The sequence below is a fragment of the Ovis aries genome, chromosome 25 (assembly GCF_016772045.2).
Source record: "Ovis aries strain OAR_USU_Benz2616 breed Rambouillet chromosome 25, ARS-UI_Ramb_v3.0, whole genome shotgun sequence".
Classification (NCBI taxonomy): Eukaryota; Metazoa; Chordata; class Mammalia; order Artiodactyla; family Bovidae; genus Ovis; species Ovis aries.
The window spans coordinates 40,967,129-41,038,690 of NC_056078.1; the positions used below are offsets into that span (position 1 = coordinate 40,967,129).

At 48.3% G+C, this 71,562-nt stretch overlaps 1 protein-coding gene across 1 annotated transcript; it reads right to left on the reverse strand.

Moving 5' to 3' along the window:
• Positions 1-9,381: 9,381 nt before the first annotated feature.
• On the reverse strand, positions 9,382-53,651 carry ANTXRL (ANTXR like). The gene is made up of 13 exons (XM_042240948.1): positions 53,371-53,651; positions 35,878-35,949; positions 34,495-34,566; positions 34,158-34,281; positions 30,439-30,507; positions 30,020-30,100; positions 29,860-29,920; positions 22,524-22,619; positions 19,546-19,615; positions 18,900-18,990; positions 17,679-17,957; positions 16,202-16,240; positions 9,382-9,609 (listed from the first exon to the last, which is right to left on the reverse strand). Exons 1-13 carry the CDS (start codon positions 53,649-53,651, stop codon positions 9,382-9,384), a joined length of 1,563 nt encoding a protein of 520 aa, XP_042096882.1.
• Between the last annotated feature and the right edge of the window lie 17,911 nt (positions 53,652-71,562).

Genomic DNA, 71,562 nt, shown 5'->3' on the forward strand with positions numbered 1-71,562 from the left:
CTGAATAGTCTTTCTTCACTCTTGGGTAGTCGTGGGCAGCTTGCTGGCCCGGGCTGTGTGCCTCTGCCCCGAGGAGTGATCCTCTTCCCCCGGATTACCTGGCTGGGGATGGCCATATGATGTCACAGAGGCAGGCAGAAAGAGGGTGGCTGACACTACACCTCCCTGAGCCCTACTGAGTGATCCCTGGCCTAGGCATCTGGCAGAGTTGGGTCCAGCTAGTTGCACCCTGGGGTGAGCCTCTGAGCACTCAGTGTGGGGTCCTTATGGGTGAAATCTTAGTGACCTGCCCTTCCCACTACTCAGACAGGCACTGTAAAGGACACTCGTGGCAGTGAGCTGGCAGAAGCTGGTATAGTGTCGGGGAGGGGCTCAGGGTATAGCCAGGCCAAGCTAGAGTTCTTGTCGGATGTTAGGTTCTTTCTTCAGTTCAGTCACTCAGTCGTGTCTGACTCTTTGACATCATATGGACTGCAGTATGCCAGGCTTCCCTGTTCATCATGAACTCCTGGAGCTTGCTTAAACTCATGTCCATCAAGTCGGTGATGCCATCCAACCATCTCATCCTCTGTCGTCCCCTTCTCTTCCTGCCCTCAATCTTCCAGCATCAGGGTCTTTTCCAATGAGTCAGTTCTTCACATCAGGTGGCCAAAGTATCGGAGTTTCAGCTTCATCATCAGTCATTCCAATGAACATTCAGGACTGATTTCCTTTAGGAGGGACTGGTTGGATCTCCTTGCTGTCCAAGGGACTCTCAAGAGTCTTCTCCAACACCACAGTTCAAAAGCATTAATTCTTCAGCACTCAACTTTCTTTATAGTCCAACTCTCACATCCATACATGACCACTGGAAAAACCATAGCTTTGACTAGGTGGACCTTTGTCAGCAAAGTGATGTCTCTGCTTTTGAATATGCTGTCTAGGTTAGGCATAACTTTTCTTCCAAGGAGCAAGTGTCTTTTAATCTCATGGCTGCAGTCACCATCTACAGTGAGTTTGGAGCCCAAGAAAATGAAGTCTCTCACTGTTTGCATTGTTTCCCCATCTATTTGCCATGAAGTGATGGGACCAGATGCCATGATCTTAGTTTTTTGAATGTTGAGTTTTAAGCCAGCTTTCCCACTCTCCTCTTTCACTTTCATCAAGAGGCTCTTTAGTTCCTCTTTGCTTTCTGTGTAAGGGTGGTGTCATCCGCATATATGAAGTTATTGGTATTTCTCCCGGCAGTCTTGATTCCAGCTTGTGCTTCAACCAGTCCAGCATTTTGCACAATGTACTCTGTATATAGGTTAAATCAGCAGAGTGACAATATATAGCCTTGACATACTCCTTTCCAAATTTGGTACCAGTCCATTGTTCCATGTCCAGTTCTAACTGTTGCTTCTTGATCTGCATATAGATTTCTCAGGAGGTAGTCAAGGTGTTCTGGTATTCCCATCTCTGAGAATTTTCCACAGTTAGCTCTGATCCACACAGTCGAAGGCTTTGGCATAGTCAATAAAGCAGAAGTAGATGTTTTTCTGGAACTCTCTTGCTTTTTCTATGATCTAACAGATGTTGGCAATTTGATCTCTGATTCCTCTGCCTTTTCTAAGTCCAGCTTAAACATCTGGAAGTTCTTAGTTCATGTACTGTTGAAGACTTGCTTGGAGAATTTTGAGCATTACTTTACTAGCATGTGAGATGAGTGCAATTGTGTGGTAGTTTGAGCATTCTTTGGCATTGCCTTTATTTGAGATTGGAATGAAAACTGATCTTTTCCAGTCCTGTAGCCGCTGCTGAGTTTTTTAAATTTGCTGGCATATTGAATGCAGCACTTTCACAGCATCATCTTTTAGGACTTGAAACAGCACAGCTGGAATTCCATCACCTCCACTAGCTTTGTTCGTAGTGATGCTTCCTAAGGCCCACCTGACTTTGGACTCCAGAATGTCTAGCTCTAGGTGAGTGATCACACCATTGTGATTATCTGGGTCATTAAGATATTTTTTGCATAGTTCCTCTGTGTATTCTTGCCACCTCTTCTTAATATCTCCTGCTTCTCTTAGGTCCATACTGATTCTGTCCTTTATTGTGTGTCTTTGCATGAAATGTTCCTTTGGTATCTTTAATTTTCCTGAAGAGATCTCTAGTCTTTTCCATTCCACTGTTTTCCTCTATTTCTTTGCATTGATCACTGAGGAAAGCTTTCTTATCTCTCCTTGCTATTCTTTGGAACTCTGCATTTAGATGGGTGTATCTTTCCTTTTCTCCTTTGCCTTTCACTTCTCTTCTTTTTTCAGCTATTTATAAGGCTTCCTGAGACAACCATTTGCCTTTTCGCATTTCTTTTTCTTGAGGATGGTCTTGATCACTGCCTGTTGTACAGTGGCATGAACCTCCGTCCATAGTTCTTCAAGCACTCTATCAGATCTAATCCTTTGAATCTATTTCTTGTTTCCATTGTATAAACATAAGCGATTTGATTTAGGTCATACCTGAATGGTCTAGTGGATTTCCCTACTTTCTTCAATTTAAGTCTGAATTTGGCAATAAGGAGTTCATGATCTCAGCCACAGTCAGCTCCTGGTCTTCTTTTTGCTGACTATACAGAGCTTCTCCATCTTTGACTGCAAAGAATGTAATCAATCTGATTTTGGTATTGACCATCTGGTGATGTTCGTGTGTAGAGTCATCTCTTGTGTTGTTGGAAGAGGGTGCTTGCTATGACCAGTGTGTTCTCCTGGCAAAATTCTGTTAGCCTTTGCCCTGCTTCTTAAGGCCAAACTTGCCTGTTACTCCAGGTGTCTCTTGACTTCCTACTTTTGCATTGGAGTCCCCTATGATGAAAATGACATCTTTTTCGGGTGTTACTTCTAGAAGTTCTTGTAGGTCCTCATAGAACCATTCAACTTCGGCTTCTTCTGCATTAGTGGTTGGGACACTTGGATTACTCTGATATTGAATAGTTTGTCTTGGAAGTGAACAGAGCTCATTCTGTCCATTTTGAGACTGCACCTAAATGCTGCATTTTGGACTCTTGCTCACTGTGAGGGCTCCTCCATTTCTTCTAAGGGATTCTTGCCCACAGTAGTAGATATAATGGTCACCTGAGTTAAATTAACCCATTCTAGTCCATTTTAATTCACTGATTCCTAAAATGTCGATGTTCACTCTTGCCATCTCCTGTTTGACCACTTCCAATTTGCCTTGATTCATGGGCCTGACATTCCAGGTTCCTATGCAGTATTGCTCTTTGCAGCATCGGACCTGGCTTCCATCACCGGTCACACCCATGACTGCGTTGTTTTTGCCTTGGCCCGTCTCTTCCTTCTTTCTGCAGTTATTTCTCCATTTCTCTCCAGTAGCATGTTGGGCACCTGCCGACCTGGGGAGTTCATCTTTCAGTGTCCTATCTTTTCGCCTTTTTATACTGTTCATGGTGCTCTCAAGGCAAGAACACTCAAGTGGTTTGCCATTCCCTTCTCCAGAGGACCACATTTTGTCAAAACTCTTCGCCATGACCTGTCCGTCTTGGGTGGCCCCACATGGCATGGCTCGTAGTCTCATTGAGTTACACATGGCTGTGGTCAATGTGATCAATTTGGTTAGTTTTTTGTGACTGTGGTTTTCGTTCTGTCTGCCCTCTGATGAATAAGGATAAGAGGTTTATGGAAGCTTCCTGATGGGAGAGACTGACTCTGGGTGAAACTGGGTCTTGTTCTGATGGGTGGGGCCATACTCAGTAAATCTTTAATATAATTTTCTGTTGAAGTGCAGGGCTGTGTTCCATCTCTGTTGTTTTGCCTCAGGCCAAACTGTCAAGCCTCCAGCAGAGATTCCTGGACACTCACAGGCAAGTCTGTTCAGTCTCCCACTGACCTCCAAAGTCAAATTCCCTGGGGGCTCTCAGTCCCTTTGCTCAATCCCCAGGTTGGGAAATCTGTTGTGGGTCCTAGAACTTTCTTAACAGCGTGAGAATTTCTTTGGTCTAATTGTTCTGCAGTTTGTGGGTTGTCTGGGGCTAATGGTGACCTCCTACAGAGGGCTTATGCCACACGCTGGGTGACCCAGGTCTGCTGCAGCCAGAGACCTTGTCCCCACAGCAGGTCACTGCTGACCTGTGTCTCCACAGGAGGCACTCACACACTCAGAGTCAGGCCTGGCTCAGTCTCTGTGGGGCTTCTGGGTCCTGGTGTGCACAAGGTTTTGTTTGAGCCCTCTGAGAGTCTCTGGTGGGTATGGGGTTTGAGTCTAAACACAATGTTGGCCCTCCTACTGTCTTGTTGGAGCGTCTCCTTTGCTCTTGGATGTGGGATATCTTTTTTTAGTAGGAACCAACATTCTCCTGTGAATGGTTGTTGAGCAGCGAGTTGCAATTTTGCAGTTCTTGCAGGAGAAGATGAGTGCAACTCGCCTCCGTGGGCAGGTCAACCTGAGTGCTCCTTCTAGGGGGTCCCAAGACCTCTAGTCTCACATTTCACTCGTGGCACAAACAGCAATGGTTGCTGCTGTGTTTCGGTACTCAGCCTAGAGTGGGCAGTGCTGAGCCTGCAGCCCTGGCTCAAGCGGAGCCCAGATTATCCAGAGTCCTGTAAGCTGCAGGTAAGTGACAGAGAGGAGGGCAGAGAATGCTGTGGAAACAGACGGCAGAGCAAGGGCTCAGGTCTTGTCTGGTCTCCCGTGTTGGGAGGCTGCTCTGAGGAAGCGATGCTTCACTGATGAATGGTTGCAGTTAACCCCAGAAAGGGACTAAGAGTAGGGTAGCAGACAGGCAGAATGGAGGTAAGAGATGCCCCTGGCGTGGTGCTGTGTCCAGGCTGTGTGTGAGTGCACAGGGCTAACTGCCAGCTAGAACGAGGGAGGGACACTGGGAAGATGTGGTCTGTTCAGGTAGAGAACAGGCTTCAGAGCCACGAGGAAAAGTAGCAGCTGGGGCTGGGAATGCAGAGCAGCCTCGCAGGCTATGGAATGGGTTTCCGCTTAGCCTGAGCACTCGGAGGCAGCATGGATGCCCGAAGGGCATGCCCAAAGAAGAACAGCACGATGGGACCCAGGTTCCAGAACCTGCAGCTGTGTGGATCCAGTTGCGGGGAGCGGGAGGGAGCGCGGGAAACCAGGGACATGAGGAGGAGGGGAGATGGGCTGCAGACAGACAGGGGAGAGATGGAAACAGTGACAGGATATGGGATGGGTGTGAGGAACGGACACGGCTCACAGTGCAGGGAGTTAGAGGCCAAGAGGTCAAGGACCAAGAGGCCCTTGTGTCGGATGGGTCACCCTGTAGATACTGACGTTTCCCAGGATGGATTTTGGGCTGCCAGGAAATGTCAGCCAGGTGCCCAAGCTTGCAGTGAACGAGGAGTAGAGGATGGCCGTGGGGAGAAGGGCGGAGGATGGCAGAGTGGAATGGCTGGGCTCTTCCGTGGGTCCCTGACAGCACGCGGGGCCCTGACACTAAGGCCACCTGGGCCCTGGCAGAGGGGCTGGGACTGGCCCACTGGCACAGATGCAGCCACAGCTGAGTCTGCTGGTCACCACAGAAAGCTGCACATTTGGCGGAAGGCCGGTGGGTGGGACAAGGGCATGCTGGGCTTAGGGCAGGTTCTCCCTCACATCTGCCCCCCTCCATTACTCCAGGTTTTGAAGAAATATCTCCAGTCTTCAGAAAGAGGAAACAGCTCTCACCATTGACAATGTGATAGAAGGGGCCGCATAATGGGTACGAAATGCCGAGGTAAAAGATCCCAGGAGAAACAAAAGTCACTATTGTGTTTTTTTCCATGACTCTCTTAATATGTTTTGAAACTGATTTTTAAATTGGGCTAGTAAACAAACGTAATCTCTGAGCGCCATCTCCTGGAACCATTTACCACATCACACCAGCCTCCCGTCATCCCGGCCTCAGCAAGGCTCTGCACCACTGCCTGAAGCTGCAAGACAGGAAGGCTCCTGGGGGGCAGGCAATGCCTATTAGCCCCCTGTGCCTTCTGTCCCCAGGTGAGGCTGCTGCTGGTTTAGGGCCAGCCTGTTTCTGCGTCAGCCCCCAGCTCTGCCCTACGCAGGGGGGCCGCTTCTAGCATCCCCCTCCCTTTATGGCCTCCTGCCTGCATGATGACCACTTCCTGTGACTGGCTATCTGCTCTTTGAGCCAGAGTTTGCTTCATCTTGGTCTTCTAGCCTCTAGAACTACAATAAAATAGATTTCAGTTGTTTCAGCCGCTCAGTCTGTGGTGCTTTATTACTGCACGCCAAACAAACGAATACAATGGCTTTGCTGTTAACTGAATCCAGACTGCACCCCTACCTCTGTTTCTTGAACATAAGGGACTCCCTTCTCTATCTCTACTGCCCAAGTCAAGACCTGTTCTCCGACCACGAATCAAACTCACGTCCCCTGCGTTGGGAAACCACTGGACTACAGGCAAGTCCTTCAGGAGCTTCAGTCTTTTTTTCCCTTTAGATTTTTTTTTTTTTTTTTAATGTGGACCATGTTTTAAAGTCCTTATTGAACTTGTTGCAATCTTGTTTCTGTTTTATGTTTTGGTTCTTTGGCTGGAAGACATATGGGATCTTAGCTCTCCAACCAGGGATGTTACCTGAACCTCTGCATTTGGAAGGCGAAGTGTGAACCACTGGACCTCCAAGGATGTCCCAGGAGCTTCAGTCTTGACACAGGATGGAAAAGAGGTTGACTTTGGCCACTTTCTCCCGCACTGAAAGCAAGCAGGCAAACTGCAAAGCCTGGCTAGGAACGCGAAAAGAAGAGCGCACAGAAAGAGAACAGGACATTGAGTGGACTCGCGGGCAGCCAGCACAGTGTAGCGGCCCTGGCCGGGTAGAGCGCCTGTCCGACAGCCCGACCTCCTCTGTCTGCATCCTGGGTGCACGAGGCGCTCTGGGGCACAGAAAGAGGATGGGAGGCCTGCTGTTAAGGCCATAGCCTTGCCAGGGATGCACGCTCCCTCACGGGTGCTTGCGCTTCTACTTGGGTGTTTGTGGAGGAGGTCGTGGCTGGCCCTGGTCTGGTCTGGGGAGGCTCCCAGCTTCCAGAAGCTCAAGGCTTTGGTCCAAGCCTGGAGGTCCATCTGAGTCTACAGGGGTTGCTTTACACGAAACCAAGGGACATTCAGAAAATGTGCCTATTTGGACTTTACTGGTGGTCCAGTGATTTAGACTCTGTGCTCCTAATGCAGGGGGTATGAGTTTAACCCTTGGTTGGGGAACCATATGCCATGCAGTGTGGCCAAAATAAAGTAAAATGAAACTTAATTAAAAAAAGAGAAAGTGTGCGTTTTTGTTGTCCTAGTCTAAAATAAGGGAGAAGCATTGCCCAGTATATTTCTCTGGGTATAGGTCTCAGCTTGAGACAGCTCAGATATGAGGCCACTTTTCTAAAAATATCCTGCTTGCCCCCAGGACTCAGGCAGGAGGGGCACCTGGGACAAAAGGCTGCCCGTCTACAAGTCAGGTATCAGGTAAGGGCTGCACCTCCATTCTTCTTCACTAGGGTGAGGCACCTCTGGTTGATGTGAAACCAAAAATATCCAATGAGATAGAATGAGGAAAGGTAGGGGGGCAAAGAGGGCCCAGGGAGAGATGCCAAGGAAACTCCCGTTTTCTACTGCCTCTTATTACCATGCACAGAAGGAAGCGTGGCCAGGGTTGGTGGGTGTGGGTGGTAAGGTGTGGGCTCATGCCCCTCCCAGATCTCCCCTGATCTAATGATCCAAAGTCATGACCACCTCCTTCTTCTGTTCATGGGTGAGGCAGGAGTGATGGGCTAAAAATGAGAAGGCTCTCAACATCCACTATTAAACAGACATGCTGATTTCAGCCAGGGTCACATTGGGCTCTTTATTAAATTACAGATACATTTCTCTGTGTAGAGTCACAGAGTCTCAGAGATGGGCATGTATTTTATTAGTTATACACAAACACATAGATATAATATAGGAGCACAAAGCCAGTTTCAGAAATGTGTCCCTGACACTCTCAGGCCAGGACAATGCTCTCACCCCTTACAAACAATCCAAAATATTCCCCTTCTAAGGAAGAGATAAAATCTCTCTACAGGATTTCACATTATTTAAATCTCCTTTCTGTCTAATAAAATTTCACACACTTGGTATCATGAGTACATTTTCTTTTCTTTTTTTTTTTTAACCTATAGTTGTCATACGGATATTCAACTAAAAGGCACAAATATAACATTCAAGGAGATGGGAGTGAGGGTGGAAAGTATTTAACGTACTATCGATACGGATTAGAGACAGCTAGCTGTCGTACCTCCGGGATACTCCTTCTGAAGTGCTTCCGTACTCCCGTGGGGTGTGTGCATGGCCTTGGAACATCATACAGACAGCCTGGGTGGTGGGGAGGACGCTGAGTGCTAAAACATCTCTGTCGGGAGCACCGTTACTTCTGTTTGGCAGATGTCGAATAACGGAATTGAACTTCTCTAGGGAAATGGAGAGACTTCACACTCACACACATGTCCTCTAAAATTTCCTTGGGCCTAGGGCTTTCCTTGTAGCTCAGCTGATAAAGAATCTGCCTGCAGTGCGGGAGGCCTGGGTTTGATCCCTGGGTTGGGAAGATTCCCCTGGAGAAGGGAACGGATCCCCACTCCAGTGTTCTGGCATGGAGAATTTCATGGACTGTATAGGCCAGGGGGTCACAAAGAGTCGGACACGACTGAGAGACTTTCATTATTCAGGGACCTCTGACTTAGGGACAGAGGATGAGATGGCTAGATGACATCACCAACTCAATGGACATGAGTTTGAGAATGCTCCAGGAGCACTGGTGATGGACACAGCCTGGCATGCTGCGGTCCGTGGGATCACAAAGAGTCGGACACGGCTGAGTGACTGAACTGAACTGGAATGAGGGACCTGTTGATTTATCCGGGAAGAAAAGGTGCACTTCCAGCTGGTGAACTGTAGAGGGCCTCATCTCTTTCTGAGACATGACTGGAACGTAAGCAACCAAAAGATGGAAACCAGGAGCAAGGAGTGAAGAAGACGAGAAATTCAAGTAGTCCTCTCTGTGCCAGATTAGGGAATGAGACACAGGATTGTATTCATATTTTAAAGATCTTTTGGGTTTTGTTCAAATAGCAGAATTTGACTAAAACCCCATCCCAGACCTTGGTGACAGATGATCAGGTTTTGGGGACTGGGACTCATGTGTAATCCTCAGGACATCGGGGTGCTGTGTCCTCGCAGGACCAGTATAGATACTGCTCATACAGTGGAGCAGTGCTCACCTGGTAGCAAACTCGGATTCGCAACAGATTCCAACGCATTATGACCGTAAACCAAGACTCAATATATATGTCTAATTCAGCAAGCAAAGGGCTCTTAATAATCTTGGGGTTTTGGTGCTTTGGAGCTTGGGCTACGGGGGCTGGAGTGACAAAGTGGCTCTGTTGGCTGTCCGGGTAGGGGTCGAGATGAACGGCTGCATTCTGGAGGGGGGCCTGGAGCACGTGGATGGGGAGTGCTGGAACCGTGAGCAGCAGTTGTTGATGGTGAAGCACTCCCGGCTGGGCTGAATGCAGGCCTTAGGGCTGCAGTGCAGTGGCCCACAGTGCGGCCTCATTAGGGCAAAGTTGACGCACTTTCCCTGTGGGCGACAAAACAGAGAGATTACTAGAAGCCGCTGGAACTGGGAGCAGAAGGCTGCAGTTTCCCTGGGGCCTGCCGAGCGCCTTCTCTGACTCAGGTCCACCCTTCTCCTGCTGCCCAGAGTCCCCTGATTACCCTGCTGGGCCTGTCTGGGCCTGTCGGTCCCTATAGGTGCTCCTTATGCAGTACAGACTTCAGGCTTTGGTGGGCCTGCCATTCAATGCGAAATGTTACCCTGAGCACCTGTGAGGCTCAACCTTGGGACCCACTGCGCCCAGACTCTGTCCTGAGCCACACACGTCTCCAGCTGCCCATCTATTCTCACCTTCCTCTGCCAACAGCAGGATTCTGTTCCTCCCCGCCCTAGGATTGCATCCCAAATTCCTGAACTAAACAGGAATCTTACAATCACCTTAGAATCATTTAGGTCAAGTTCCCTAAAAACATTCATTGCAATTTTCACTAAAGCAGCATTAAGCCCATAAATTTTGGGGGAAAAGTTGGCATTGTGGTCTAGGTTTCTGCATTTGCAAGTCTTCTGTCATAGCGAAAGAGTAAAGTTCTGTGGTTTCCGTACATTATAGGTCAGCACACATTGTCACACACGTGTGGGTATGTTCTTTTATTGCTACTCTGAATAGATTGGGATCTTCTATCTTTATTTCTAAGCTCCCGTATTTCTATTTACTCTAGAACATGAACAGATCATTCCAGACCTAGCATCTTCTGCCTCTGGGCTCCCTTTCACTTTCTCACAGCCAGACTGCAGGGCACCTCTCCCCTAGCCACAGCCTGTCACTGAGCTGCAGGGGCAGGGATGTGCATGTGGGTTGAGGGAGAGGAGTGAGGGGCTCCAAACAGTGGTGGAGGCCCCCGGGTCTGTTGTGTGATCATAAGGGGGTGAGGGAGGCGACTGGGGGCTGAGGGGAGTGTCCTTCTCCTCTGGTTTTCTATTAATGAAGAGATCTAAGCTGGTGACCAATCACTTCCTATATTAACTCAGCTGCTCCACAGTGAAGGAATGTTTCTTGAAGCAATTGGCAAACGGTTGGTGGAACCTTAATCTCCAGGGCTTTGGAGCTTTGGCTCCATTTCTGGATTTCCTGTGCATCACAGAGGGAAGTGTGTGTGTGCGTGCACGTGTGTGTGTGAGTGTGTGAGAGAGAGGAGTTGGGAGGGGAGGAGGGCTGCTGAGCATGGGGCAGCAGGCTGCCAACCCTGTCCCAAAGCTATGATCCGAGACTTTCATAAAGGTCACAGTCTTGAACAACTTTCACGTTGGGACTTCCTGGAGGGCAGAAGTGCTGGCCCAGCTCTATCACACATGTGTTTTGATGCTCCCTCTGTGAGTGGCGTTAGAACATAGGAACTCAGGAACTGCTTGGCCATGAATGCATCCGACAGCCTCTCTGTAGCTCTAATCATTCCCAGGACAACTGTTTCCAGTATATATTTATGTGTTCATATTTAGAGGCGGTTTGCAAGCAATATAGTGTGAAAATAAGAAATTAACATTCACAGTTGTTTACACGTCTAACACGCTGCACAGAGGAAGGAAGTCCTTTCTAGTTCTTTCCCACTCACTGTGACAGCAGCTTACAGGAGCTGTGGCCTGGACTTGAAAGTGAGTCTGCCTAGGGTCGTTAACACCCTTGCTGCACCCTTACACAACCTTGTCATGTTAAGCCCATCACAAAGCATCAGAACCTTGGTTTCTTTAGCTTCAAAATGCAGAGCAGTGATCACCTGGCTGAACAGAGAGGCAGCCAAGCATGGGTGAGGTCTGGGCCTTGGGCTGTGGATACTGGCCTCATGGCTGTGCAGCTGGGTAGGTGTACAGGGGGTCAGCTTCCTCCCTGGTAGAGTGTTGGGAGGATGAAAAGACAGCTTGTATGAAGTACTCACTGGCAATCCCTACTCTGCATAAATGGCCGCTGTTGTGGGAATGAGTGAGACCCTTGTGTAAAAGGTCTTGAGTGAGTCACACTCTCTGTAGACAGTTATGTCACTGCCGGCATCACATTCAGTGAGAGTGGAAGGTTTCCTATTTTCACTCGATTTTGCTGACGTGTCTAGCAGAACTGATTTCCATGAACTGAATGGGCTGACCTGGGAAAGTCAGGGAACAAAGAGGATCAGGACCTCCAGTGTGGGTTTGACTCAAGACTAAGAAAGTGGACTGAGCCTTGCTGCATCATCCCGTTGTGTGTGTAGGAAAGACGGTCTGGGAGGGACCATTATCAGATTTCCTCTGGGGATTAGAAGGCAGTGGGGCAGGGAAACATGGTCATTTCACAGAAGGTTACAATAAACAAGAATGATTGCTTCTGTTACCAAAAGGCTGAGTGTTTTGGTAAAGTGAACCTTGGAGGATTTTCCCCATTGTATTGTGCTGAAGGCAGTCATATCTAAATCACCGAAACAAGCAGCTGGCAGAGGTTTTAGAAGGCGGCAGCTCCTACAAGGTCATCCCCAGACTCCACGGTTCTCTGAGCATGCTCACATACACAGGCCTGACTGCATTTCCAGTCCAGATCGAGGAGTTTGGAAACAACCTCCCTATGGCTCAGGAACTGGATGGAGGAGAGAGAGGCTGCACGTTTGCGCTGCTGGGAACTGACTCCCCTGAGGCTTGTTTTTCAGCACAGCCTGGTGAAGAGGGCCTGGGCGAGGTTCTGTCTGAACAGAGCTCCTGGGACGGGGTACAGGGCACAGGGGATGGTCAGCAGTGAGAGGACAAAAGGCTTATGTCTGTCCTTGGAAGGACATCTGGTTGATGCTCCTAATCCCCTGCCCGGGCTGAGCTAGGGCAGGCTGAGACCCCCCAAGTGCAAACTTGACATGTTCCCACTGAGGTATGCCCTTTCCCCCAGCTCCAGAACTCCTCTCGCTGAGGGGACCTATGGTTCAGGTAGGAAAAACATGAGGCCACTCCTGCATAACATGTCCCTGAATAGGGTGTCTCCTGTTATACATTCAGGGTGGGGATTGGGAGCTGACACCGGCCTGCAGAGACGGTAGGCTCCCAGTTGACACTCCATCACTTAGGCTATGATTCACTCTAAGGCCTGGGACCAGAACACAGAAGGCTTCAAGAAAGGAATCAGGACTCCTGCACCCACCAGAATACTGGAAGTGTCCACAGATATCCTTAACACTCAAGCCCTAGGACTATGGTTGGGAGGGATAAGGTCAAATGGGAGGGGGGCAGAGGAATGGGAGGGGTCACGTCCACCAGGCACAGTCACGGGCTCCCAGCCCCTCTCAGGATGAGCAGGTTGGTTTCAGCCAGCTCGGGCTGCTGCCGCTTACTCTCTGGGTGGCCTTGGCAGCTTCCCTGATCTCTCAGGCCTCCGTTTTGCCTCCAGGAAGCACACAGATCACTGTGAACCCAGAGAGACTAACGGGCAGGCTGGAGAGCTGGTGTTGCAGGGGCCGAGCAGAGCCCTGGGGGATACGAGCTCCCTAACCCATCGCTCTGCCATCCCAGCACAAGCTCCACAGAGCAGCCCTGGGCCTGTGACCGCTTCAGAGCCCTGAGCTCTGGGCAGGAAGGCTGTGTCTGGGGTCTCCCATCTGGGTCTTATCTCTGTCTTGCTCTGTCCTTCCTGCTCCTGACTGAGCATCTCTGCGTGGCTGTCTCTACTGAACGAGGCATAATGCTGGCATGGGGCTCTTGTGAGCATAATGAGGCTGTGGTTCCGGGGAGAGGTTCCAGGAGAATCAGGTGGAGAATGGGGCTTCCCGGCAAGTAAACCTGGGACTGAGAGCCGTAGGAACGCTGGCACTCTGGCACCAGATAATGTCTCTGCTGGGTGTGAGCAGTGCCTCAGATGTGTCAGTATCAGTGTCCAGAGGCTTTCTGGCCTGACTACAGTTTCCAAACGCCCAAGCGCCCAGTCTCCAAGAGCCTGTGTGATTCAGGGAAGGTGACTGATGCAGCCCTCATTAAAGGCTCGGGGTCCGCAACGTCCTCCAGGCCCCTGGTCTGGTCTGTGGAAAGGGTCTGAGTTTGGAACGGCCAGGCAAATGATTTCCAGGCAAACCATTGCCCTCCTTGGGCCCCAGGGAGCTGGGTAGGGCAACCTCTGGTGGTCTGTGGGTAAGCACCATGAGATCATGAGTACTGACCCCAAATGGGGTTCAAAGAGAAGGATAGAGCCAGGCTCAGAATTCAAGTCAGTGCTCCTCCCAGCCTTTGTGACTTAGTCAAGTCACTCAGCCTCTCTGTGGGATAATAGTAGTATCTACCTGTAATTATTGGGAGGATTAAAGCAATGAAGACATGTAAAGTTTTTAGCTGAGCAACTGACCCACAGAAAGAGCACAGTAGAATTACCCAGCATTATTGTTACATTCCAAGGATGACAGCTGGAACGATTTGGCTTCTCCCCATTGTCACAGGCAATGACACAGGGGGTCGTCTTTGCTACCTGCTAAATGCAGTCAGTGTTGGCCCGACAACATTGGGGAGGGGGTGTCACCATGTCCCACCATTGCTGGCACTTGAGTGACCAGTTCAGGAAAATCTCATGGGTGGGGTGCAGCTAGCAGTCGCCCAGGGGAGGGGGAATTGTGGAGAGGGACGATTGATGGGAGGCAAATAGGCCTCTCCAGACCTTTTTACTTAGGATTGGCAGTTCTAGTCATAGTTCTGAGAAGAAAGGTCCTGACATCCTTGCGATGAGGACACAGAGGAAACTCATGTGTGCCGTGTGGAGAATCGTCTGGAGGCGCATGAGCTCCAGGTCTGCACTTCTTGGACATTTTTCCTGGCAGATACCCAGACAGGACAGGGTTCTCTGACCGACAGTCTCAGGGGCCAATGATGAAGGGCAAAACCAAGACCCCAACCCATGGAGCAACCCGGGGAGCATCCCTGTGCCCTGCTTACCATGTCTCTGGTTGGGCACCACATTACTGACATCTGATTGCAGCGCTGAACAAATTCACACAAGCTATCCAGTTTTCCCTGAAAAGCAGATGTGTTTGTGAGGACGCTACAGGCCTAGATGCTGCCTCTAGAGGGACAGTGTCTCCTCTCACTTGAAATTGCCTGTCAGGGATCCATCCCCACCAATTCCCTGAAACAACACTGAACTGCCCTTTGGGGGCCCCAACAACATCCAGAGCTTGGGCCCATCCCAAGGGGGAAATGCTGGCAGTGATGGGAACATGAGCCCTTGTACTTTCGGCTTCCCCTGAGCAACTAGGTTTGGGGTGCTTTTGGCTTTTCTCTAGCAGCAAGGGAACATAGTCTGGTGCCCACAGCTCGTTTCTGCTCAAGCCATGCCTACTGGAGCCAGACTTGGGCATGAACCAGCTGTCCTCACCCCCTGCTCCCCAGCCGTGGACTCAGTACTCCTTCCCGAGGGCCCTTCTCACCTCCATTCGTTTCATTCCCCCTCCTTGGCACCCACAAGGGACAATCACTGTGGGGCACGGCATTTGGCACGTCTCCTCCGGCTCCTAGGGAGAGAAAACACCATGTTCTTGTCTGGCAGCTCCTGGGTGCAGACACATGACGTCTGTTGCCCTGGCACCTGTCAAGTGTCAGCCATTCAGCAAATGTTTGTGGGAGAATCAAGGACAGATGAGCAGCTCCCGGCACAGGAAGAGAGTGGCCTCTATGTGAAAACACACCAGCTCCATTTGGCTTACAAAGACACCTCCTCTCCAAAGATCAGCAAACTTCACCCTGTCCCCTTGGCTCCCAGAGGCGCCCCCGCAGGAGAGGCTGGGTGAGAGGCTGCACCATGTGAAGGCGGCTGTCAGGGGTGCAGCAGCAGCAGGGGACAGGGCTGCACTCACCCGCCTCGGGCAGAGGCAGCCCCCAGGCCCCACTGCAGCCGGTGCTATGCCAGCCCTGCAGAGGCCCTGTTTGCCGCTGTATCTCAGACCCAGACCCCCCATCTTGGGACACGGTGCTCCTGCTCTAACTGCCTCTTATGGGCCCTGTTTTGGGTCCCCACTCTGGTGGGTCAGCCACAGCCTCCCCACCTGACTTTGGCACCTGTGCTCAGCTTGACTCACCTCTCTCACAGCTCGATGCCAGATAAGACTCTCTCCTCCCTCCTCAGCCCCCCAGAGGCCAACCCCACCAAGGCCCTCACCCTGAAATGAGCCAGGGATGAAGAACAAGGAAACGGAGGCCCAACAGGCAGCCGAGCTCAGGGAGGGGGTCCAGGTCCCTGAAACCTGAGGATCCTTTTCCAAAAACTCACCTGGGTGCTGAAAGGACCATCCTACAAACAGTCCTTTGGGAACTGACAAAAAGCCCATTGATTCCAGGAAGGATCATAGCTGTTCCTGAGACAGGCTACGCCACGTGCTGACCCAGTGCTAAGGGCCCTGGATCAGACTATGCTGGGGGCTGGGGAGTGGTGTTCTCTGGGCGACATTTTGCGAGTCTGCTTCTCCGTCAGCATCCCTGCCTTCCCTCTGTCACCCTCTCTTTCTACCAGTTCTCTCTGCCCAGATAGGTGAGAGCTGCAAGGGTGGGGGAGGACATCTCCCCAAGTACCTCTGGGGGCCTCTCTGTGTAGGGCATTGTGTGCAATGGGCATGCTCTCAACATCAGGACCACTCACCCTCTCTGGATTCAGCACTGGCGGTGGCTCCTTGACGGTCTGCAATGGAAGTGATCAAGATGGAAGTTGTCAAGCTTAGTGCCCGTAAAGCTTATCTCTGCTGAACTGACGCATTCTGGGGTAAGACCTTGCAGCGTGAATTGGCTTCCCTCAAGTTTCACACCCCAGCCTGGGTGTCACAGCTCCCTCCTTAATGACTTTTCACCTCCATCCATCTTTTCCTGCTTACCTGGTACTCACAACAAGGGACAGTCACTGTGGTTAAAATCATGGGTTCAAAGGCATGTGGAGGGCTCTGGCTCAGCTACGCAGATAGAAGCGGATGCTGCTCAATAGCAGTAGGGAGGCAGAAAATGGGTTTTGGGGTGTCTGCTGTCTGTAGGTCTATAACCAACAGGTTCCCCCTCTCTGGGCCTCAGGCTTCTCAGTTATCAAAGGGGAATCAAGGCCTCCATGTATGGTTAAGTGGGAGACAGACCAAGGTTCCTGGTCCCTGGTAGAGGCTGCACATGGGAGTTTTCATCAGCAGCCCTGACGGCGTATGGAGACAAGAGAGCACTCCCCACACCCCTCCCAGCTCCCCTCTCCCACCCCCTGCAGCCCTCCCTGCCTCCCAGCCCTCGGGGATGACTGTCCACCTCCCTCTCCCCATGCTTTCTCTCCTCACTTCTTGCCCTTTGCAGAAACCTGACCCGCTGGCTTCCAGGCTGCTTTGCTCATGCTTTCTCAGCTCTGCTTTCCCTCTTCTTCACCCAGCGCTGTCCTGTGCCCTTGCAAACCTGGCTGGCCAGTCCCTCTCCCTCCCCTCCGTCCCCAGGGCCAGTCTCTACTCTTTTCATTATCAGGGCACCTGCCACACCCTCTGAAGGTGACATTTACCTTCAATGCCCCCCAGGGGCCTACACCAGAGCAGCCACTAGACAATGAGCTCTTATGGGCAAAGGTGGCGGGTACTTCATTCCTGCCCCTCTGTGTCCCGCATAGGGTCCTGCACATCCCGGTGACTTTGTGTGACTGATGAAGGAGTGACTAGGGTACCAGAGATGGGCAGGGATCCATGCTGCTTCCAAAGGCACAGCCGCCTCTGAGGTTAGCCCTCCCCAGGCCAGCATCCTTCTCCCTTTGGGCCATCAGTGCCCAGGCAGGCCCCTCTTCTTCCCCCAGCAGCAGAGACTCCTGGGGCTTTGATCTACCTGAGTCTTTCTGCTGTAAGGCAGTGTGGTTCTCAGGGGATCTGGGGTCTCTTCTTTTCAGGGGCCAGGCAACCCATAGGCCCCCTCTATGTGAAGGTGGAAGCATGAGGCAGGTAGCCCCCTAGAGGCCCCGACTGTCTACGCCCAGGAGGGGAGGACGGAGTCTGTGCCTTGTTGGAGCTGATGGGAACCTGCCCACAGGCAGGATCTGAAGTGGGCCCATGCTCGGTCCCTCAGGGCTTGGTGAGGGCTGGACACAGGCTGTGTAGGCAGGGCTCACTCACCCTCCTGTGGCATAGCCACCAGATGCAGCAGAACATCAGGGACAATAAGAGCAGGGCTGGGATGAGTGCGAAGAGGTAGAGAGGGTTGACATAGGGGATGACTTGCGCGGGCGGCGCGGGCGGCGCGGGCGGCGCGGGTGGCGCGGGCGGTGTGGGCGGGGCAGGCGGTGCGGGCGGCGCGGGCGGCCCGGGCGGCGGCGCGGGTGGCGTCTCTGGAGGCGGCTGGACAGCTGCTGAGGGAGCTGGTGGGGTAGTCGTATCTTTAACTGGCCCCCCTGCCTACAGAAAAAACACATGGCGGAGTCCTGGCATGGACCAGGCGCCTACCACTTGGATCCCACCCCAGTCCTCCCTTACCCCTTTCTGCTTGTTTGTCCCACTTGAGGAAACAGATTCTAGGAGATCACAGCTGGTACCCTGTGGAGCCCCGGGCCACAGATCCCACTGCTGGCCCTGCTCAGCGGCTCTCTCCAGAGACCTGCTAAGGAAGTCCAGTCCTCCAAGGAGTGATGGCACAGCCCTCACTGCCTGCATTGGCTGAGAGTATGGGGTATGGTGAGGATCACAGCTGTGACACCCAGATGGGAGAGAGGTGGGGGTGCGAGAGCAGAGGCAGGGCACCCTGAACACCTATCCATAGCCTCACTTCCCTGCTTCCTGGCTCTGCAGCCTCAGGCAAAGCTAGCTGGGTATGACCACAGCTGTTGCACCCTCCAGACCATGTGCCTGGAACCCAGATTCGGAGGGCTTGGGGGTCCCAGAGGTCCTGGGCTCTGTTCTCCTACTACACAGGGCCCCAACCTCTCCCACTCACCCCAGTTGGAATCCAGGATGGAGCCTTGAGGTCCCCACCACAAGGCCCAGCCCAGGGAAGGTGGCAAGGTAGGTCCAGGCTGGGCAGAGCCTCAGCATCATCTCTGGAGTCTGCTTATTTGTCCCTTCCATGTGCCTTCAATGACACTTGGTTCACAGAGAGAGCAAAGGTTTGCAAGGCTTGGACGATAAGGCATACCCCAGGTGCTCTTTTTAGTAGCACTATGGCACTGCCCAAGCCTAATGGGAGTTCAGCACACAGATGTAGGGTTAAGGGCTCTCAGCTACCTGCGAGATGATGCTTAAGGCACATCGGGCTATCTACTGGACCTGCCCGGGGTGCTGTTCCCTTCACTTGCCTCCTCAGGGTTCAGGGTGTCAGGACAGCCTTGGCTGCCAGAGCCTTACCCTGGTACTCGCACAGTCCTTGCTGGTGAGGCTAACATCATTGTTGATGAAGCTGATACCATTGTTCAGGCTAATTTCCAGGGAGAAAGCCCTAAAGCACAGATAGGGTAGACAGTGGCAACCAGGTCAGACAGACATAGTTCTTATACTTGGCTCAAACTGTAGCTCATAATCTCCTCCCTGTAATGACTTTGAACATCAGGCATTCAGGGATATCAGAGAGCAGACAGCATGGGTAAGGAGAGTTCACCCCAAAGTATTACGAGGTCATCTTCTGCAGTGAAGTCTGACGAGGCAGTGAGGATCCCTGAATGAAGTCAGATGTCCTCGTGGCCATGAGCTAAGTGACCAGGGATGGTGGTATGGTGTCACCATTCCAACTCCTCTGTCAGTACAGTATGGGAGTTTAGCTCCAAAAGGCTGCCCAGAGCAAAGGTACCACCCATCCCCGGGCACAGCATCTCCTGCATCCTGCTCTCCTCAGCAGAGCCTGGGTGGCAGCAGATCACTGAGCGCCTCAAGGGACTGTCAGCCAGGGCAGGTGCGGAGGATGCATGCAGTCCCCCTGGAAACATTACTGTGTTGCCCCAGTAGAGGTGGATTCTCAAATTCTTTACACCTCATGGTGGCAGAATTGGGCACTTACTCATCTGGACTCTCTATCTTTATTCCTGGGCATATCACACTGGTATCTTTCACAGAGCTGGCTTTTTCATCTGAAACACAATCGCATGAGAAGAATGTCAACGGACTCATCCATTCATCCACCCACCCCTCCCCTTCTGCCTGCCCTTGGCAAGCGGAGCCACCACTCTCTGGCAGAAGCAGCTTCTCTTCTCTGCCTTTTCCTGACACCTACCATGCGCCAGACACTGTTCAGGCCTTGGGCTCTGGTGTTTAATGGGAACAAGGCAGGCAGAAGTCTTGCTCTCAAAGGCCTGACATTTGTGGGACTGGAGAGGGAGTCAGACAATAAAGTAACAAACAACGGACGAAATGAATGCCAGAGTGGAAAGCGCCATGACGTCAAAACCAAGGGGAGGGGTAGGGAAGGGAAGGCAAGGGGCTGCTGCAAAGACGCAGCACAGCCAAAACTAAATAAATGAAGTGGTAATCAAACTGAAGGTTTCCCTTTGCATTCCTGATTTGTTAATGTTTTTATAGCCTCCTTTTAACTTAGGGACTCTTTTTTTTTTTTTTAATGAACTGATGAAGAAGAACGATTCATGAAGAGTATGTCTCATGAAGAAGCATCTCTGTGACTCTCAATACTTTCTCCAATTCCACTTCAGCTAGATTTGAGATGTTACAGGCGCTTGTCTATGTTGGGATCAAGGGTAATGTTTTATTCTTTACTGTTTCGTATTTTCCTGTTTTCTACCATGTAGCATTGTTATAATTAACAATTTCTAATGTATTTTTATTGTTTTTATTTTTTTGCCACAGGTCAGGGCTCTTCCCTAAAGAATGGTTCATTTCCACGTGGAAAACTTTTTGGACCTAACTCAACCGTCAGATTAGCTATGAGCTTCAGACAGTGCGGGTCCTTCATTGGGACTGCAGATAAAAGCTAACTGCCCAGTATGGTTAGGGGAGAGCATTTGCATCTGAAGGACAGGATGGTTGGGATTACTGTGAGCAATTTATTCTCCATAGGCTGTTCACAGTCCTGAACAGGGAGAGGGGGTGACGGCAGGCACTCCACATACCGAGAGCGCAGAAAAGCGTGGCTGATTGTAAAGCAGGTTTCAGCCCAATAGTAACTGGTTAGCTAAATACTCGCCACATCTAGACAACTTTTTGAAGCATAGAAACTTTACATACTAGTGACAGGCAATGTAAAACTTAAAGAAACCTTGGTTCATTTTTTTTTTCTTTTTTACATTTCTTTATATTTTCTAAACTTTTGTCTTATGTTTTAATCAGAGGCAAACATAATTGAAAGGAAGCAAGTCAATCCTCATCAGTGCATCAGGGCTCCCGGCAGTAAACAGCGTGGTGCAGCCACTTCTTATCAGCCTCGACTCTATGCAATGAGGTGGTCAGTGGAGGAGCCCAGGACTGCAGGATGGGCTGTCCTGTGGGAGAACCTGGTCCTGGTCCATCCCAGAGAGGTGGTGTCCACAAAGGAAAGCAATACAGCCACGGACCACAGAGGAACATCTGAATGCACTTCCTGAAAGATAGGTTGTGTCCCACCTTCCTCGAGAAAGGTCATCTCAGCGAGGTGGAAGGCCCAGAGGAGGCAATTACAAGAACCAGCTTGTGACCTTGGGCACGCTCTTGAATTGACCCTGACTCTGGTTTCAGATCTATACAAGGGAATAACAATAGGCGTATTCTGAGAATTAATTGGGATAGTGCATGTAAGACCTTGAGCACATTAGCCAATGTGCTCAATAAATAGTTCTCCATGCAAATACTTTACTGATGTGGCTCAGACGGTAAAGCGTCTGCCTACAATGCAGGAGACCCGGGTTCGATCCTTGGGTCGGGAAGTTCCCCTGGAGAAGGAAATGGCAGCCCACCCCAGTGCTCTTTCCTGGAAAATCCCATGGACGGAGGAGCCCGGTAGGCTACAGCCCATGGGGTCACAAAGTCATGGACACGACTGAGCGACTTCATAGTCACTCCCAAGAAACTACAAACCATGGGAAATCTAACTCCCTGAGACCATCTACATAGTCTGTGGTGTGAGCAGTTAGCAATGGGAGAACCCTGCCTATCCCATGCACCCGTGGAAGAAGGAGAGATGGCCCGGAAGTGCTGAGGGAGAGAACTTGCTCTGGGTTTACCAGATGGCCCTGGAATGAGAAGTCATCGAGCATAATGTATCTAATCAATGTATCAGTGGGAGAATTTGGAGACCTGGGGAGGAAGAGGAAGTCTAATTGTCCCCAGGCACTCTCGGGGGGAGATGAGACCCTCTTCAGTGATGAGGGCATATCTGCTGCCCCATCTGTGTGCTTCCTCAGGCCACTTGCCCATCGTGGAAGAACACCTAGTGCCTAAATATTTCCAAATAGTAGCTTATGTACACAATAGGGCTTAGCTGCACACCTACCATGCGAACGGCCCCATTGTATAGTACAGATAATAGAGACTGAGAACAGAACACTCATTAGGTCAAGATCGCACATGTAAAGTGGGCCTGAGCCAGAATTCCAGGGTCCAGGCCTGGCGATTGGCATCTGCTCTCAATACCACCCTCCTGGGAGAGCTCAGTGCACCTGGCCCAGATTCAGGGCCCTGGGGGTGCCATCACTTCCCACCAGAAGAGATGTGAGATTCAAGTACTTGTCTCTCAAGGGAAGTGAGGGCCAAGGAAAGTGCGGGGGCAGTGCAGCCGTGAGGGCAGACCCAGCATCTCAAGCCCAGCCTCTGCAAGGGCAAGCTCTGGGCCAAGACGGTCTTGATGTGCTGGAGTTGATACCTTCCAGGCTGGGATGAAGGGCAAGGTGGCCAGTCTTACCAGCCAGGTTGCTCCTTCCATTGTCTATGCTGCCTTCATCCTTACAGTGTCTGCAGTGAATGGTCAGCAAAGGCTTTGACGGCTTAGCTGGCTAAGGGGATGCAGTGTGGTGTGGGAAGCGTGTCACTTGGTGGCGCCGAGGGGCTACTTACCGATTAGCTTGTCTTTGAATTTAAATCTACAAATAACTTCATCCTCATTCTTTGCATTATTAAAACCTTTCCCAGAAATCGTCAATTCATATTCATCTGCAAGGGCGACACCCAAAGGTCTGTTATTAGGAGAGTGCTGACTTCCTTCTGATCTTACAGTTATGACAGGCCACACTATAACTGAATTCCCAGGGATTCCAATAAGCAAGCAGCTATGTCTGAACCAATATATGGGCACACACTGGGTCTTACCTGGCATCACAAAGGGTAAAGCTGAGGTGCCTGGGCCTTGAGCACTTGTGGGCCTCTCACTGCTGCCTTTGGTTCATCAAGCTCCTTCAAGGCACCCTGTCTGCTACCCTCCATGGGGCAAACCCAGCCACAGGTTTCTGACTTTGAAGTCCCAAGGTCTTCCCTAAGAGGTGCAGGCAGTGTTCCTTACCAGGCCTTCCCTTACATTAATAACCCAGAAACAAGATAATGCAGGCTGAAGACATTCCTGACCCTTGTCTGAGCTGAGCACCCAAGACTAAGTGCTTGTGGGCCTTTCTCACACTCAGGGGTCTGTTCCTCCTCACTGCGATTCTCTATGCCAGTGGCAGGCTGGATATCCCAGGTACAGGGCCAGGAGCTGGGTAAAGCAGGGCCAAGAAAGGAGACGAGGACCCTGCACAGGAGAATCCCCCATGGAGGGTGGAACCCTGTCTTAGCTGTGGTTCTGAATTCTGCAATGACTGCTCTTCACCTCCCTCTTCCTGCCGCTTCTTGTACCTCACACAATGCCCCCAGGGATTCAGCAAGCATTTCCTTCTGTTAGGGTGGGAGACTGATTTGCTAAGGTGTAGTTCTGGGCCATCGGAGAAGGCAGTGGCAACCCAATTCAGTCCTCTTGCCTGGAAAATCCCATGGACGGAGGAGTCTGGTAGGCTGCAGTCCATGGGGTTGCGAAGAGACTGAGCGACTTCACTTTCACTTTTCACTTTCATGCATTGGAGAAGGAAATGGCAACCCACTCCAGTGTTCTTGCCTGGAGAATCCCAGGGACAGGGGAGCTTGGTGGGCTGCTGTCTATGGGGTCACACAGAGTCGGATACAACTGACGTGACTCAGCAGCAGCAGCAGTTCTGGGCCATAGCCCTAGCCAGGCTGCTAGGTCCCCACTGGTGCTTCCTGGCAACTGAAATACTAACGGATCCAGAGAAGGCAGCCAGTGGGCCTGGCTCCTGGGGAGTGGACCAGGATAAATGCAGGTCTTCCAGCTACAAGCCCAAGGTCAATAGCCTCCACCCCTGTTCTCCTAGTTAAGATCATTAATTGCCCAAGATCAGTTAGCTTGAGGAATAATCCTCAGAAATGTCAGCACAGCTTTGGACCTGACAGTCCTGATTCCCCCTCCTTCAAGTCTTCCCATAGTCCCTATCAGATCAAGGTGAAGTTTGCAAACTCTCTGTTTTGAGGAAATTAGATTCCTGGGCTGTGGGCTGAAGCCGTGCTGCTGACATGTTTTTATAGGCTTTCAAGTATTTTCAAGAAAATGGGAGTCCATGTTTAAAATCTGAACATTTTCTCTACTAATCCAGAGTCCTAGAATTCTTGGAAAATGGGAACATTTGGCACGTGTGGGTTTGTATTTCTGCATGTCAACCACTGACTGGGCCAGAGCCCACTGCCCTCTCAGAAAGGGAAGCTCTCCAGTGGCCAAGTGCTTGCCCCTAACACTATTGACCATCATCCTTGGCTTGGCCTTGGTCCACGCCTCTTTCTCTTGGTACTTGCCTGGTCTAAGAGGGTACCTGAGGCATCGACCTGTCCTTGGAAGAGCTTTAGCAACACGGAAGCATGGAGAGAGCACTGAAGCTTTGATAAAGTGCAGGGAAGGTGAACTGATTGCCTTGTGCTAAGAAATTAGTGCTTTCGTGGCCCATTCAGGGCAACCTTGAAGTCCGTTAACGACATCCCCTCCCATGCCCAGTAGCCGACAAACCAATGCTGCTTCTGAACCCAGATCTGCCAGGTTGCTCCCTCACCGTTCACGCTTCCTAAGAGCCCTGCCTATCATGACATAAGGATCTGTATTTGCCCAGGAAGAAGCAGCTGGAACTGTGTCCTGCAAACACGCCTTTACCAGCACAACTTGGTCCAGCCTGAGCAAGGTGACTGGGCCTTAATCTCATGGAAGTATATTTCATAATTCATATTCCAGGATTATTTATTGCAAAGAATGGTTTCCTTGCAAAGCAGAACCATAAACCAATGAAACATATTTTAAGTAAAGATATAAGCAGAGAAGAGAAACTTAAGCTATTGAATATGGGGAAATCAGGCCCCAGATGAGGCCAAGAAAAAGCCAGTAGAAGCTTTTCTGCCATAAACAAAGAGCCAAAAGGAATCAGAAATGAGCAAATAAGTGCCATGCCAAAGCTTACAACTCCTGTGTTCATCCAAATGTTGTTTCCCACTAATGAGCACCTACTATACACGGACCTTTATACTTTCTCCCTAAAATCTCCCAACAGCCCCATGAACTTAGGCATGAGCTAGGCAAGATTTACTACTCAATTTTACACAGAGGGAAACTGTGACTTGGGGCAGGTCACTTCCTTCGACCCAAGGCAGGTACAGGGATCTGACCTCAAGTGCCCAATTCAGGACACACATCACGTCTGCGCCTGTCTTAATTCCAAACATCCATCACTCTGCTCTCTGGGGACACGCCCTTTCTGACCTGAGTCTTTGGCTTACAGGGCTCTGAGTTGAAACCAGAAAGCCCCCATTGGGGACCTGGTGGTCTCAGCCGCATGGTGGAGATTGGGCCCAGCCTCCTCCATGTGGGTGACTGGAGGGAGGGCAGCAGCGGAGGGCAGGGCTGGACGACAGCCCAGAGCACAGACCACACTGGCTCCCTCAGGAGCAGTGTGAGCTGCCCGCTGCCTGGGCGCCTTCCTTCCTCCTCGGGCCTCCTGCTGCCTCCAGCCCCGCTCAGGTGCTGCTTCGCCTCTGCAGTGGAGCCCTTCTCTCCCAGGCAGTGCTGCTCTCAAAGGGGGGGCTGCTGAACTCTGGCAAGTCTCCAAGGTGGAAGGCAGGGTGGTGGTTTCAATATTTCAGTAAGAGAGACTTCCGGGTAAAGGACTTTTGCTTTGCCCAGAAAGCTGTCCCTCTTGCTTTCCAAATTCCTCTCCTCATACCCCAATTCCTCCAACAGCATCAGCCACAGGAAGGAAATAAAGTCACAGGAAGGACTGAAACTGGCTTCCAGGGCTGTATTTCCTGCACATCCCACACGGGTCCACTGCCTACAAGCCCTCAGGCTCTGGAAGAGGGACTGAGTCTCTCTGGAGCAGAGAACTTACTCTCTGGAAGAAAAGCTGTACATCAAGTGGTCTGGGAGCTCTAGAGAGAGGTGCTGAGGAGGTAGGCTTGTCTGAGAAGGCTGGTGGAGCTGAGCATGAAGAGGGCGTCTAAGCTGCTTGGGGCTGACGGGGGCGCACAGGTGGGAGTGGCTGGCCCTGGGGAGAGGAGGCGGGGGCACCACATGCGGTGCGGCACAGCCACTTGGAGAGAGACTGGACATTGCCAACCATGAGCTGGGCTTCGCCTTAAGGCAGCAGTTGTTCTTTGGTCTTGATTGCAGGGAATTCCTTTCCCAAGCTCACAGAGAGGTAAGCGTCAGGATGGTCCTACAGTACGACTTCTAACATCAGCCTATTAGGAACAATCTGAATATTGTCTCCCCAGGACCCGTGAAATAAATGGGCCCATCCATGCAATGGCATATTATGTAGAAGGTTGGTGAATACTATGTACTGCATGATCCTATTGATGCAAAATATCCCTGTAAAGTATATTTAGATAGGAATTTACGTATCAGAGTTGAACTCTGCGGTTGTTAACTGGGGAGACCATGGGATGGGACAAGGGGGGACCTTATCGTGGTGGAGGGACAGCCTCTACCCAGGCTGGTTGCAGGGGTATCCCACACTGCTCTGCACGATGTGCCCTGCCAACACCCCTGCTCTACACAGCCTGCCCCAGCCTCCCTCACAGAGGGCCTGCAGCCACGACGCAGAGCTGGACACCAGACCTCAGAGGGAAGCCCTGCTTGCCCCGTGTCCTACTGTGGCCTCCACTGGGCCCCACCTGCTGGGCTTCTTGCAGACACTCACTCTGGTCTGGTCACATACAGGAAAATGAGGGACCAGGTGCCACCTCCAGCCATAAATAAAGCCTGAATAAACCTTCCTGCCTGGGGTCTATTCGGGCTTTATTTCTGGGTCAAGCCTGAATAAACCCAGCAACACACAGGAGGGATGAATCCGCAAACAGTAGTGCCCAGTGCCCCAGGCCAAAAAACCTCTCATTCATCCTCTGTGAGTCACCGGAGAGAAGTTCTAAAGCAGCAAAATAGCCGGTGGAGGAAGAAATCAGAGAGTAGCTGCTTCTAGGGGGTGGGGGCAGGGATTGCCTGGGGAGAGAGCTGAGGCAGCCTTCTGGGGACACCTCTGATGTTCTTAGCAGCAGCAGCAGCTGATGTTCTGAGCCTTCATGTGCGCATTTTTCAGAACCCATCAAATGATACACTGAAGTCTGCTGCATTTGAAAAAAAAAACAAAACTCAGTGAAAAGTGTTCCACAGGTAAAGATACGCAGAATAAAGGGTTTGTGGGTGTGGTAGTCTGATCAGTATAAGTTATTTGGAAATGCATCAAGAAATAAGATGGATTGATGGAGAAAGAGATAAGAAAGAGAGAGGAGTTAGATAAATATGTGACCAGGGATATATGGTTAGATATTAATTGCAAGTCCAGTGGAGAGAGGAATGTTCATTATACATTCATTTCCATTTTTGGTAGATGTTTGAAATCTTCTGTAATAAAGGGTTGGAATAATAACAATGAAGTGGATGACAAAAAAAGAATAATAATGCTGTGGACACAGCCAAGAAGAAGTTATGGTTCTTACTGAGTGATGAGTGGCTATGAGAGACCAAGGGCTGTGAGAAGCCTGGGGGCCCAGCTGATCAGGAAAGGCTGCGGATGGAGGCGCTCTGAGAGTGAAGTCTCAAGGGCTGGGTGGGCTGGACACTGTAAAGCTGGACAAAGTTTTGCAGGAAACCCAATACCCCTACCCCCAGCCTCTGCAGCAGATGGGCAGACTTGGAGTAGAGGCTGGACATTGAAAGGCCCAGTTGTCTGGCTTGGGGGCCTCAGCCTCCAGAAGGTTGCAGAAGCAGCGTTCTCTGCCCTTCGGGTCCTATGTAGAGGATGGGCTGGAGCAAAGGCCTAGAGGCAGGGAGGCCAGCAGAAGCCTCTGCCTATTCCTAGAGGTAGCCCAAGGTGCTGAAGCAGCCGTGTGCCTCATGCTCACACCCTCCTGGCTTTCCCTCACTCTGCTCACTGACTTATTCAGAATGACAGCTTCTACTTTATTTGGGGTCCAGGTTCCTGCCTTGAGCTTTCCCTCCCAGTGACAGTCATGCCGTGTGGCAGCTTTTGACGAGATGACAACAATTGTAAAGGTCAGAGCAGCACCGCTGGGCCTCACTGGCAGAGGCTGTGCGGCAAGCACCTGTCACCCCAGCTAGGCCACCACAGGGCGTGAATGACAACAGGCATCCTTCCCTGAGGCCTGCAGGCCCGTGTGTGTCCTGGGGACCTGATCAGAGAATGGAGGCGCTCAGGTTGCTGCAAGCTGGGATGTGCAAGGAAAGACCCTGCACGTGTGTGGGGTCTCCTTCCGTGGCCGCACCTTGCACGGGCCACGGGGTCAGAGGCAGCAGGGGTCGAGAGCTTCCACCCACAGAGGGCTCAGCGGGAGATGCTTTCATCCTGGGAGTTCTTTAACCACTTGCCTCCCCAGCCTGAGCTCAGCGTGAGGGTGGAGGCAGAGTCAGGGGTCAGTGATGGAAGTCTTAGTGCCAGCTCCTGTAGGTGAGGGCCACCAGCTTCTAGATCCCGTGCCAGTCACTGTGAGCTCCACTGCTTCTGTGTCCCACTGAAGATCTGATAGAGGGTATTGTTATTTCTACTTCTTGGAGATGAAATTGGAGTTGGTAGATATTCAGCAATTTGCCTCGGTTTCATGTCCTTGAGCAGCAGAGCTCAGATACGAACGCTGCTCTGTCTGACCCCACAGCCTTCTGCACTGTGGTCTTGCAGCTCCGAGCACCACAGCCAGGACCAGCTTTCCTGGCTATGCATCCAGCTGCATCCAACTGGATGCTGTTATTGGGAGCGTGTGCTTATCCACCCACCTCAGCTCTACAAATCCCAGTGATGCGGATGCTTGAGCTGGCACACACAGAGCTCAGTTCAGAGAGAGCGCTTCTATCAGCAATACGCTATACAGGATCCTCCCCAGTCTGATGCAGGGACCATCCCAGGAGAGGGACAGCATTGCCATCAGGTTCCAGACCTCAGGGAGAGGCTGTCCCCACTGAACCTCTGGGTGTAATGACAGCTGTGAATATTTGTTGGATGCCTTTGTCAGGATCTGTTACTAGCGTGACATTGGCCGTGAACTATGTCCAGTTCTTTCCTTCATCCACTGGAATAATCATGTTTCTCTTCATTTTTCGGATGAGGAAAATCACACTGATATTTTATGTATTGAATCAGCTTGGCATTTCAGTGGTGAACCCTAATTAGTCTTGATGCATTTGTCCTTTTTCATGCTGTTGGCTTCTGTGTGTTAGTGTTTTGTTGAGGGTTTTTAAACTAAAGTTTTTCTTATTTCTTAGTTAAATTTAAAGTTTTGAGCTAAAAAAAATATGTGCGCTTGTAATCAGCAATATATTTGTGTCAGGTCATTTTGTGGCATACATTAAACCTACAGAGCTGCTTGTCAGTTATATCCTAATAAAGCTAGAAAGTGAAAGCAGAAGTCGCTTAGTCACGTCCGACTCTTTGCGACCCCATGGACTATACAGTCCATGGAATTCTCCAGGCCAGAATACTGGCGTGGGTAGCTGTTCCCTTCTACGGGGGATCTTCCCAACCCAGGGACTGAACCCAGGTACCCTGCATAGCAGGTGGATTCTTTACTAGCTGAGCCACCAAGGCTCAGCTGTACAAACACACACACACACACCACAACCCCCCACATGCACACCTCACATACACATTCTCTTATGGGCCCAGTGTAGTCACATGTCCCCACATTTCTCTGCAATCACCCCACACACTCAGACACCACACTTACACATACAACTCATACTACACACACAAACCATATATACTGAAACCATGTGCTCAGAGCACACTCACAATGCACACTGGACGTACTAACAACTCACACAAACACACACCGCTGTGTTTACAAAAGCAAGTCCAGCTCTTACCTCCTACGCAGATATCGGAAGGCTCCACAGAAGTAATTTCAATACAGGACTTAGTTTCGAGCTGAAATAGGGAGATGAGGGACGGGAGCAGGGGATGTGAATGTCAGGAACTTGCTGAGAACCCACCTCTTCCCGCTTCTCAAGTCCAGCCCTCACTCACTGGATCAACGATGTCTTTAAGAGCCTTGAATCCTTGGCTCACTGCAAACACGTGATATGGGCTGTCTGCAATTTCCATTAACTACAGTGGAGAGGAGATGGTTGGCACACAGCCAGAGGCTGGAAACACAGTAGATCCTATCCCAGGAAAGGGACTCTTGCCTGCTGCCGTGTTGGATTCCAAAGGCCACTCTCTGGCTTCTGTCAGCAGCCCACCCCCAGGAAGTGGAAAGCTCCTCCACCCGCCCCTCTGGCGTGTAGGTTTACACAACGCTTGCTGTTCACCTGCCATGACTACCCGTTGTCCAAACACCTGGGCTGGGATAAAGGGACATCCACTGGGTGACGCTGGGACAGCTTCTCTGTACGCTTTCACCAGCTGGGCTCAAAAGTGGCATGTGGTTCCCTGTTCGGAATTACCTGATGTTCCTCAAAGTTTTTTACACCCACGCAGTATACTGTTGCTCCCATTTGCCGAGCCTTGTCAGCCTATGAGAAAAAAAGCATTGAGTGTAATTCGTCAGACAACTGGAACCCACAGCTGGGGACGATGGTCTGGACTCACTTCTTTCACAGTTTCTTTTAGTGTCTGTTCCTTCAGAGTTCCATCAGTCAGACAGATAATCATGGAATGAACCTTGTTTTCTGCAGAAAAAATAGGGAGTTGCCTTGTGAGCAAGGCACCTGGAGGGATCTGCCTCAGGCTGCCAGGCCTGCAGCTCTGCTCCCGCACCTCCTCCTCCTGGGGAGGGGCCACCCTGACGCCAGAACTGCCACCCAGAGCACCCCGAAAAAGAAGGGGCCTTAGCCCAGGACCCACTTGACAGGTGAGGAGCGTGAGACTGGCTCAGAGCGCTTCCTAGTGACCCTCACTAGGGCAAGGTGGACAGCCTTTGTCCTGAATGGCAACTGCAGCCTCTCAGCTGAGCTCAGGGAGGAGCAGCCAGACTGACTGCCAGAGGCTTGGGCAGCGGCCCCGCCCAGCTCCCTGCCTTTCCCAGCAGCCTGTGCTTCCTTCCTGATGAGGCTGCAGCCCTGTAGTCTACATGCCGATGGTTTTGGGCTGAGCTCAGCCTTTCCCACTGTTGGAAACACCGACACAGGACAAGAGTCACCCACAGGGGAGAGGCTGAAGGGAAAGGGCAGAGCCAGGACCGTGGTGGACACAGTGTGGGCAGCCAGGGGGCACCAAGGCCTCTGCTCCCTAAACTGGACTCCGTCTCCTCACTGTCCCTGGAATTTCTCTTCTTTCTCATGCAGCCCAACTGTAGGTCAAGCACTTGATATCTAGTAAGAACCAGGAATGTACTGCATGATCCCATGTGGTTCTCAGGAACATCCCTGGGGGAGCTTTCCATCCTCACTGTGGGGAGGAGAAACCTGCAGCACGGGGAGGGCAAGGAGCTCGCTCCAAGAGTCAGCGCTAGGGGCCGGCCAGGGAGGGTCTGCACCAGCCCTCGCTGAGGCCTGGGCCTGGCTCTGTCCCCCCCTGAGCACAGTGACATCAACAGGCAACTTACCTCCTGAGTGAGCTTCTTCAATTTGCTCAACTGCCTGCAACAAATTGAAGAAAAGTTGGGGGAGGTGAGAAGTGAGAAGACCCAATAATTCTTTAAGAATGTCACAAAGCAGAATAAATTCTCAGGGCTGTAGGATCTGTACCTTTTTAAATCCTTCCTGCATGTATGTGTCTCCTGTAGGCACTATATTCTGAAGTCTGATAAGACCATCATGAACTTCATTTCTGAAAAAAGTCAGTAAAGGGGACTGAGGAGGAATGAAGGTTGACTGTTACAAAATAGACCAGCTTCCCGGCACCATTCTGCTCTGTGGAGGCCTGCCTGGACCAGAGAGCTCAGTGGCTCTGTTGTGACCCCTCTGTCTGTGTCTTTACAGACAGGACTAACCCTAACGCTTCCATGCCACCCAGTGAGCATGGAGGATGCTGCTCTTCCGTCCCATAAGCAGGACCTGGCTTTCGATGCGCTCATCCCTGTCTCAGTAGGCAGGCCTCAGAGAGCTCAGCAAGCGGTGAGTCCGTGGTGAGAGGGGAGCAGCCACGGATGGCACCTGTGGATCCGGCACCCCCAACATGACTGGAGATGCTGCTGGCACCCAAGGGGCCCCTGGTGAGGGCACATTACCCTCCAACAAGCAAGGCTGAGTTTGGAGAAGTCACTCTGCTGATAACTCTGCCCTGCCCACCATCCTCTCCCACAGGCCCCCTCTAACAGCCTTGGTCCTTCCAAACCACTTCCCTCCCTGGATTGGTGCTAAAGAAAGTAGTCAAGCTGCTCCATTAGAGTCTAGGGCTCTCAGGCTTCACGTGCTCTTGAAGAAATAGATGGTAAATGCGGAAGAGGCCCGAGAATGTCCATGTGGGCTGAAGAGCAGTGACCCCGGGCTGCCACAGGGATCTCTGTTGGCCTCTGTTACAGCAGATAGTGGGGGGATGGGACTGGGACACACCAGGGGGCGGGGCTTAGGTTCAAGCTTATCTGGTGTGATGGCTGAGCCTTCACAGCAAGTCTTAGAGAATGAGGTGCCTTCGTGCCTCAGGCAGAAGGGATTCTGCCATGAGCTGAGAACTGAGAGCCCCTGGTCCTGCCCTGCCTGACCCAGCATGGGAACTGAGGAGGCCTGGGACCAGGGCCAGTGGCCCTGCCCACCCATGCAAAAACAAACAAACAAAACCCCCCTACCCTCTTCCTGTCACTTTTGGGAAGATTTGTTTTGTTGCTGCTGTTGCAGCCCAAATGTGCTGGAACCCGCAGCCCTCCCTAGCTTCCAGCCCAGGACTGAGCTTATCCAGACCTCACTCTGGCCTTTCTCTTGGCTGGCCTGCCACCCCATTCTCATTCCCAGCTCCATGCATGGAGAGAATCCTAGCCTGCTTATGCCCTCATGAAGTCCTTCAGTTCTTACAACTCTACCCCACTTTCCCCCTCCCCTCATTCTCACTCCTCTTCTGACACTTTCCCTTGAGGGCGGCATTTTCTTTTTTTTTTAATTTTTATTTTTACTTTATTTTACTTTACAATACTGTACTGGTTTTGCCGTACATTGACATGAATCTGCCACGGGTGTACATGAGTTCCCAATCCTGAACCCCCCTCCCACCTCCCACCCCATATCATCTCTCTGGATCATCCCCGTGCACCAGCCCCAAGCATCCTGTATCCTGTATCGAACATAGACTGGCGATTCATTTCTTACATGATAGTATACATGTTTCAATGCCATTCTCCTAAATCATCCCGCCCTCTCCCTCTCCCTCAGAGTCCAAAAGTCTGTTCTATACATCTGTGTCTCTTTTGCTGTCTCACATACAGGGTTATCCTTACCATCTTTCTAAATTCCATATATATGCGTTAGTATACTGTATTGGTGTTTTTCTTTCTGGCTTACTTCACTCTGTATAATTGGCTCCAGTTTCATCCATCTCATTAGAACTGATTCAAATGTATTCTTTTTAATGGCTGACGTCTCCACTCTCCAGAGAGGTCTGGGAGCCCCTCAGGAGCCTCCCGCACAGCTCCCTTGGTTCAAGTTCTGAACTCTTGGTTAGAGGAGTCAGCGGTCCTCCTCTCCCCCATGGACAGCTCCTCTACCAGAGGCCCCCAGCTCTCTTTCTGCCACCAGCCTGACAGCTCCCCACTCACTTGCTTTCTTCCACCTCACACTCACTCAGGTCTCTCTCTGCAAAATGCAGACCACAGGGACACACAAAACCACGCCTTCCCCAGCTCACTGAGCAGGAAGCCCGGTCCCCGCTTCTCCCGGGAGCCAGGCCTGGGGAGTGCTGTCTCCGCGCACTGGCAGCCCCACACTCTCTGGGTTTCAGTCATTCGCATCATGAGCATCTTGAGCTCCTGGATACTCATGAGCTCCCTATCTTCCACCTCAGGCCTTCGGGCACACCTAGGGTGCTGCTGTGTCATGCTGCCCTCCTGACCCCAGCCCAGCCTGGTATTCAGAACCATACTCATGGGCTCCCTTGTCTCAGAGCCACCAAGGGACCAAGCTCCCATCCAGTGAACTCCATTCCTTCAGCAGGCCCACCCCTGTCTCCTGATTCTGACTCTGCCTCTCTTCTTCCCCCATGGCCCAGAGTAGAGACTGACACACAGGGCAGGTACCCAACACAGGCCAGTCACAAAGGGCCCACGCACCAGCTCCTCCAGGTCCCAGGAGTCCTCACAGTGAGCCAGTTCTAAGACACGAGAAGAGGGCTGGGAGGACAGGATGAGTGGAGGGCGGGGTCTGGGGAAGTGGAGATGGTCCAGCGGCATAGCGTATGCCAGTGCCAGCACAGTCAGGGCTTGGTAGCAACCAGGGAGCTGGGACTGGGGTCAGAGTGAGCCCTCAGCAGAGCCCAGGCTGGCCCAGTCTGCACCCAGGGGAACCCTCAGCTCCTAGGAGTCTCCCTGGCCCTCATTCAGCAGGCCTGCCTTGGGAGATTAAAGCAGCACTTACCTATCTGAAGTAAGCTTCATGACGGTGTGACCCTCCGTGGAGAAGGTGATGAAGGACATCCGGAGGTTAGGGCTGGGGACGAAGCACGTGCTCGTGAGAAGCTCTGTATGACACAGGCTCACAGTGAAGCCAGCGTGCAGCCAGGAAGAAGGTGCGTGCCAGTTTCTCTTCTCCCCACCCCAGAGCATCTGCGTTTGGGTTCATTTCCTAAACCTGGAAGTTTCTCTAACTTTAATGAAGGATTGTAGGTACCTAGTGAAGGAAGCCTGTGGAGACATGCTGCCTTCTTGGAACAAGGTACCAGGATGACATCCTGATCCAACCTTATACCCCTCACCACTCTAAAGTGTGTCTCTCTCTCTTAAACACACATGCACATACGCACACACACACGTGAACACGTACACTGCACACATCGGATACCTATGCGTTCTCTCACGAGGGCCTCCTAACTGGTTTCTCTTCTTCTACAAAATTCTTTGTACCTTTACTGCTCTTCCCTCCCTTACATCCTTCTCGGCTTTGTTCCCACTCATCTCAGAGAAATCATTCTCCTTCTTAGCAGCTATTCATATACTTCCCGCCATTTCCTTTCCCTGGACCCTGTCTTTTGGTCCATTGACACTTATCGTTTAGGTAAATTGCTACAGTAGGTTCTTAGATAAGCTCCCTACTGCTCCTGGGTCTTGTTTCAACACATTTTACTCACAATATCAGACTTTCCTTTTTGGCACATAACCTTGATCATGTCAGACCCCTTCCCAAGAATCATCTGTAGATCCCTATTTTTTTACAGCAGGAAATCCAAGTCCCTTGGCCTGGCCATTACGTGCCCTGAAGGCTTTGGTCCAAATCTGTCTTGTGCAGCCTCATCTCCCAACCTTCTTCTGCATTAACCCTACTCTCCAGCTGAACAGACCACTCACTGCACGAGAAGGCTCCTTAATAGTTTCTGTTGCTCACTCTTCCCCATCCTTCAAGACCTAGTTCAAAATTCCACATCCTCTAGGAAACCATCCTTGACTTTTTCCTAAGAATTCTTGCTTTTCCCTTTAATTTCCCTTTGAAGACTTCTGCCTTTTTCTTTTGTCTATTGACACCATTTAACCTGGTGTTCAGTTACCATGGTACGGGCTTGCCTGGTTCCTCATCTATAAGGCCCTTCAGGGTAGACTGTGCCCCTACAATTATGACCCGTCTTCCAAGTAGGAGGCAAGAAAGCTGCTGAGACCCAATGGAATCTGCATGACCTGCTCTTTTCTGCTTCAGAACATCCCCCTGGGCTCTGTGCTCCTGACTCTAGGGGCTCCCATTCCCACTGAGTCTAAACAGCTGTGTACTCTGCCTGGTGGGGAAACACTCTGCGATTTGGAGAAGCCATACTTTTCAAACTTCTTGACCAAATCCTCCACAAAGGAATAAATGTTCATCCAGTTGTTGTTCACACTGCCTGACCTGAAAATGAAGAAGACTTGAGTTAGAGGCATGAGGTGTATCCATTATGTAGGCAGAATTTCTGCCTCCTCAGTTTCCAGTAGACCCTTTAGCAACTCCTTCCTCCCACTCCGTGTGGCTAAAGGCTGCTACACACCCTCAGCAATCTCAGGGGGTCATCCTGGTGGGGAATTCATAAGTTTTGAGTGTGGGAAGGGTGACCAATCAGATCTGGGTGCTCGGGAGTCAGGAACTTTTAAGGGATGAGGAACTTCTGCTAACAAACCAGGATGGTTGTGCAGCTATCACATCGGAAGTGATGTAGGATGCATCGGTTGGAAAAGCCTCCAGTGATTTTGATACGACTCTTCTGGTCCCTCAATTTCCCTTGAGCATAAACCATTCCCAGGTGTCTGCTCCTCTCTTGTCCCTTGAAAGTGTGTGTTTGGGTGTGGGTCAGGGCTCTTTGGCACAATATTCCAACAAAAGTCTCTCAGTTGGTCCTGTCTACCGTTCTGTCTGCATTTTCTAGGCTGCAACTAAATCTCTCAACAAATAGTGATGACACTAACAATAGATTCTTTTAACATCATCAAGATTATCATTCATTGAGATGTATGTACCAGGCCTTCATGTTACATGTTTTCCAATTCCAGAACAACCCCATGATATCAGCGTTATTTTCATTTTTCAGATAAGAAAGCTGAAGCTCTCACAAGTCATAGAATTTTCCACAATTTCCATATAGTTGTTATGGAACTGAACCCATTTCTAGCCTTAAAACCCATGCTCTACCCATTGCATTGAGCAGACACATGTGACATGGCTATGTCCAACAATTGTTGTTGTTTGGTCTCTAAGTCATGTCTGGCTTTTAACCCCACGGACTGTAACCCACCAGGCCCCTCCATCTGTAGAATTTCCCAGGCAAGTATACTGGAGTGGGTTGCCATTTCTTTCTCAAGAGGATCTTCCTGACCTAGGGGTCAAACCTAGGTCTCCTGCATTGGTGGGTGGATCCCTTACCACTGAGCCCCAGGAAAGCCCATGTCCAATAATTACTGAGTAGAAAACACCAGACTCTGACAACTGACCCACAAAATAAACTTTCTATCAGAAGTGTCCATACTAAAGTGCAAGACAAATCCTTTCTTAACTAATGGTAACACTTGAAATGAACATAATATTGTTTAAGTCAACTATACTTCAATTAGAAAGTAAAACCTTTGTACTTTATGCACTCAAATCACAAAAAGAGAACACATTAGAAGAACTACAACCAAATGAAATTTATCCTTGGAATGTGAGCATGGTTCAACATATGCAAATTAAAAAATGGGATAAACAACATCAATAGATGAAAGCTAACAATCACAAGATCAACTCAGTAGATTCAGGAAAAGCATTTGACATATTACAACAATATTTCATGATAAAAAACCTCAAACATTTGAGTATAGAAGGAACATATCACAAAATAATTGAGGCCATACACAATGAACCCACAGTTAACATTATACTCAGTGGTGGAAAGTTGAAAGCTCTGTTTCTAAGATCAGGCCTGAACCAAGGATTCCCACTTTTATCACTCTTCTGCTAGAGCTAATAGGCACAACAAAGAAACAAAAGGCATTCAAATTGGAAAGGAAGAAGTATGCTTGTCATTATTTGCAGATTATTTGATTTTGTATATAAAGAATTCCAAACACTCAAAGACCTGTTGGAATTGAACAATGAATTTAGTGAATTTTCAAGATATAAATATCAACATACAGAAATTAGTTGCATTTCCAGTAATGAAACGTTGAAAGATAAATAAAGAAAACTATCCTATTGGGAGTAACATCAAAAATAATAAAACACCTAGGAATAAATTTAACTAAAGAAGTGAGAATCTGTGCAATAAAAACTACGTCACAAATAAATGGAAAGACACCCCATGTTCCTGCACTGGAAGAAACAACATTGTAAAAATGCCCATGTTACCGAAAGCCATGTAGCTTCAATGCAATCCCTGCCAAAATTCCAATGCATTCATAGCAATAGAAAAAAATAGTCCTAAAATTTGTGTGAAGCCACAAAAAACTCCAAATAACCAAAGTATTCCTGAGAAAGAAGAACAAATCTGGAGGCATCATACTTCCTGACTTCAAACTCTACTTCCTGATTTCAAAGCTATAGTGATTAAAACCATATGGCAATAGCATAAAAATAGAAATGTAGACAAATGGAACAGAATAGAGAGCCCAGAAGCAACGCCACAGATAGTTAACAAATATTTGAACAAGGGAGCTAAGAGCACCCATGGGGAAAAGATAATATCTTCAACAAATGGTATTGGAAAAATAAAACACAGGCAGAAAAGTGGAAATGAATCTGTATGTTACACGACTCCCCAAAACTAACTTTAAGTCATAAGGCCTGATACCATGAAACTCCTAGAAGGAAATACAGAGAGAAATTCTTTAAAATTAATCTTGCCAGTAACTTTTGGGGATATAACAACAAAATCACAAACAACAAAAGCCAAGATCAACATCAAGCATAAAACTTTGGCAAAGCAAAAGCAACAACAACAAAAAAATGAAAAGGCAATCAATAGAATGGGACAAAATATTTACAATCACATATTGGATAAAGGGTTAATATCTAAAATATATAAAGGGCATATACAAGTCAATTAAAAATACCCAAATAATCTGATTGAAAAGTGGGTAGAGAAATAGATATTTTTTCAAAAGAGACATCCAAATGGACAGCAAGTACATGAAAAGATGCTCCATGTCACTAATTATCAAAGGAATGCAAATCAAAAACCACAATGAGATGAATCTCTGTTAGAATGGCTATCATCAAGAAGACAAGAGATAACAAGCATTGGTGAGAATGTACAGAAAAGGGAAACTGTTACAGTGTTGATGGAAATATAAATGGCTTTAGCCACTATGGAAAACAATATGGAGGTTCCCGAGAAAATTTAAAATAGAATTACCACACCAGCCAGCAATCCCACTGCTGGGTGGGGAAGTGAATGGGGAATGAAGACAGAATATTGAAGGGACATACACAATTCCATGTTTATTGCAGCATTATTCACAACAGCCAAGATAACAGAAACAACCTAAGTGCCCATGAACAGATGAGCAGATAAAGAACACGTTGTACATACATGCAGCGGAATATAATTCAGCCATAGAAACAAGGCTATCCTGCCATTGTGTCAATAGTGATGAATCTTGTGCTCGGTAAGATAAGTCAGACAGAGAAAGACAAATACTGTATGTTATCACTCATATGTGAAATTGAAAATAGCCAAACTCATCTCAACAGGGTACAGTGGTGGTTACCAGGGTCTGGGGGGAGTAAGCAGTGCTGTTTAAGGGTACAAGCTTGCAACTAGTTGACAAATAAATCTCAGGTAGCTAATGCGGAGTTTAGTGAACATACAACAATATTTTATTATAATCATTAAAATGTCTAAGTGACTAGATCTTAATTATTCCCACCACAAAAAGAAGTAATAATCATGTGATGTGATAAAGGTGCTATCTAAATATGCTTGATATATGTCAACTATATTTAAAGGAAAATAAGGATTTTTAAAAAGGAAGAAATAAAGAAAATCAGAAAATTATATGTATATATTGTATATGAAAATATTGACTTGTAACCATTAAAAAGCCTTTTGATGAAAGGTTGAAAGAAGAGTGAAAAAGTTGGCTTAAAGCTCAACATTCAGATAACGAAGATCATGGCATCTGGTCCCATCACTTCATGGCAAATAGATGGGGAAACAGTGGAAACAGTGTCAGACTTTATTTTTGGGGGGCTCCAAAATCACTGCAGATGGTGACTGCAGCCATGAAATTAAAAGACGCTTACTCCTTGGAAGAAGAGTTATGATCAACCTGGACAACATATTCAAAAGCAGAGACATTACTTTGCCAACTAAGGTCCATCTAGTCAAGGCTATGGTTTTTCCTGTGGTCATGTATGGATGTGAGAGTTGGACTGTGCAGAAGGCTGAACGCCAAAGAATTGATGCTTTTGAGCTGTGGTGTTGGAGAAGACTCTTGAGAGTCCCTTGGACTGCAAGGAGATCCAACCAGTCCATTCTGAAGGAGATCAGCCCTGGGATTTCTTTGGAAGGAATGATGCTAAAGCTGAAACTCCAGTACTTTGGCCACCTCATGAGAAGAGTTGACTCATTGGAAAAGACCCTGATGCTGGGAGGGATTGGGGGCAGGAGGAGAAGGGGACGACCGAGGATGAGATGGCTGGATGGCATCACTGACTCGATGGAGGTGAGTCTGAGTGAACTCGGGGAGATGGTGACGAACAGGCTGGCTTGTTGTGATTCATGGGGTCGCGAAAAGTTGGACACGACTGAGCGACTAAACTGAACTGAATGCCCATGTAGCCATAAAGAAAATATCTCTAATAGGTACTGAATATATTTTCACACAAAGGAAGTAAAAAGGGAACCAAAACCTGTTATTAAAAAAAAAAATCAACACAAAAGAAGGCAGAAATGGAGAAAATTAGGGAGGAAAAAAAGCTAAAAGACATACAGATAACAAATAGCAAAAGTCCTTCCTTATCAGTAATTACTTTAAATATGCATGGATTAAACTCTCCAATCAAAATGTACAAATTGCCATGATGGATAAAAATGATGCAACCATATGATGACTACAAGAGAATCATTTTTACTGTTAAGACAGCAGGAGGTTAAAAAATAAAAGGATGAGAAGAGATACTTCAAGCAGAGATAAATCCAAAGAGAGCTGGGATGACTATTAGAATTTACATAAATAATTGTTATGAAAGACAAAGAAAGACATTATATAATTAAGGGAGAGTTACTTCACTGAGAGGACAAAACCAATTACAAACAGATATACACGATGGTGTGATCACTCAGTAGAGCCAGACATCCTGGACTGTGAAGTCAAGTGGGCCTTAGAAAGCATCGCTGCGAACAAAGCTACTGGAGGTGATGAAATTCCAGTTGAGCTGTTTCAAACACTGAAAGATGATGCTATGAAAGTGCTGCATTCAATATGCCAGCAAATTTGGAAAACTCAGCAGTGGCCACAGGACTGGAAAAGGTCAGTTTTCATTCTAATCCCAAAGAAAGGCAATGCCAAAGAATGCTCAAACTACTGCACAATTGCACTCATCTCACATGCTAGTAAAGTAATGCTCAAAATTCTCCAAGCCAGGCTTCAGCAATATGTGAACCATGCACTCCCTGATATTCAAGCTGGTTTTAGAAAAGGCAGAGGAACCAGACATCAAATTGCCAACATCTGTTGGATCATCAAAAAAGCAAGAGGGTTCCAGAAAAAACATCTATTTCTGCTTTATTGACTATGCCAAAGCCTTTGACTGTGTGGATCACAACAAACTTTGGAAAATTCTGAGAGAGATGGGACTACCAGACCACCTAACCTGCCTCTTGAGAAATCTGTATGCAGGTCAGGAAGCAAGCAACAGTTAGAACTGGACATGGAACAACAGACTGGTTCCAAATAGGAAAAGGAGTACGTCAAGGCTGTATATTGTCACCCTGCTTATTTAACTTATATGCAGAGTCCATCATGAGAAACGCTGGGCTGGAAGAAGCACAAGCTGGAATCAAGATTGCCAGGAGAAATATCAATAACCTCAGATATGCAGATGACACCACCCTTATGGCAGAAAGTGAAGAGGAACTAAAAGCCTCTTGATGAGAGTGAAAAAGTTGGCTTAAAGCTCAACATTCAGAAAATGAAGATCATGGCATCTGGTCCCATCACTTCATGGGAAATAGATGGGGAAACAGTGGAAACAGTGTCAGTCTTTATTTTTTTGGGCTCCAAAATCACTGCAGATGGTGACTGCAGCCATGAAATTAAAAGACACTTACTCCTTGGAAGGAAAGTTATGACCAACCTAGATAGCATATTGAAAAGCAGAGACATTACTTTGCCAACAAAGGTCTGTCTAGTCAAGGCTATGGTTTTTCCAATAGTCATGAATGGATGTGAGAGTTGGACTGTGAAGAAGGCTGAGTGCCGAAGAATTGATGCTTTTGAACCGTGATGTTGGAGAAGACTCCTGAGAGTCCCTTGGACTGCAAGTTCCAGCCAATCCATTCTGAAGGAGATCAACCCTGGGATTTCTTTGGAAGGAATGATGCTAAAGCTGAAACTCCAGTACTTTAGCCACCTCATGCGAAGAGTTGACTCATTGGAAAAGCCTCTGATGCTGGGAGGGATTGGGGGCAGGAGAAGAAGGGGGCGACAGAGGATGAGATGGTTGGATGGCATCACCGACTCGATGGACATGAGTCTGAGTGTACTCCGGGAGTTGATGATGGACAGGGAAGCCTGGTGTGCTGCAATTCATGGGGTCGCAAAGAGTCGGACATGACTGAGAGACTGAACTGAACTGAGCTGATGCACCAAATATCGCAGAAGCAAAATTTAAAAAGCAAACAGATGTAAGGAGATACAAACAGGTCTACGATAATAGACACTTCAATACCTCACTTTCAGTAATAGAAGGATCAAACCGACCATAAGAAAATAGAGGAATAAGGGAATAAAGGATGTGAACATCATAACAAGCCAATTGTACCTAACAGATGTGTATAGAACACTCTTCTCTTAAGCAGCAGAATACACATTTTTCTCCAGGATAGATTACCAGACATTTCTTTAAAATTCTTTTTAAAAATATTTCTTCATTTATTTATTTTATTTTTGGCTGTGCTAGGTCTTCGTTGCTGGGTGAGGGCTTTCTCTAGTCGCAGCAAGTTAAGTCAATAGCATAAAATAATCTGGAAATTCACAAATATGTGGAAATTGTTTAAACAATACCCTTTTAATCAGCAAATGGGTCACAAGAGAAATTAGAATATAGGAGACAAATGAAAAAGGAACCATGACATATCAAAACATACAGTGAAAGTAGAGAGGGAGATTTGTAGTTGTAAACAGGTTCATTAAAAAGGAAGAAAAATCTCAAATCTATAAACTAACTTTATAGCTTAAGGAACTAGAAAAAGAAATGAAAATTAACCCAAACTAGCCAAAGGGAGGAAATAAAAAGGATTATAACAGAGATAGATAAAACATAGAATAGAAAAAACAAATACCAGTGAAATAAAAAAATTGGTACAATGAAAAGATCAGCAAAATCTTTATACCCACTGACTTAAATAAAAGAGGAATGACCCAAATTACTGAAATAAGAAAATGAAGTGGGACACTACTACTGATTTTATACCAATAAAGAAAGATTATGAGAGCAGTGAAATTTGTAAACCAACATACCAGATAACCTAGATGAAATGAGAGAGTTCCAAGAAACACTTTAACTACTAAAACTGAATCATGAATAAACAAAAGCTTGATTCAGGAATCGATAATCTCCCAACAGAGAAAAGTCCAGGGCCAGATGGTGTCACAGGTTAACTCCACTACTCATTTAAAGAAGAATTAACAGGAATCCTTCCCAAAATCTGTGAAAAGATTGGAGATTAAAGAACACTTTCAAACTTATTTTATGAGGCTTGCTTACCCTGGTACCAAAGCTAGACAAACACTATAAGAAGAATACAGACTCATATTTCCTATGGATAAAAGTACAACCATCTTCAATTAAAAAATCTAGCAGCATCTGAAAAGGTGGGATTTATTTCTATAATATAAAGAAGGTTCAACACATAAATATTAAACAATGTAATTAATAAAATTAGTATATTGGAAAACTACATAATCATTTCAACTGAGGTAGAAGAATCCCTTGATAAAATCTAAAATCCCTTCATAAAAACACTCAAATTGGGAACAGAGAAAAATTCTTTGAAAAACATGATAAAGGCTAATACATGAAGAACCTACGGCTAAGTAACAATGGTGAAAGACCAAAAGCTTCTCCCCAAAGATCACAAGCAGAGCAAGGATGGCCACTTTCATCCCTTCTGTTAACATAAAATTGGAAGTTACAGCCAGAGCAACTAGGCAAAAAAGAGAAATAAAGACATTCAAATTGGAAAAAAAAAGATATAGCATCCCTGTACTTGGATAATATAATCTTATATGTAAAAAACCCCTGAAGATTTCACAAAAACATTTAATAAAGCAATTCAGCAAAGTTATAGGATACAAAATTGACATATAAAAATCAGTTATATTTCTATATACTAATAATGTATATTGGAACTCTGCATTCAAATGGGTATATCTTTCCTTTTCTCCTTTGCCTTTTACCTTTCTTCTTTTCACAGCTATTTGTAAGGCCTCCTCAGACAACCATTTTGCCTTTTTGCATTTATTTCTCTTGGGGATGGTCTTGATCCCTGCCTCCTGTACAATGTCATGAACCTCTGTCCATAGTTCTTCAGACACTCTGTCTGATTTAATCCCTTGAATCTATTTCTCACTTCCACTGTATAATTGTAAGGGATTTAATTTAGATCATACCTGAATGGTCTAGTGGTTTTCCCAACTTTCTTCAATTTAAGTCTGAATTTGGCAATAAGGAGTTCATAATCCTGGTCTTGTTTTTGCTGACTGTATAGAACTTCTCTATCTTTGGCTGCAAATAATATAATCAATCTGATTTTGGTGTTGACCAACTGGTGATGTCCATGTGTAGAGTCTTCTCTTGTGTTGGTGGAAGAGGGTGCTTGCTGTGACCAGTGAGTTCTTTTAGCAAAACTCTGTGAGCCTTTGCTCTGCTTCATTCTGTGCTCCAAGGCCAAATTTGCCTGCTACTCCATGTATTTCTTGATTTCCTAATTTTGCATTCCAGTCCCCTATAATGAAAAGGACATCTTTTTGGGTGTTAGTTCTAGAAGGTCTTCTAGGTCATCATAGAACCGTTCAACTTCAGTTTATTCAACACTACTGGTCAGGGCATAGATTTGGATTACTGTGATATAATGGTTTGCCTCGGAAATGAACAGAGATCATTCTGTCATTTTTGAGATTGCATCCAAGTACTGCATTTCGGACTCTCTTGTTGACTATGATGGCTACTCCATTTCTTCTAAGGGATTCTTGCCCACAGTAATAGATATAATGGCCATCTGAGTTAAATTCACCCATTCCAGCCCATTTTAGTTCACTGATCCCTAAAATGTTGATGTTCACTCTTGCCATCTCCTGCTTGACCACTTCCACTGTGCCTTGATTCATGGACCTAACATTCCAGGGTCCTGTGCAATATTGCTCTTTACAGTATTGGACTTTACTTCTATCACAGTCACATCCACCACTGGGTGTTGTTTTGCTTTGGCTTCATCTCTTCATTATTTCTGGAGATATTTCTCCAGATAGCTGTGAAAAGAAGCAAAGTGAAAGGCAAAGGAGAAAAGGAAAGATATACCCATTTGAATGCAGAGTTCCAAAGAATAGCAAGGAGAGATAAGAAAGCTTTCCTCAGTGATCAATGCAAAGAGACAGAGGAAAACAATAAAATGGGAAAGACTAGAGATCTCTTCTGGAGAAGGAAATGGCAACCCACTCCAGTACTCTTGCTTGGAGAATTCTGTGGACAGAGGAGCCTAGTGGGCTGCTGTCCATGGGGTTGCACAGAGTGGAACACAACTAAAGTGACTTATCATGAATGCATGTATTGGAGAAGGAAATGGACACTCCAGTATTCTTGCCTGGAGAATCCCAGGGACAGAGGAGCCTGGTGGGCTGCCGTCTATGTGGGTTGCACAGAGTTGGACACGACTGAGCGATTTAGCAGCAGCAGCAGCAGCAGCAGCAGCAGCAGCAGCAGCAGCAGCAGCAGCAGCAGCAGCAGAGATCTCTTCAAGAAAATTAGAGATACCAAAGGAACATTTCATGCAAAGATGGGCACAATAAAGGACAGAAATGGTATGGACCTAACAGAAACATAAGATATTAGCAAGAGGTGGCAAGAATACACAGAAGAACTATACAAAAAAGATCTTCACGATCCAGATAACTGTGATGGTATGATCACTCAGCTAGAGGCAGACATCCTGGAGTGCGAAGTTGAGTGGGCCTTAGGAAGCATTACTACTAACAAAGCCAGTGGAGGTGATGGAATTCCAGTTGAGCTATTTTAAATCCTAAAAATTGATGCTGTGAATGTGCTGCACTCAATATGCAGCAAATTTGGAAAACTCAGCAGTGGCCACAGGATTGGAAAAGGTCAGTTTTCATTCCAACTCCCCAAAAAGGCAATGTCAAAGAATGCTCAAACTACGACACAATTGCATTCATGTCACATGCTAGCAAAGCAATGCTTAAAATCCTCCAAGCCAGGGTTCAACAGTACATGAACTGTGAACTTCCTAATGTTCAAGCTGGTTTTAGAAAAGGCAGAAGAAGCAGAGATCAAATTGCCAACATTTGTTGAATCATTGAAAAAGTAAGAGAAAAATGCCTACTTCTGCTTTATTGACTATGCCAGAGTCTTTGATTGTGTGGATCACAAAAAACTGTGGAAAATTCTGAAAGAGATGGGAATACCAGACCACCTGTTCTGCCTCCTGAGAAATCTGTATGCAGGTCAGGAAGCAGCAGTTAGAACTGGACATGGAACAACAGACTGGTTCCAAATAGGAAAAGGAGTACATCAAGGCTCTATACTGTCACCCTGCTTATTTAACTTATATGCAGAGTACATCATGAGAAACGCTAGGCTGGAAGAAGCACAAGCTGGAATCAAGATTGCTGGGAGAAATATCAATAACCTCAGATATGCAGATGACACCACCCTTATGGCAGAAAGTGAAGAGGAACTAAAAAGCCTCTTGATGAAAGGGAAAGAGGAGAGTGAAAAACTTGGCTTAAATCTCAACATTCAGAAAACTAACATCATGGCATCTGACCCCATCACTTCATGGGAAATAGATGGGAAACAGTGGAAACAGTGACAGACTTTACTGTTTTGGGCTCCCAAATCACTACAGCTGATGACTGCAGCAATTAAATTAAAAGATACTTGCTCCTTGAAAGAAAAGTTATTACCAATCTAGACAGCATATTAAAAAGTAGAGACATTACTTTGCTAACAAAGGTTTAGGCTTCCCTGGTGCCTCAGAGGTTAAAGCGTCTGCCTACAATGCGGGAGACCTGGGTTCAATCCCTGGGTCGAGAAGATCCCCTGGAGAAGGAAATGGCAACCCACACCAGTATTCTTGCCTGGAGAATCCCACAGACAGAGGAGCCTGGTGGGCTACAGTCCACGGGGTCGCAGAGAGTCAGACATGACTGAGCGACTTCACTTTCAACTTTTCATGGTTTTTCCAGTGGTCATGTATGGATATGAGAGTTGGACTATAAAGAAAGCTGAGCACTGAAGAACTGATGCTTTTGAACTGTGGTGTTGGAGAAAACTCTTGAGAGTCCCTTGGACTGCAAGGAGATCCAACCAGTCCATCCTAAAGGAAATCAGTCCTGAGTATTCAGTGGAAGTACTGATGCTGAAGCTGAAACTCCAATACTTTGGCCACCTGATGCAAAGAATGGACTCTTTGGAAAAGACCCTGATGCTGGGAAAGATTGAGGGCAGGAGGAGAAGGGGACGGCAGAGGATGAGATGGCTGGATGGCATCACTGACTCGATGCACGTGAGTTTGAGCAAGCTCCAGGAGTTGGTAATGGACAGGAAAGCCTGGCGTTCTGCAGTCCATGTGGTTGCAAAGAGTCGGCCACTACTGAGTGACTGAAGAACAGTACTAATAATGAGCATTCTGAGAAGGAAATTAAGAAAACAGCTCCATTTACATTATCAAACAGAATAAAATCCCTAAGAATTAATTTAATCAGGGAGACAAAGCGAAGTGAAGTGAGGGATTCCCTGGTGGTTCAGGTGGTAAAGCATCTGCCCACAGTGCAGGAGACCCGGGTTTGATCCCTGACTTGGGAACATCCCCTGGAGAAGGAAATGGCAATCCACTCCAGTGAAATTCTGTAAATATGTAAATCATTGTAAAAACGTGATAAGGAAAATCATAATTTTTTCTATGGTAAGACAACCAAGCTAAGTCAAAACTAAAACGTGCAGCACATGCCCCCATTTGTGGACTGTTCCCAAATACACATTGTGCCCCAACCATATCCCCTCAAGATAGGAGGATATAATCAACCTTTGAGGATAATGGTCCCTTTCTTCTGATGCCAGTATTGTAAGTTTTAAGATCAATTTTTTTTCCTCATCCTGGCAGGGGATCATTGACCTAAAAACTTATTCTTTATATGCATACCTGGCTAAAATCTCTGATGAGCTTTACATGTAATGTTAACCTGTCAGTGTGGTATATGATTCTTTATCTCGAAAATATATAAAACTGCATCTATAGATAGCTCCTGGTAAGTGGAACAGTTCTCAGAGATTCTGAGACTCTGTTTCTTAAGTTATAATCCTCTGTTTGGCTTAAATAAAATTCTCTACTTTTTCTTTTTTGTCTAATTGTTAATTGACTTATCATCAGAAAACATTATATATTCATGGATTAACAGCCTTAATATTGTTAAATTGGCAATACTAGCTAAGGGTATCTACAAATTTGTTGCAGTATCTATCAAAGTCTCAACAGCTTTTTTTTTTTTTTTTTTTTTTTTTGTAGAAATTGAACAATCCACCCCAAAGTTCATATGGGATCTCAGGAAACTCAAATAGCTATAAGCAAAACCTTGAATAATAACAAAGTTGGTAGATTCAAATTTGCTGGTTTCAAAATTTATTACAAAACTATAATAATCAAAACAGTGTGACTCTGGCATAAGGACAGACATATAGAAAAATGGAATAAACTGGAGGGCCCAGAAATAAACCCTCTTATATCTGTTTAACTGATTTTTTTTACAAGGATACCAAGACCATCCAAAGTGAGAAATGACAGTATTTTCAACAAATGATGCTAAAAACAGAATGTCCAGATGCAAAAGAAGGCAGTTAAATCCTTACCTTACACCCACAGGGTATACACAAAAGTTAATTCAAAATGGATCAGGGACCTAAAAGTAAAGGCAAAAACTAATAAACTTGTAAGAAAACATAGAGAAAAAGCTTCACGATATTGGATTTTGTAATGGTTTTTAGATATGACACCAGAAACACAGGCAGCAAAAGAAAAAAGCAGATAAGCCAAACTTCATCAAAAGTAAAAACTTTGGTGCAAAAGATACCATAAAAAGTGAAAAGATAACCTACAGAATGAAAGAACAGTTGCAAATCATATATCTGATGAGAAACTAATTTCCAGAATGCATAAGAACTCCTACAATTCAACAACCAAAACCAAACAACCCAATTAAAAAATGGGTAATGGACTTAAATATACATTTCTACAAAGAAGATATACAAACGGACATCAAGCGCATAAAAGGATGCTCAACATCACTAGACACCAAGGAAATGTAATCCAAAATCATAGCAATGGCTATTATCAAAACCAAAACCAAATAAAACAAGCAAACAAAAAACTTGGAAAGTAATGTCTCAGAGAGAATGTAGAGAGACCGGAACTTGTACCCTGCTTGTGTGAATATGAAATAGTGCAGCCACTGTGGGAAATAGTATGGCGTAGTTGACATAGCTAAACACAGAATTAAAAGCATAGAATGAGTCAGTGATTCCACTCCTAGGTATATGCCCCGAAGAAGTGAAAACAGGGACTCGAACAGATCCACGTACACAAACGTTTGCAGCACTGTTCACAATAGCTCCAAATGGAAACAATCCAAGAGCTTCAGTTCAGTTCAGTTCAGTCGCTCAGTCGTGTTCGACTCTTTGCGACCCCATGGACCACAAGCACGCCAGGCCTCCCTGTCCATCAACTCCCGAAGTTCACCCAGACCCATGTCCATTGAGTCGGTGATGCCATCCAGCCATCTCACCCTCTATCGTCCCCTTTTCCTGCCCTCAATCTTTCCCAGCATCAGGGTCTTTTCCAATGAGTCACCTCTTCTCATCAGGTGGCCAAAATATTGGAGTTTCAGCTTCAACATCAGTCCTTCCAATGAACACCCAGGACTGATCTCCTTTAGGATGTACTGATTGGATTTCCTTGCAGTCCAAGGGACTCTCAAGAGTCTTCTCCAACACCACAGTTCAAAAGCATCAATTCTTCAGCACTCAGCTTTCTTCACAGTCCAACTCTCACATCGATACATGACCACTGGAAAACCATAGCCTTGACTAGATGGACATTTACTGACAAAGTAATGTCTCTGCTTTTCAGTATGCTGTCTAGAGTGCTTATCAACAGATAAAAAGATAAAGGAAGTGTGGTATATACATTAAATGGAATATTATTCAGCCGTAAGAGGAATGACAATTTGATATACGCTGAAACATGGATGAACTTTGAAAAGCATTTTGCTAAGTGAAATAAGTCAGACACATAAGGCCAACTAGTGTATGAGTTCACTTGTATGAGGTACCTATATTAGGTAAATTCAAATTCACAGATACAGAGAATAGGATAGAGGTTACCCCAGTTGGGAGAGATGAATGGGAGTTACTGTTTATTAGGTACAGGTTTCAATGTCCTCTGCTGACCAAAGCACAAAAACCATATACAGCCTTTCCAGAGCACCCTTCTAGAACAGCCCCTCCCTCAGCACTTCTCATCCTCCTGTCCTAATTTTCCCTTTGGTGTTTATCCCCATCTAACACACTATTTCCTCTTTGATTTATTTCTTGCCTCCTAAAATGAAAGCTCTAAGAGGACAAGGACTTTTCAAGCCTTGTTTGCTGCCTTATCCCCACTGCCCAAAACAGTGACTGGGGTACTGATGTTTTCCAGTAATCATTTCAGTGAGTGGATGAGCAAGGGAAAGAGGGAGTGAATAAGAGTGCTCACCAAGGGAGGAAAGATTCAGAGGACCTGGGAAGTGTCTGAGGAGGTGTCTGACCTGCACCCCTCTTCTCTACAAAGGGCACATGGGAGAGAGTGAGCCAGGGGGTCAGGGCTAGGTCAGGGGCGCCTGCAGTGCTGGGGAGTTCCCAGGGTGTGTGACTCTGCCTTCCCTGTCAGTTTATTTTATGCTCATCCTCCATGACTTCATCTGACACATGCTAGGAAAACCATATAAACTCCCATTCATCCTCATCACAACCTGGTGAGGATCTTCATACCTATGAAGATCCCATTGTACAGATGGGGAAGCTGAGGCAGAGAGAGGAGGCGACCTGCTCAAGCCGCATGACTGATGAGTGGAATCTGCCTGACTGCAAAGCTGGGGCTGCCTCCTCAGTGGTCATCATTCCCCTCTCCCCAAGAGTATCAGGAAGCAGCCACAGGAGGAAGCCTGTCCTCATACTCCGGGAAAATCTTGTCAAGCCTGTTTTCTGCAGCTGGAATGAACGAGCACAATTTCCAGGGAGTGGTGGTGTTTCCAGGGGCTGAAGGAGTATGCTGTGCTTTCAGAGAAGCCTGGCCAGGCCTCCATGGCCAAGCTGTAAGCCTACTCCTCCCTGATGGCCTAGAAGGGCCCTTTCTTGGACACCCCCACATCCCCTTCCCATTTGCAAAATCCAGTAGGCTTCAGTCCTGGCCAGCCTGAAAGGCAAGTGTCGTGACTGACAGTAAAGGGGAGGGTCTGGGGAGCAGCTTCCATACTGGAGCCTGAGTGTGGGTAGAGGGGACTTAAGTTGCTCCCCTTTCCCTCCTGCTTTCCCAGCCTCTTGGGAAGGCCCGTACCCTTCACAGTGAATTATGTAGCTACAACCAGTTATGCTCAGAGGGACCTGTGCTGCCTCCAGCATTTAAGAAGCCAAAGGAGGGCAAAAGGTAGGGGAGGAGGCAGGTGAGAGGGGTGGAAAGTGGGGACAACCTGGTTTAAGCAGCCATTTCTCTGGTGCTTTTTTTAGTCCCCCTACTTTACACCTTCCTTGGGAGAGAAGAAAGGGCAACATCTCCCCACTGCTTAATGCTCTGCAGCAAACTAGCTTTGACTGACATTGAGTAAACCATTTAATACTCTCCACCTGTTTCATAACCCTAAGATAGAAAAATAGAACATCGTCCCACAAGCTGTTGGGTGTTTTAGTGTTCAGCACATCTTGGAACCTAATAAGTGTCCAGTTATTATTATTTCATGTGACCCACTTGTGTCCAGAGCCCTCCCCCATCCATCTTGGGGCTGTGCTGTGCCCACACTGGGCTTGACTGCAGAGAGCAGGGATGTGGTCACGGGCACTGCAACAGAATGGTAGCTGAAAGGACCCTTTGGGCTCACTGCCACTCTCTGGAAAGATTGACCCAAAGAGGCTGTCTTCCCTCTACAATGTCCAACCATCTCCAACCCCAAAGCCCAAAAGGGGAATTACGACACACTCTGGGCAATCAGACAAGACTTGCCCCAGGGTGTCTTAGCAGTCCCTCCACTGGACTGTGAGGAGGAGACTACTCTTCCCACCTCTGCTGCCTTTGTGCAGAAGCTGGTGAGCTGGGCACACATCCCCTCAATCATCAGTCTCCATGGAGAGTAAGAATCAGAGGATGTGCAACCTGGGATGCTGAAAGTAGGGCAACACGAGAAGTCTGAGTCCTGTCACCCCCACCAGCCTCGGGGCTACTTCACCCAACCTCGGGGGGCTTGCACCACTTTCCAGAAGACTGAATATGTAAATACTTTCCCTGCTTTATATTCCAGGATTGTTTTGAGGATGGCAGATGGACAGTAAAAGATTTTAAGGACCATAAAGTGCTTTTCTTGGTACTGGGAGTCATACCATTGTTAACACTAAATAAATAAAATTTATCCTCAGCCCCACAGAGGAGTTGAAAATGGAACCAAGGCAGTCTCTCCAGTCTGAGGATCCACCCTTCGATTTCCTTCCTTGAGGGTCAGAAGGTACTTAATGAGAGGCCGGGGTTTCCCAAGGACACATGTAGACAGACCAAACTGCTCAAAGAGTACACACAAACTGTAATGTGGGTCTCTAAACTGCTCAAAGAAAGAAGGGAAACATTTAGGACCAGCAAAGCAAAGAACTTCTAAGCACTGACACTGTGAGGATGCCTCGCAGATGACACAGCAATCTCTCTGGGGCCCAGTAAAATAGAGCTTATTTGGTTAAAAACAAAACACAAACACAACCCCAAACCCTCAGTGATCTCCCACATGCTGAGAAGACAGCTCTTAGCGATCACCTGTCCCTGCAGCTGTTTAAGGGGCATGCAGGTCACAGATCCAGGCCAAGCTGGTAGCCATCCAGAAACCTACGGTGGCCTTTTTAATTTTCCAAAGAAAAAGTCCCAGGAAACAAAGGCCTAGGGCATCCCTTCTGATTCAGGACAAGGAGGCCACAGAGGCCTGTTGCTTGGGTCTGATCAAGGCTACTCTGCCCTCTCCCCCCAGAGAAGCTGGCATCCATTTAAGCCAAGTCGTGTCCATATTGACATCAGAGACAACATCACCCAACGGCACTGGCAAGGGCAGGAGGGCCACTCACATGTCCAAGATGAAGTAGAGGTCAAATGAGCTGTGGCAGGAATTCTTGTCTTCTCTTGACCGGCTCTTCCGGTGCCAGGTGCTGGGGCCCTGGCGATGCTGGAAGCTTTCCGAGTTCTGGATGAGGTGGCGATAGAGCTTCCCCCAGTCTAAACTGAGGTGGTGGAGGTCTTTCCAGCCTGGACCACTGTGCCGGAAGCTCCCCGAGCTCAGCAGCGGAGGTGGCAACACCAGCAGCAGGAAGAACGTGGGCCCCGGCAAGCCAGGCCCCCAGCTCTCCATTTATTTCGGCTGCCCCTGCGGTTTCACTGGATGCCAGCAACTCAAGGCCACCTCAGATGGCAGCCTCCGCCACCTCTGTGCGTTCCCAGGGCCTTCGGCTCCTCCAGCCCTTTCACAAAAGTGCCGTGTGAGCCTTGTCTGTTACCTGCCCTGAGGGCGAAGAGGTGATGACTGGCTTTGGGGGATGGCCCTTCCCCCGCCCCAGGGGGCAGAATTCCCTGTGATGACCCTGATGAGGGACAGGAAGGTTGGCATGGTGACTTTGTGACCTGCAGCTCTGCTCAGTGTCCTGCCTGTGGACCTTCCCCGGGGGGAGTCAGGGGATCTTTGAAGAGGCAGTAAGATGAGGCCTCCATTTGTCCCTCATCCCAAATCCTCACTTGGAGCCATTAAATTCCTGGCGATATCCTGCCTTTTTTACCAACTGAAAGAGGGCAGAGCAGAGGTGGCTTAGATAAGGACATCACCATCATGATACCGTCTAGGAACTAGGAGTGTAGGGTGTTACAGGGGTCATTCACGTGACCCAGTAGATGGAATGAGATAGACGGGAAATAAAGTCCTGTAAGGATGTCAAAGTCCCTTGTAAATGAGGGACATGCCAGTTATCCATTTTGTATAAAAACCACCACCAGCTGAATGACAAAACAAAACCTATTTTGTTATGCTCACAGTTCTGTGGACCAGAAATTCAGAAAGGGCTGAGAGAGGATGGCTTGTCTCTGCTCCATGGAAAAACAGGCAAAAACTGTAATGGGGTGGGCTTTGGCTCACAGCCACTAGTGTGTGACCATCAGAACGAGACCCTTAGTCAGCTGCCCAGAGGCCTGTAAGACAGAGAGGTCAGTGAGAAGTGGATCGTGGCCCTCTCCTCGGGCCCTGCAGGCCTTCTGGTCTCAGGCCAGCGAGCGAGCTGGGGGCCTGGCAATAGGCTGGGAGCTGTGTGCTGCAGAGTTCCTGAGACCTCATCACAGCCGCCCACTGACCAGACCCAGGCTTTGAAGCGGCGGCCGTCCCTGCCCCATCCCACCTCTGCGGCCTAGTGGAGGCAACAGCATCCGTGGGTCGCAGTTCCCGTTTGGGCGGTCTTGGGAGCCTGAGGGCCAGCCGGGCCTGGGTTCCTGGCTCCCTCAGTGATGACAGCCGGTCAGGGGCTGGAGACCTGGGTCTGAGGGCATCGCTAGCTGAGATCTGCTTCCTCAGCCAGACCTGGACACCGGCGGGAGGATCCAGACTGGCTGCTAGATGAATATCCTGGGCAGGGTAACTAGCCCAGGCACAGACACCCTCCCCTTAGCCAGGGCTTGGACCTCAGAGGATGAAAATCGAGTCTTGAGACCTTGAACAAGTAAAATGAGGGGTAATGATGTCGCCTTGCTTATGGGATTTGATAAGTATTAAAAGTTAAAAGGAGGCAGAATTATATGCCTCCCCTTCCCTTTCTTGTCAGAATGGAGAATGACATTTATTTTGATGAGGTTTACAGTCACACTGTGACCTGACTGTGACCTGACCTTAGGAACAAAAGATCAGACACCAAGGGGTTTGCAACAACTAACCACACTCCTGCCTCATCTTTTCTATCAAAGGGTTTTTGCTGAAAGCTTTCGAGGAGTTTGAGGTTTTTAAGGCATGAGTCACCTGTCTCCTTGCAATAAACTTTTCTTTGCTCTAAACTCTGGCATTTTGGTGGTGTTTGGTTTCACTGTGTGTAAGGCATGGTGACTTGTTTAGATAACAAAACCATTCACTCAAGTAAATTTTAGAAATAGAACATGTCTTCATTCTCCCCCAAACCCTCTAATTTTTTATTACAGTGACTGCAAATATTTTGAGGGATTTGAATCTGTGGTCTGGACTCCTATCAGTGAAGAAGGCAATGTCTTCATTTATTTGGGCTGTTTTTAGTAACTTCCCTATAAATTTCCCTATGAATGTTTTAACCTTTTTTGTCAAGTGCCTTCCTGACATGTACTATATTTCTGATACTACTGGAATGGCATTTTAAATATAGTTTTTAAACTATCGCTATCCTGAAGAAATTTGCTTATTTACTGCTCTACTCATCCAGTTTTTTTTTTTTTTTTAGTTTGACCTTTTATTTCACCTCATTTATGTTAAAACACAAGAGTCATTTTTGTACAATTTTTCCATATTTTAAATTTGGTTGTTTCATTATAGCCTCATAATAAATTTTTATTCTGTCATAAAGTTCCTATAAGCTAGTGGTTAGAGTGTGAAGCTTGGTGAGATTCAGGTTAACTGTTGTTGGTTTTATTCCTTTTGCATCACACCAGGAGACACGTGGTACTTGATAGTCGTATTTTTACTGAGACTGACATTGGTCAATGGGATGAAGTTTTTCTGTCTGTTCCCGCAATTAAATTTCTCTCAACAATGTTTTAATTCATGGTTAAATCCCCCAATAACATTCCAGCTAATGGCTCAAGTGTCTCCTGATGATAAGTATGTATTTTATTTCATGAAGGGTTTCAAAATGGAGACTTCTTTTAAAAAAATTTTTATTGGAGTATAGTTGATTTAAAATGTTGTGTTAGTTTCAGATGCACAACAAGTGCAACAGCTATGCATGTATATATATCCATTCGTTTTGTAAGATTCTTTTCCATACAGAGTATTACAGAGTATTGAGCAGAGGCCTCGTGCTATACAGCAGGTAAAATGCTAATTTTATTATTCATTTTGTATTTATCAGTTGAGATTATTTCCCCCTAGTTTTATTGAGCTATAAATAACATATACATTATAAGGAGAAGGCAATGGCACCCCACTCCAGTACTCTCGTCTGGAAAATCTCATGGATGGAGGACCCTGCTGGGCTGCCGTCTATGGGGTTGCACAGAGTCGGCCACGACTGAAGTGACTTAGCAGCAGCAGCAGCAGCTTACATTATAAACGTTCACAATATGCAGCATTGTAGTTTGACTTACATACATTGTGAAATGCTTACTATAGTAAGATTAGTTAACATACATCATCTCATCCAGATACAAAAAATAGAAAAAGAAAGAGTATTTTTTCCTATGAAAATAATTCTTAGGATCTGTTGTCTTAACAAATTTCAAATATGCCATATAGTAGTGTTAACTATGCTTATCATGTAATAAATTACATCCCAAGTACTATTTTATCTTGTAACTGAAAGTTTGCATCTTTTGAACAACTTCTTTCAATTCCTCCCCTACCAACTCCTCACTTCCAGTAACCACAAATATAATCTCATTTTAGGAGGTTTTATCTTTTTTAAGATCCCACACATAAGTGAGATCACACAATATTTATCTTTTTCTGATTTTTTAAATTTCACTTAGCAAAATGCTATCCAGTTTTATTATAGCTTTGTAGTATAGTCCAAAGTCAGAGAACATGACTCTTTCAGCTCTATTCTTCTTTCTCAAGGTTGTTTTGGCTAGTTGGAGTCTTTTATGTTTCCAAAAGTTTTAAAATTACTTTTTCTCATTCTTTGAAAAATGCTATTGGTATTTGATAACTATTGCACGGAGTCTGTAGATTTCCTTGGGCAGTATGGTATTTTTCATAGGATTAATTCCTCCAATGGGCTTCCCAGATGGTGCTGGTATAAAGAACCTGCTTGACAATGCAAGAGATGTGAGAGATGCCAGTTCGATCCCTGGGTCTGGAAGATTCCCTGGAGGAGGGCACGGCAACTCGCTCCAGTATTCTTGCCTAGAGAACCCAATGGACAGAGAAGCCTGCCAGGCTGACTAGGGTCCATAGGGTTGCAAAGAATTGGATATGACTGGAGTGACTTAGCACACACGCATGCAGCTCCTGCAGTTCGTGAACGCAGGCATCTTTCTGTTTGTATTACCTTCAGTTTCTTTCATCAGTGTCTTACGCTTTTCTGAGTACAGGGCTTTCACCGCCATAGGCAGATGTATTTCTAGGTATTTTATTGTTTTATGCAATTATAAGGGGATTATTTCCTTAATTCCTCTTGCAGTTTGCTGTCAGTATGTAGAAATGCAACGTTCTGTATTTTTATATCCTGCAGCTTTACTGACTTCACTGATGATGGACTCTAGTAGTGTTCCGCGGCATCTTTAGGCTCTCTGTGTCCGGTATAGAATCATCTGCCAACAGCGACAGTTTTTCTTCCTTTCCAACTTGAATTCCTTTTATTTCTTTTTCTTATCTGACTGCTGTGGCTAGGATTTCCAATAATATGGTGAATAACAGTGATTAGAATGGGCGTCTTTGTCTTGCTGCTCTTAAAGGAAATGCTTTCAGCTTTTCACCATTGAGGTTGATGTTAGTTGTGGGATTATTAGACAGTTCCTAGATCTCCATGTCTTTAGGGTCAGTGATCAGAGCTTTATTCATTTCCTTGCGTCATGTCATGTTTTCCTGGCCTCTGTGATCCCTGATTGGCTCTATGGATATGTGCACATTGGAGTAAGCTATCTCCTCTTTCCTACTCAGACTCTGTGCTTTAGGCTGATGCTTAAGTCTCACCTTGTGTTTTGGGATTTTTGCAATAGACTCTTGCCGATGAATAGTCCTGAAGCACATTAGTGTCAAAGGAAAACTTGGTTAGGTATTCAGAGTCTACAGGGAAGTGAATCTGAAAGATTGCGAGGTCTGGCTCTACCAGCAGAGGAGTAGATTTGGAAAGACTGGGAAGGTGGGAACCAAGGGTTTCCTTTATGAGAAACATTGAGGGTATAGGAAGGGAGCTAGCATTTCTGCAGGCTTTAGTAGGTGCCAAGACGTTTTCTGATGGCGTATTTGGGAGGCTATGCGGGCGATGGGCCTGGAATGTGAACCTATGTATGGTCAGCAGCCCCCTTAGAGAATGATTGTGTGTGTCAATCCCGTACCCTGTTGCCCAGAGCTAAAAAGACCAGTCAGGCAGCTACCTCCGACTCTTCTGACTCCACAAGACACTTCTTACATCTCTGAATTCATCATCCTCTTGTCTCACAGGGCACAAAGGGATGACATTAACTACTGAGCACCTGAATATTTAGCAGGGACTTGGCCCTGTGCTGAACACCTTGCAGCAGGTATTGTCAACCTCATGGCATCCTGCAGAGAAGATACCATTATCTCCACTTTTCACGAAGAATTAGAAGCACAGGGGGATCACGTAACTTGGCCAAAAGATTAAGTAGCAGCCAGTGAGTGGTGGAGGCAGGATTGTATTCATACTTCAAAGATATTTTGGGCTATTTTCAAATAGCAGAATTTGACTAAAACTGCATACATTCTAGCCCTTGGTAACAGATGAAGAACTGAGTGTGGGGAATTGGACTCATCATGTCTACATTCACAGGGCACCAGGGTGCTTTGTCCTGGCAGGACCAATATAGATAGATACTTTTCATACAGTGGAATAGTATGAGAAGTTGCTCACCAAATAAACTGTCTTGCTGATCACCAACAAATTCCAACTCCTTTTGACTGTAAACCAAAACACAATATATATGTCCACTACAGTACACAAAGGGCTCTTAACAATGTTGGGTTTTGCTGCTTAGATGTTGGGTTATGGAGGTGGGAGTGACATACTACTTCTGCAAAGCTTCCGGGCAGTGGGAGGGATCAGCGGTAGTATCTTGGAGGGCGGCTGAGGGCATATGGGTGGGGGATATTGATGATCTGAGCAGTTGATATTGAGGGGGAAGCACTCCTGGCTGGGTTGAAGGCAGATGTTTGATCCGCAGAGCATTTGCGCACAATGGGGATTCACTAAGGTGAAGTTGAGGCACCTTCCCTGTAGAGAAAAGAGAAGAGGAGAGGTGAGGTCACTGGGCCACTTGAATTAGGTGCAGAAGGCTGTGGTTTCCTTGGCTTAAGGGGAGCAGACTCAGGCCCCGTCGGGATCTCTGGAGCAGACTTTCTTAATGCCCTTCCTCTCCCTAGCTGCTAGCACTAGCTGCTGCACTCCTGTTAGACTGTTCAGGAATTGTTCTGACTCTCATCTCCGTTTGCTCTGGTGTTGAACTTGTCTGCTTCCTTCTGGCCTGGGAGCCTGTGCGGTAAGGACAAGGGCTGATTGTCACTGTAGCCCTAATAAGGTCCAGGTTCTCTTGGTGAGTGTATGCCAAAGGGATGAATCCTCACCACAACCCTCAGGTTGGGCTCTGGGCCCAGAGAGCAAGGGCAGGTAGGGGCACCCTCAGGTGGTGATGGGCTGTGGAAACACATGGGCCCCCAGGTTTGGGTAAACATCGATGCAGATCTTTTGGGCCAGTGTGATCTGTCTGTAGCAAGCAACGGCCCCTGGCTTTCCTGTCATTTCCTCCTTGTCTCCAGCTCCTGCCCAGTGGAAGACCCCCAGCTGAAGAGCCCAGATTGCCAGACGGAGTACCCTCAGCACTCTGGCAGCTGGCAACAGCTGGGCACGTCACACCAAGAGATGCAGACAGAGAAATGTCTCCACGTTCTGTGAGTCAGCATAGTGGAGAGAAGGAAGGACACCTTGGTCCTTCCCAGACAGCCAGGTCACTTCCAGCGGGAGGGCCCTCCAGGACCACAGGGTCTGCCCTTACCCTCAAAATCTCACTGGCAACCAAAGCAGCCAGAACTTAGGAGCACACTTTGAGCCACAGCTCCTGAGTGTGGACCTTTCTTGGAGTGATCCGTGCTGTGTACACTCACACCTTCATGCCTTCATACCCCTCAGTTCATGACATGCAGCAAAGGGTGCAAGGTGCCCAGTAAAATCGCCCCTGCTCTCAAGTAAGCTTCTAGACCAGTGGTTTGCTATGGTTGCTTGAATAATGGCCCTGAATATATCCAGGTTGTCATCCTTTGCACCGATGGGTGTTGTAGGTTATATTGCAAAAGGGCTTTTGCAGGTGTGGGTAAGATTCTCGAGATGGGGAAACAATCCTAGGTTATCTGGCAGGGGGGCCCTACATGTGATCAAAGGGTCCCATGACAGAGAAGCAGAGGGAGATGTGCCCTCGAAAACAAGGCAATGAGCCTGTGGAAGCAGAGAGGGGTTTATGTACTGCCCTACTGTCTTGTAGAGGGAGGAGGGCCAGGAACCAAGGATCATAGCTCCAGAAGCTGAAGAGTCAGGAGAAGGATTCTCTACTGGAACCTCAGGAAACTGTGTACTGTGAAAGGGCCAACTATTAGAAAAATTCCTCTGGAGGTTAGCAGGTGGTAGAGTAGAGAGACAGTGTCATTTCACAGAAGGTAACAATAAATGACTGATGCCATATTGCATGGAAGGTCACGAAGATACTCCTGGGTACTGTGTCCACACGGCCTGGCTTTGTGTCTCTTGCTGTACATTCAGGGGTGAGATTGGGAGCTGATTCTGGCCTGCAGAGACTGTAGGTCCCAGCTGACACCCTGTCCCTTAGACCATGATTTACTTTAAGGCCTGGGACCAGAGCACCAAAGGCTTCAAGAAAGAAATCAGGACTCCTACATCCACTGGAATACTGGAGGTATCCAAATATATCCTATAACACTGGGAGCCCCAGGATTATGGTTGGAAGGGATAAGGTGAGAGGAATGGGAGGGGTCACGTCCACCAGGCACAGTCACGGGCTCCCAGCCCCTCTCAGGATGAGCAGGTTGGTTTCAGCCAGCTCTGGCGGCTGCCGCTTACTCTCTGGGTGGCCTTGGCAGCTTCCCTGATCTCTCAGGCCTCCGTTTTGCCTCCAGGAAGCACACAAATCACTGTGAACCCAGAGAGACTAACGGGCAGGCTGGAGAGCTGGTGTTGCAGGGGCCGAGCAGAGCGCTGGGGTACACGAGTTCCCTAGCCCGTCACTCTGCCATCCCAGCACGAGCTCCACAGAGCAGCCCTGGGCCTGTGACCGCTTCAGAGCCCTGTGCTCTGGGCTTCAGACCCCCTGTGCGTCTGGGGTCTCCCATCTGGGTCTTATCTCTGTCTTGCTCTGTCCTTCCTGCTCCTGACTGAGCATCTCTGGGCGGCTGTCTCTACTGTTCAAGGCATAATGCTGGCATGGGGCTCTTGTGAGCATAATGAGGCTGTGGTTGTGGGGAGAGGTTCCAGGAGAATCAGGTGGAGAATGGGGCTTCCCGGCAAGCAACCCTGGGACTGAGAGCCGTAGGAACGCTGGCACTCTGGCACCAGATAACGTCTCTGCTGGGTGTGAGCAGTGCCTCAGATGTGTCAGTATCGGTGTCCAGAGGCTTTCTGGCCTGACTACAGTTTCCAAATGCCCAAGCGTCCAGTCTCCAAAGAGCCTGTGTGATTCAGGGAAGGTGACCGATGCAGCCCTCATTAAAGACTCGGGGTCCGCAACGTCCTCCAGGCCCCTGGTCTGGTCTGTGGAAAGGGTCTGAGTTTGGAACGGCCAGGCAAATGATTTCCAGGCAAACCATTGCCCTCCTTGGGCCCCAGGGAGCTGGGTAGGGCAACCTCTGGTGGTCTGTGGGTGAGCACCATGAGATCATGAGTACTGACCCCAAATGGGGGACAAAGCAGTGAGAAGGGTAGAGCCAGGCTCAGAATTCAAGTCAGTGCTCCTCCCAGCCTTTGTGACTTAGTCAAGTCACTCAGCCTCTCTGTGGGATAATAGTAGTATCTACCTGTAATTATTGCGAGGATTAAAGCAATGAAGACATGTAAAGTTTTCAGCTGAGCGACTGACCCACAGAAAGAGCACAGTAGAATTACCCAGCATTATTGTTACATTCCAAGGATGACAGCTGGAACGATTTGGCTTCTCCCCATTGTCACAGGCAATGACACAGGGGGTCGTCTTTGCTACCTGCTAAATGCAGTCAGTGTTGGCCCGACAACATTGGGGAGGGGGTGTCACCATGTCCCACCATTGCTGGCACTTGAGTGACCAGTTCAGGAAGATCTCATGGGTGGGGTGCAGCTAGCAGTCCCATAGGCGTGGGTGAGTAGTGGGGAGGGGGTGGATGGGAGGCAAATAGGCCTTTCCAGATCTTTTCACTCAGGATTGGGAGTTCTGGGGATTGCTCTGGAGAAGAAAGGAGCTGACATCCTTGATGAAGTTGAAGGGGAAATGCCTGGGTGCCATATGGAGAATCATCTGGAGGCTGATGACCTCCAGGTCTCCACTTCTAGGGTGTTCATTTTGGCAGATGCTGGGACAGGGTTCTCTGACTTACAGTCCCAGGGAGCAACCATCAAGGGCAAAGCCAAGACCCCAGCCCACAGAGAGCATCCCGGTGTCCTGCTTACCATGTCCCTGCTTGGACACCGCATCAGTGGCTCCAGGCTGCAGCGCTGAAGAAAGTTATAAAAAACATCCAGTTTTCCCTGCAAAGCAGATGTGGTTGTGAGGAAGCTACAGGCACAGACGCTGCCTCCAGATGAGCAGCATCGCCTCCATCTCCCACGAGTCCCCAGGGCTGTGTCCCCACACCCTGGCTGAGGCAGCGCTGCAGGCTTCACCTGGGGTATGGGGCTGGAAAACCTTTTGTGTTTGTTGGGGAGATGGACTCTGTGGGTCACAGACTGAATTGGATTCTGGAACAAACCAGTGCTTTAGGTGTAGGAGGAGATTTTTTTTTTTTTGAAACAAAACAAAACAAAACCCAAAACTAACGTCAAAGGTTGGAGGAGGTATGCAGTCGCCAAGGAGAGGTCCTCAAGGAGAAACACGGTGGGCATGGGGACCGGGCAGGAGGTGAAGGAGGGGGAAGAGGGCCTGCATGGGGGGGCACAAAGGGAGAAGGCAGGGGAGAGACCCGCTCCCTGCTCAGGGGGAAGGGTCCCGATACTGGGGAGAAAGAGAAAGATGAGGAAAGCAAAGGACAGGCCAGAAAGTGGACCTGGTGGGGTAGGATGTGGGCCCAGGCCTCTGAGTGGGAACAAGTCCCTGGCTGATGGCTTCTTCCCTCTTGGAAGGTGAGCTCTGGCTTTCCTGGGCCCCCACAGTGACTGTCAGGAGAGACATGGGGCTGGCCTTTCAGCTGCCATTTGAAGCTCCCAGGAGGAAGCAATGGATCCCACAGGGACAGAGGCAGCACCAGAGTGAGGAGGGCAAAGCTAAACCCAGAGATCATGGTTCTTTCTTCCTCACAGCTGCCACCTGCGGGCCTCCCTATTGTCTCTCAGCCTCCTGCCAGTGGGGATCTCAGTCACTGGGAAGAGGGAAGTGTCCTCAGCTTCCCTGCTTCATGTGGCCCTTGTCACCCCATCTCAGTGCCCCAAGGACAATGCAGTGAGCTCTCTCCCTCCTTCACTTAGCAGACAGGAACTGTGGGTACTTCTGGGCTGTTAATGGTGGTAAGATCTGGGCTCAAAAATATTTGTTACTGACCTATATGAGGTTCTTGTAATTTAGTTTATTTTCATTCATCCAATCACTGGTCAGCGAAACACAGGCAATTGCTAAAGTTGATGATAAACTTTGTGAGAACTAGGGATTGTTTGCTTGTGAGCTAGTCATCAACATCCAGAATACTGAGCCCATTTCAGGGGGAAGACCCTGGTCCAAAATATGGTGCCCATAAACTCATCTCCACCCATCCAGGATTTTGAAGTCCAGGCCTCTGCTGCAGGTACTGGCTGCCCCTTCCTCCCACTCCCCAGTTTGGAGGGCATTATCCTTCATTTCCTAAGGGGACTTCTCACCTCCATCTGTCTTATCCTGTCTTCTTGGCATTCACAGCAAGGGATAATCACTGTGGTATATCCTTGCTCGGGGCATGGCTTCTAGAAAGAGAAAATAATCGAGTCCTTGTTTGGCAGCTCCTGTGCAGACACAGGTTTTCTGCTTCCCCGAGCACTGTCAAGCACCGGCCACTCAGCAAACGTTTGCTGGAGAATCAGGGACCAATGGACAGTACCTGGCACAGTAAGAGAGTGGCCTCCACGTGAATGCACACCAACCCTTTCGGTTTAAAGATAGCTCAAAATATCAGCAAACTCTACCCTGTCCCCTTGGTTCCTGGAGGCTTCCCCTGCAGGAGAGGCTGGGTGCGAGGCTGCGCCATGTGAAGGCGGCTGTCAGGGGTGCAGCAGCAGCAGGGGACAGGGCTGCACTCACCCGCCTCGGGCAGAGGCAGCCCCCAGGCCGCACTGCAGCCAGTGCTATGCCAGCCCTGCAGAGGCCCTGTTTGCCACTAGACATCAGACCCAGGCCCTCTATCTTGGGATGCGAGTCCCTGCTGTAACTACTACTTATGGGGCCTGGTTTGGGTCCCCATCTGCTCTGCCACAGCCTCCTCTCCTGGCCCTTGGTCTCTGCGCTCACCCTGGCTGCCCTTCCCTCACAGCTTGATGCCAGGCAACACTCCCTCCACCCTCCTCAGCCCCCTAGTCCCCAAAAGCCAGCCCCACGAAGACCCTAACCCTGACATGAGCCAGGGATGAAGAACAAGGAAATGGAGCCCAAAATATATCAGAGCTCAGGGAGGGGGTCCAGGTCTCTGAAACCCGAGGATCCTTTTCCAAAAGGTCACCTGAGTCTTGGGAAGGACCATCCTACACACAGTCCTTCGGGAATGACAAAAAGCCCATTGATTCCAGGATGGATCACAGCTGTTCTTGAAATAGGCTACCCCACATGCTGATTTACTACTAGAGGCCCTGCATCAGGCCACATTGGGTGTGGGGGAACGGCACTGTCTGGATGACATTTTGTGAGTCTCATGTCCTCTCTGGGGTCCCTCCCTTCCCTCTGTTACCCTATTCTTTCTGCTTGTTCTCTCTGACCAAGTAGGTAGGAGTTGGAAGTGGGGAGGAAATATCCCCATCCACATCAGGGGGCCTCTCTGTGGAGAGCAGTGTGTGCATCAGGTGTGCTGACATTAGGACCAAACACACCACTTACCTTTTCTGCTTTCTGGGCTGGTGATGGCTTCTTGAAGACCTAGGATGTTAAAGACACAAACACAGCTGGAAGGGGCATGGAGAGCTCTAGCTCAGCCTTTCATACAGGAGGGAACCCTGCTCAGGAGCACTAGGGGGACAAACATCTGCACTGGGGTGCCAACCTAGATGCCCAAGGCCTGAGCATCTGTGGGTAACAGGTTCCACCTCCTTGAGCCGCAGCTTCCTCAGTTTTCAAAGGGTAATCAATATCTTTGTGTAGGATCAACAGGGAGACAGACTAAGGCTCCTGTTCCCTGGTAGAGGCCCCACCTGGGAGCTTTCAACAGCAAACGACATCATGTGGAGACAAGAGAACATTCCCCACGCTCCCACTTCCCTCCCCTTCTCTCCTGCCCCAGGCTCAGTCTTTATCCTTTATCATCAGGGTATCTGCCACATGCTCTGAAGGTGACCTCAGAGCCCTCCAGGTACCAACAGCAGGCTATACACCAGCCGGTGAGCTTCTGTGGGCAAGGAAAACAGCTGTTTCATTTCCGGGCCTCTGTGCCCAGCATGGGGTCCTGCACATCCTGGTAACTTAGTGATGACTGATAAAGGAGTGACTAAGGTACCAGAGATGGGCGGGGAGCCATGCTGTTTTCAAAGGCATGGCCGCCCCCAGGGTTAGCAGCCTCCAGGCCAGCGTCCTTCTCCCTTTGGGCCACAAGTGCCCCTGGAGAACCCTCTTCTTCCCCCAATAGCAGAGACTCCTAGGCTTTTGTTCATCGAAGTTCTTCAGAATCCTGGCCACAGCGGGGCAGCTGTGGTCTCAGGACATCTGGGATCCCTTTTCCCCTTCACGGACCACCTTCCTATGAAGGTAAGAGCATGGCACAGGCTGTTTTTCGCTGATGGGAGGGCTCCAGAGCTGATAGGAACCTGTCCACAGGATCATGAGGCAGGCAGCTGCCCAAGGGGGAGGTTGGTAAGGGATGGGCACAGGCTCAGGCAGGGATCACTCACCCACTTGTGACAGCAGATGCAGACAAGCAGGGACAGGAGCAGGGACAGGAACAGGGCTGAGATGAGCACAGGGACCCAGAGAGGATTTCTGTAAAGCAGGTTACGGCTGACAACCTTGGGCATTAAGGAAATCTTCTTTGGGACAGTCCCACGTATTATTATCTCCCCTTCTGGGAAAAACTCAGGTATGGCGGTCTCCTCTTCTGGCACAACCGTGGGTGTTGTGGTCTCCTCTATGACAGTGGTGGGCAACGTGGTCTCCTCTTCTGGGGAAATGTTAGGCATGGTAGTCTCCTCCTCTGGCACAACCGTGGGTGCCGTGGTCTCCTCTGCGACAATGGTGGGCACTGTGGTCTCCTCTTCCGGGGAAATATTAGACATGGTGGCCTCCTCCTCTGGCACAACCGTGGGTGCCATGGTCTCCTCTGTGACACTGGTGGGCACTGTGGTCTCCTCTTCTGGGAAAATGTTAGACATGGTGGTCTCCTCCTCTGGCACAACTGTGGATGCCATGGTCTCCTCTGCGACAATGGTGGGCACCGTGGTCTCCTCTTCTGGGGAAATGTTAGACATGGTGGTCTCCTCCTCTGGCACAACCGTGGGTGCCGTGGTCTCCTCTGTGACACTGGTGGGCACTGCGGTCTCCTCTTCTGGGGAAATGTTAGGCATGGTAGTCTCCTCCTCTGGCACAACCGTGGGTGCTGTGGTCTCCTCTGAGACCGTGGTGGGCACTGTGGTCTCCTTCCTTGGGAATGCTTCAGTAAATATGATCTCCCCTTCTGGGATCACCTCAGGAAATGTGGCCTCTTCTTCTGGGATCATCTCAGGAAATGTGGCCTCATCTTCTGGGATCACCTCAGGAAATGTGGTCTCATCTTCTGAGGACACCTCTGGAAATGTGGCCTCATTTTCTCGGAACACCTGAGGAAATGTGGTCTCATTTCCTGGGAACCTCCTAGGAAATGTAGTCTCCTCTTCTGGGACCACCTCAGGAAATGTGGTCTCATCTTCTGGGACCACCTCAGGAAATGTGGTCTTATCTTCCGGGAACAGCTCAGGAAATGTGGTCTCCTCTTCTGGGACCGCCTGAGGAAATGTATTCTCCTCTTCTGGGAACACCTCAGGAAATGTGGTCTCCTCTTCTGGGACCGCCTGAGGAAATGTATTCTCCTCTTCTGGGAACACCTCAGGAAATGTGGTCTCCTCTTCTGGGACCGCCTGAGGAAATGTATTCTCCTCTTCTGGGAACACCTCAGGAAATGTGGTCTCCTCTTCTGGGACCGCCTGAGGAAATGTATTCTCTTCTGGTAACACCTCAGGAAATGTGGTCTCCTCTTCTGTGACAGCCTGAGGAAATGCAGTCTCATCCTCTGGGACCACCTCAGGCACTGCCATCTCCTCCTCTGGAACAAAAGTACTCGCTGTGGTCGTCCTTGTGATAGTGGTAGGTACTGTGCTTGCTGTTGTGACAGTGGTAGATACGCTGGTCGTTGTGACAGTGGTAGGTACCGTCCTTGTTGTTGTGGCAACAGTAGGTACTGTGGTTGTCAAGACAACAGTAGGCACTATGGTCCTTATCATGATAACTGTAGGCGGTGTGATCATTGTTGATACAACAGTGGGCTCTGAAGGCTTAACCTGTGGAAGGCACACATACCAGGATTCTGAGGTTGGCCTGGGTGATCTCTTCCGGGGCACCCACCGACCATTTCCCACATTGGGTTTCCTGGTGTACCCAGGACCACCTGTCCTCAGGTTGCTTCATCTACAGGAACCACAGTGGCACTGGCTTCTCTCCCCTACTTCCCAGCTCTGTGACCTTGGGCAAAGCTACTCTCTCCCTCTCTCTGAACCTCTATCTCCATGTCTGTGGTGAGGAAGTTAGTGGTATTTGATGCATTAGAAAGAGGCTATAGAAAGTTCCAATACAGGCCAGGTCCACATGGGACCTTAAGGAATGGGCTCTGTGCTCTTGTTGTTCATAGCCAAGGGTGAGTGAGCTGCATCCATGGACCTGCACTGTCCAGCCCTTCTCTCCATCAGTGGCTTTGCTGGAGAGAACCAGAAGGGAAGGGGAAAGAGTGAGCCTGTGCTCAGGAAATGGCAGTCTCTGGGTGACCCTGTGCTGGGCCCAGTGCCAGAGGCGGCTCCTGAGTTCTCTTCTCAATGTGCCTGTGGATGGGTGGTCCTCAGGTGGCAAGACTCCTGGTTGGGAAATGTGGGGGTTTGGTCTCAGGTCCCCAGGAAGATGGACAGGGAGCAGAGGACGCAGACACATACGGGGACTGTCACACTGCGAGAACCCTAACCAGCTGGCACTAGACACAGGGGCAGTGGGATTAAGCACAGAATCCCTCTTCTCAAAGAAACCTCACTCCAAAGTGACAGGCTCTGTTGTTGCCCATACTGGGCTGCCCCAGGCTAAGTGACCTGGATGCCTTAGACCTGGGGAAAGCAGCCCCTGCGAGCAGCACTTTGTTCCCAGTTTCCTCCTCCTGAGCTGAGCCCCGCCCTCCCCACAGCCCTGCCAACTCCCCAGGAGCAGAGGGCAGAGCCCCCCTGCAGAGGTCAGAGCCAGCTTGCAGAGAGGGGCAGTGAAGGAGCATGAGAAAGGAGGAGAGGCAGAAGGGAGGCTGACGACCTCTGCAAAGTGACCTCCAGAGTTCCCCAAACAGACTTGGGAGGCTGGGGCTGTGATGGTCATGAGTGTGTTCAGGGCCCTGCCTGCTGCTGTGCCCATGCAGTGAAGACACACACTGACTGATCACTGCCACAGCTCTCCCGCCCTCCAGACTCCTGGGTCTGGGACCCCAATTTGGAGGGCCTAAGGGTCTCAGAGGGCCTGGAATCTGTCTCCTGGTACAGCATCCCCTCTTAAACTCAACCTGGATGGAATCCAGGCTGGAGCCTTGAGCTCCCCACCACAAGGCCTGGTCAGGGGTGGTGGCATGGTGGGTCCCTGGTGGGCAGAATATCAACACCATTTCTAGAATTGCTTAGAGCTTGAATTGATATATTTCAAGTTAGTTCACAGAGAGGATAGAGTTTCTGCAAGACCTGGACAGATGCCTTCAACCTAGGTGTTCTTGTAGAAGGATTTGCTGTGATTTTTACAAACATGATGAAGGGTTAAGGGCACCTATCCAGCGGTGGGATGCCGCCTGAGATGCCTGTCTCATAAACTACTCACTTGGCCTTTCCCAAGGAATTTTGCTCCACTTACCTCTTCTTGCCAGGTTTTGTGTTCCTCCATTCTCCCCCCCGTCCACTGAGGTCCTTGCGGCCCCACCCTGTCATTCCCACAATCCTTGCCAGCAACTTTCAAGTCTTCATCTACAAAGGTGACACCATTGTTCAGGCTGTAATCAATGAAAACCTCCCTAAAGCACAGAAAGGCAGAGGGTAACCAACAGATCAAAGAGACACAGCCCTTGGCTCAGTCCATAGCTCTCTCACGGTAATGATTTTGACTACCAGCCATCTGGGGCTATCAGAGAGCAGTCAGCAGGGGTAAGGGGAGTTTATCCCCAAGCACCATGAGATTGACCTCTGCAATGAAGGTTATCAGACAGTGAGGAGTCCTGAGTGGAGTCAGATGTCCTCCTGGCCATGAGCGAAGTGACCAGGAACAGCTGTCTTGTGTCATCATCCTGACTCCTCTGTATGCACAGAATATGTTGGAGTCCCTTGGAAAAGCTGCCTGGAGCAAAGTTACTATCCCTGGTTGCACAACTTCTCCTGAATCCTTCCCTATGCAGAGCCTGGGCCACAGCGGGTCCCTGAGCTCCTTGGGGGACCACCAACCAGGCTAGGTGAGGACGATGCCCTGAGCTCTCCTGAGACAGATATGTGTTGCCCAGCAGAGGTGACTTCCTACATCCTTGGCCCAATCGCCCCCAAACCCCAAATACTTACTGTCCAGCCTTGTCAAACATATGTCCTGGGCAAATTAATTTTTCGTTATTGATAGAGATGGGTCTTTTTCCTAAAAAAAAAAAAAAAACCACAAAATTGTCACTGGACATGTCCATTCATTTGTCTTTCCCATTCTGTTTGCCCTTGGAAGCAGAGCTAACACTTGGGCAGAAGCAACTTTTCTTCTGACACGTACCAAGCACTGAGCTCTGGTGTTTTGTTTTTTTAAACTTTATTTAAATACAGTTGATACACAATATAACCTAAGTTCCAAGTGTACAATATGGCAATTCACAAAATTTAAAGGTTGTACTCCATTTATAGTTGTTATATTAATAAAGGGCACTGATATTAAAAGGGAACAAAGCAAACAGAGGCCCTGCTCTCAAGGGCCTGACTTTTGTGGGACTAGAGAGGGAGGCAGGCAATAAAGTCACAAACAATGAACAAAAACATGTCAGAGTGAAAAGTGCTGTGATGTCAATAAACAAGGGAAGGAATAGGGAAGGAGAAGAAGGCACAGCTGCCTAGGAGTAGGTGACCTGTCCTGTCTTTTAGAGACATAGTTTCTCTTTAAGAGAGAGTGAAATATTTACACAGGACGTGAAGGGATGTCTGGGATTTTCTTCACAATAATCAATTGTGAGAGTATTAGCAAAACCAGATGGGCCAGGGTTGATAATTACTGAAAGTAGGTAAAGAGCAAAAAAGTTGGCTTAAAGCTCAACATTCAGAAAATGAAGATCATGGCATCCGGTCCCATCACTTCATGGGAAATAGATGGGGAAACAGTGGAAACAGTGTCAGACTTTATTTTTGGGGGGGCTCCAAAATCACTGCAGATGGTGAATGCAACCATGAAATTAAAAGACGCTTACTCCTTGGGAGAAAAGTTATGACCAACCTAGATAGTATATTCAAAAGCAGAGACATTACTTTGCCAACTAAGGTCCGTCTAGTCAAGGCTATGGTTTTCCAGTGGTCATGTATGGATGTGAGAGTTGGACTGTGAAGAAGGCTGAGCGCCGAAGAATTCATGCTTTTGAACTGTGGTGTTGGAGAAGACTCTTGAGAGTCCCTTGGACTGCAAGGAGATGCAACCAGTCCATTCTGAAGGAGATCAACCCTGGGATTTCTTTGGAAGGAATGATGCTAAAGCTCAAACTCCAGTACTTTGGCCACCTCATGTGAAGAGTTGACTCATTG

Excerpts from the sequence above, each read along its gene's own strand:
- ANTXRL (XM_042240948.1), bottom strand. The coding sequence starts at position 53,651 with ATGGAGAGCTGGGGGCCTGGCTTGCCGGGGCCCACGTTCTTCCTGCTG. Across the intron at positions 29,921-30,019 it reads TTAAAGACATCGTTGATCCA|CTCGAAACTAAGTCCTGTAT; the intron begins GTGAGTGAGGGC and ends TCCCTATTTCAG. Across the intron at positions 9,610-16,201 it reads CAGTGCTGAATCCAGAGAGG|GGAAAGTGCGTCAACTTTGC; the intron begins GTGAGTGGTCCT and ends TGTCGCCCACAG.